This window comes from Citrus sinensis, chromosome 4 (assembly GCF_022201045.2).
Source record: "Citrus sinensis cultivar Valencia sweet orange chromosome 4, DVS_A1.0, whole genome shotgun sequence".
Taxonomy (NCBI): Eukaryota; Viridiplantae; Streptophyta; class Magnoliopsida; order Sapindales; family Rutaceae; genus Citrus; species Citrus sinensis.
In genome coordinates this window covers 13,930,342-14,002,430 of record NC_068559.1, presented here as the reverse complement: position 1 = coordinate 14,002,430, position 72,089 = coordinate 13,930,342, and the positions used below count along the sequence as shown (strand labels likewise).

Genomic DNA, 72,089 nt, shown 5'->3' with positions numbered 1-72,089 from the left:
TAAAAACAATTTGGACGCTCAGGATTGCGCCACGTCATCAGTCAACAGTCCACGGTTTGACCACGCGGATGAACAGTAACACGGTTTGACCCGGATGAACAGTAACGCGGTTTGGTTGAAAATAATCCTGTGTGATGCATGCACCGTACACGAGATTTTTCGTCCACTGATATGCTGCCACGTCACCATCAACAGTACATAAGAATTTTAGTCCAACAGGATCGTGACACCTCATCAGTCAATGCCACATCATCGGTCAATGCCACGTCATCATCCGTCTATGTGAACAGTGTCGTGAACAGTAACGTAGACAGTACCGTACACGTGAATAGTACCGTACATGTGAATAGTACCATTTTTCCTTTTATGCTCCTCCTAAGGTTTTTGACCATCCTGAGTTCAAAAGTGATGTCCGTTTTGCCGTCTGATTTCTCCTTTATTGTGAAATGACTATAATGCCCCTAAAATACATAAAATACTTAATTAAAATAAAACACATGTAATTAAATCACAAGAAGGTTAAATACATAAAAGTAAGGGTTGTTAGTAAGACTTGAAATGTAAAATGACAGTTTTCTCCTTTATAAATATACATTTTCTAACACTCAACAACAGTCGTGTAGCCTGTAGATCGGGTTTTTATAGACTCTACAAATTGAAATTTGCGTCCTTCACATATTTAGGTAATCTCAAGTCCATTAACTTTTATATAGTTTCTTGAGCATTTCTTTATGTTTTTTAAGTGTATGTGCCGACATGGAGCTTGAGGCACAATATATTGCTTTTAATGACTTATGGTAGTAGTAGTTGTTGGCTAGAAAGATTAATTCTGGAAGTGTTCAGTTGATGATATATAAATGTTAGATAAGCTGTAATTTGTTTGAGGAAATGTACATGTTTTAGGGGAGACTATGTCAAAATATTTACTAAGGATAAGATTAGTTGTATATTTGAGTTTACTGCTCAAAACTAGAATTGGTGTAAAATTGTAAGTTAAAATAAAAGTTTTGCCACCAAAATTTTATAGTTATTTAAATATTATGTTGAAATCTCTTTAGAAAGAATAATTATGATAGTAAATTAAATTTTTCTAATGAAATACTCACAAAAGTTTATCACTATATTTGCTCTATGCAAGTGATTTTTTGCACTTAATTTTTTGTTTTTAATTTATAATGCAGGTCATGTGGATAAGTACTACTTGTAAAGGAGTTTCCGATGCAAATTGAAGATGAAATAGTATTCTTTTTGTTTAATTATTGCCTTTTTGATATATGGCACATTATGTTTAAAGTTGAACATACTCTATATTTGTACTTGATGTCTATCTTTAAATTATGAAGTTCAACTTCATACATTGTTGTTTTGATACAATATTTTATATGTATGGTATATTTTGTTCATATGAAGTATAGTTTGAGAAAGATTTTGTATTATTATAAAAATTAGTAAGTACAAATTGATAGAGTTTGTTCTATTCCATTTAATAATTGTATCACAACCAATCTATAATAATTAAATGCTTCAAGTCCCTACTTTGTAATATCATAAGAATGCTTCAAATCATTCAATATTGTAGCATTTTTGTTAGGCTATGTAAAAATGCTTCGGTAGCATTTTGCAAATGCTACAACTCGTGTAATTTGTAGCATCTTAAAATTGCTAATATCATGAAATTTGTAGCATTTTTATTATGCCACGAGAGACAGTGTGATTGAATTTTTGAAGTGCTACTAGATTAAAATGTGTAGCATGATTAAAGTGCTACAAATAACATATTTGCAGCATTGTTATTATGTTATAAAAGATGATTTGATAGCATTTCTTAAGTGCTACATAATGTGTACTGGTAGCAACTATCTACTTCAACTAAAACTAAATATACAGCTTTTATTATATGCTACAAAATTAAAATTTTATAGCATTCTATAATTGCTATCAAGGGTGTTCGTGGATCGGATTTTATGGATTGAACATCAATCCATATCCGATCCATAATTTTGCGGATTATAATTTTTCAATCAAATCCAATCCACTGATTGATAAAATTCAATCCAAATCCAATCCATACATCTGCGGATCGGATGCAGATTTGACTCAATCCATATCCAATCTATACGTCTGAGGATCGGATGCGGATTTGACTGAATCCATATCCAATCCACCATTTTGCGCATTAGTTTTTGAATTAAAATTTTTAGTTCTCTCCAACTAATGAAATAAAAAAAATCTAATATAAAAATAATTTTGCTACCAATTAATTTAAAATTGAATAAAATTTAAATAAATTAATTGTTTAAATAAAGATAAAAGAATACATTTAAAGTTTCAAAATATAACACATCGAGACTAATTATTCAAATAAAGCTAGAATAATATGTTTAAAGTTTCAAAATATAACACATCAAGCTTAATTATTCAAATAAAGTCACAATAATACGTTAATATAACACCAAAATTAATTATTCAAATAAAGCTACAATTAATTGAAATGACGAAGTTTTGGAAACCAAACACAGTCTGATCCTTCACCAGGGCTGTTGCGCCTGTCGAGAAGCCGTACGGGTGGCGATCATGAAGGTTGTGATAGTGAAATTGTTCAGCTGGAATCAGTGATTGTGAAGTGGCTCGATGGGCTTGGGAAAGAAGATGGCTTGCTCTCCCCAGAATCGCGCGGCCAATGTCCTTCAAATCCGTGTCGAGAGTGTATCCAACCAGTATTGAGTGTTGCTAGTGTATGTGATGGCGGGGAAGCTTAGGGTTTTTTGTTTGTAAATTGTTAGTGACTTGGTGTCATGTTACTTTACTTTTGGGTAACTTTGCAAATTGTTGGTGACTTGGCGTTATGTTACTTTGCTTTTGTTAGTACATGTGACTTTGCTTTTATTTTGTTTTACAATTTTTACAAGTTATATTTGTATATTTTATTATTTAATTATTTTTCATTTTATATTATTATTGGGTAATGGCTAAGATATGTTATAGTGCTTATGTAACTATGTAATGTCACATTTGTAATATTTTTTAATTAAATTTATAATTATATATATATATATATATATATATATATATATATTTTACGAATTCACGGATTTTTGTGAATTTACAGAAATAAATACATATCCAATCCATCGACTGCGGATTTTTAAATTTTCAATTCATATCCAATCCACCAATTCACGGATCGAATTTATACGGATCGGATTGAGCGAATCAGACGGATTGAGCAGATTGGATTGGATTTTGAACACCCCTAATTGCTACTAAAAAGGAATACTTTTAGTAACGTGGGCTAACATAGCACTTTGCAAAATGCTACAATTTACTTTTAGTAGACTTTTAGTAGCACTTTTCATGTGCTACTATATCTCAGTTTTGTTGTAGTCAATAGCATTTAAATATGGTGATTCTAAACCAAGTATTTTGTTCATCATATTTTCTATGGCAAAATATATCTCTTATGGTATCAAGTGAGCTAACCACAAGCTTTTTAGAAGTTCAAAAATTAAGTTCGAGTATTTATATACATATACTGTTGAAATGGTAAAACCAAATTCTAGCATTGTTTTCTTGAATATGCATCAACATATAGAATCATGTATATATTTGTTTAAATCATTTTCTTAATCAACTACTTATTCACATGATTGTGCCCTACATACTTAAGTTATTCAAATCCATAAAGAATTATTGTATCTTGATTGAATACACATTATGATTACATGATTTACATGTGTAAAGTATTTTGAATCTTTCAGGAATTTTTATATAAATATGAGTATCAAGTAATCATGTAAATATGCTAACACAATTTCCTTGAGATGCATATAAAGTCTTTTGTAGATTGCTAGAATGATTAAAATTTGAAAAAAGGTATACATAATTGCAGAATACGTAGCTCGTAATCAATATTTGGTTTCTAGAAGAAACTCATGCTTTAGCTAATGATCTCATGATATTCATTAAGCTTATGTACAATTACCTATAGCATCTTTAGGTGTGTTGACTACAATTCTAAAATTCTTATTGTTTGTTTAATAGAATCTTGAGTTTTGGACCCCCCTAATGACATGCTTTTATGATTGTTTAGAAATTTAATAAAATGATGCATATTTCTAATGCCTAAGGGAAAACAAAAAGAAATGTTGAACTAAAAAAAAAAAACAAAACAAACGGACTAATTCAATTTTGATTTGATTTGATTTTTATTCAAAAAAGATAATCGACTTGAACTTAAAGGTGGCAATATAATTCATGACACAAACACAACAAGAATTTTTTTTTTTTTTTTGGCAGAGTTCTAGTTGCAAGAAATAAAGCACAAAAAACTGTTTAAGTGAATAACTTGAAACAAATCGGCTAATTTGATTTCATTCAACTCTATTTTTATTTGATTTTGTGAAAAGATAATGCAGTCAAATCTAGAGAGGGCAATTATGGGTCATGAAATGAATATGATAAGATTATTTTTGTAGAGTTCTAATACCCAAAAGAGGGAAAACACATGGAAATGTTGAACTGAAAAAACTGAAACAAACCAAGTAATTCTATTTTTTTTATTCGATTCTTATGAAAAGATAATCAAATCTAACCTAGAGGTGTAATATGGGTCACATCACAGATTCTACTAGAATTTTTTTTTTCATTTTCGAGTTGATATAAATTGATTCATAATCGTGTCAATAATCAACTCCTATCATGTTAACCCACTCATTAATCATATCATATTTCTGTTGGACTACCTTAGCATATTTACCCATTCATGACATGAGTATATAGTCATGTAACCATTTTCTGTCAACATAATAACTAGTTTATGACCTGTTTATCTATTTGTCATGTCATTGTGTTACCCATGTTGTCCTTCTAATTTGGTAATAATTAGGGATGGTAAAAAACTCTTGCAAGTATTAGATATATTAAGTCTAATGTTACCCCATTTTCCCAAAGGGTGTGGGTATAACTTTCTATGCCAATTGATTAGGTGACAAGGTATGGGTATAAACTACTATAACCCTTACTTGCTCATTAAACTTATTTGACTATTGTCTATTTATTTTTTTTAACATTTTAAAGTCAAATTAACAATTAAATAAAACAAATAACTTTTTTAGGTTGATAAAGACTAGCTGCTAGAAGCATTGTGTTGGCAAGAAGTTTAAAGAAATGCATTAAGCATTATGAAGTCGTGAGAAACTAATCCATTGGCTTGGTACTCAATCATAAGTATATATAACTTGATGGATTAAAAGTTTTATGAGCATCCTGCGTATTAGGTTCATCTATCTCATAAATCCATAGATAAAATCAACTCCTTACTAGCACCCACTTAAGAATTTAAAGTATCCAATTGAGTATCCAACGGATCCTTGTTGTTATTATTAATTAATTTGTTGGGCGCAACAGATTCATGATCACTTATTTTTCTAGTTTTATTTGTAAGTCTCGTTGTATCACATCCTCATCTAGAGCTAAATAATTAAGATATCTTTTTTTTAAATATATGTAAGATGTTAAAAAATAAAATGGGATACAAAGGGATAGGGGAATGACATGGGCATGTATACTTTTTAATAGGAAATCCTTGACCCATACCCATTCAAGCCCACAACGGGCAAAGTCTGTAAGCCTATTTCTCGTAATAGAGTAGCCTAAACTATCATATTCATGAGGACTTGAATTTATGTATGTAATGGTTGGAACCTTTTTATGTCTTTTCCTCGATTTGTCCCAAATAGCACTAGTAAATTGGCATCCTTGCACAATACCCAACCCATTGCCATCCCTAGTAACCCCGTCATATAGTAATGATCATATTGTCATGTTAATCAGGTAATCGAGTCAAACACGAAATTGATTTGTTTATCAATTGTTTTGTATTAACCTATTTATTAAATGGGTTGTATTCGTGTTCAATGAATTTATTATGATTATTAAATGGGTCATATCCATATTTGTTTAAACATAACATGAAATAATTATGACTGGACACAATAATCTGATTAGGCATCTATATGTAAAAGCTAAAATTCCAAAATAAAAATTGATAAATGTTTGATAAGTATGACTGTGAAATCAGATTTGGAGATTATTAAAAAATTAAAATTTTAATCAGATAATTAAAAATTATAAGGTTGCATTTATTGTTTTAGTATAAAAATGGAACACTCTGAATTTGATATGAAGTTTTTGTGATGTCCACTACTAAATGATTCATTGTTTAGTTTTTAAATAAAAATGTCTCAAAACTAATATATTTACACTAATGCCCTTTAAAGTATTATATACTTGTAGTTTTACAAGTTAAATAGTTTCATAAAATCAAAATAAATTTGTTTGACATTTCATAAAAGTGTGATGATATTAAATTATTTAAAGTTAAAAAAAAAGAATAGATATATAGTAACAACAATACAAGTGATTATATTTTAATATAAATAATGCATATATAAGTTGTATTGGGGCATACTTGAGAATTTAAACTTAATGACACAATTATTAAACGTCTGAAGTTTGGAATTTTCTAAATTTCAAACATTTTTTAAGTTTTGAATTTTTTTTTGGCAACTTATGTCTAATTTATAGATCGATACATCTGTATAAAAAAAGTAAACTTTTATCACTTTTATTTGAACAAGAAAAGGATTGAGTTGGAACTAAATATTATATCCAAAAAATATTCCTATTAAATATACCCATTTCTTATAATATAAAACTTAATCTTTTTTGTTTATATAACCATATTTTAATTTTTTTTATCTATTAAAAACAAACAAGATGATACTTATAGACTAATATTGAAAAGAACAAAACAAATATATTATTCTGACATTAATATTCAGATCCATTCAGACTTTAGTTAAATTCATAATTATTCAGATTCTAGATGAAAAAAAAATGCTACATAAGACTCAGGCTGACAAAAGTTAGAAATCTTGACTTTATCTTTTTTTTTAAGACATAATGTCTCAAAATTAAGTGATATTGTTTTCTAAAAATAGAATAAACAACCCATTTAACGTAAATGTCTTATGTTAAATCACATTTAAACATAAAATGAAAAATAATTTCCTTTTTTATTATAATTTAATGTCAATCCAAGTCTTTTACCACCCATACAAGTAGGGCTCTACCCCTAAATCTCTTATTGTTACATAAACATTTTAAAGAAATTTACCTATCAAACCATTTTTATATATTCATTATTAAAACTAGCCATCTAACATAATTTCTTAGCATAATAGTCATATAAATCCAATTTGGACCAAATTACCCTTAAAACCAACTACCAAATTTTAAACAACTAATGTATCGCTCAAAGACCATCGCCCAAATCGCTTGAATCTTGCCTCCTACTTCTACATTGCCCATCACCCCCATCATCACAATCACACAGCATCACAGTCCCCATCGTTAGTAACAAAGCTCGTATTGACGATGGTGTGAGGACCAGCTTTGATTCAATGGTATGACCTCTCACACTATTACAACAAGTTTCAAATGATTGGTAAATTATTGTTGATAGATGAGCAAAGTTAGGATATGTATTGGCATGAACAATTCAAAATTTTCTTAAGATTGATGTTTGTAAAATATTACACATTAGGTGTTTGTTAAAAAGTCTTGAAGAATTTTTCAATTATCTCAATAAATTTCCTGAGCTATTCCCTTAATTATACACTCTTTAGAATCAAAAGCATTTACTAAGATAAACTTTAAAGTATATTTTTTATTTGCTTAAATATTATTCTAATATCTACCGCACTTAACTTTCAGATATGCCTACAATAAAATGTCACCTTAGACACTAAAAATATCAACTGTGAATCACTTCATAGGTGTTTTGACAAATGTGACCAAAATGAAGAGAGTGATTAGCCTTATTTGAAAAAATACTGAAAAAAAAAGTTGTCCAAGAAATCAATATTCAGACCTTTTTTAGCGATTAAAGAAATTAGATTTAGTAGCATGATCATGCATAATTTTTTAGACAAGTTGTACAAAAAGTTGATGAACACTAAATGTGGTTTTGTCTTGGCAACAAGTTATTAAGTTTTCTTGATTCAAGAATGGTGTTTTATAATGGGACTCAAATTTGATGAATTGTTGGAGGAGTTCAAAAAAGAAAGGTTGTAGATTGCGAATACATTATGTTTATTTTAAGGGCAATGATGACTTTCTCCTTAAAGAATTAGACGAAATGTTAAAAGATTTTGATTTCACTAAAATCAATGACAATGATGCATTCACAATTTCCTTGTTCTTATAGCATATAGGGTTTTGTGTGCAAGATTCAATGGAAGACTAATTAATAAATTTATACTATATGTCATAATATATTTGGAATGTTTAAACAAGTTTTCTTAAGGAACACAATCGTAGAATATTGTTTATGATCAAATGAATAGTTCATTGAGTGGGAACATTGAAAAATTTAATAAAGAAGCCAGTAAGTAGCATAGACATAAGGTTTATAATTCTTTTGGCTTCTGTTATGTTGTATAGGTATGTAAATATACAAAGTAAATATGTGTAAATATAATATAGTGTTTTATGTTATATATTTTTTTCTTTGTAGACTTCTATTTTTTGATTTTTTCTATTATTTTTTGTTTTAATTTTTTTACTCAATAATAAATAGCTTGGAATTACAGTTCAATAAATTTGATAAACAAGTCCACATTCTTGTGAACTTCAATAAACAACATTGATTGTTGCCCCAAGTGTATCTTAATGAAAAAGAGATATGGTTTTTTGACTCCTCAATTGGCCTTTACAAGGATGATGAATATTTTGAGAAGTTGTTATCGCTTAAAATTCTCAACCCTTATTGGCTAGCATGCATAGGTTTGTATAAACACATAAGGAAAAGCAATATAAACATATAAGGAAGAGCAATCTAGTGCATGTTGACTATGCAACTGATAGAAAATTTTACCGCAATAAGTCCCCGACAATATTTATCGTGAAGTGTTAATGCCAATGTATATGTCTTATTTAATGTTTGACGGTAACCCTACTTTTAGTAGTGGCCTTTATGATTTCCTTAGAAAGAAGATTGCTTCAAATCTTTTTATAGGGGTTATTATATAAAAAGGCCTACTTTTGAACATTGATATAATATTCATCATGTACTTATTTCATATTTTTAGTTGTCGTTTATTTATTTAATATTTTGTCATTGAACTATTGTAGTGGAAAAAATGTAAAGACTCGAGAAAATGGTACTGATTTTGAATTAGGACCCAAATTTTTTTTTTATTTTCTTAGTGTTAAAAATAATGAAAGTAAAAAAAAAATGCAAACATGTCAAATGAGTTCAAACTTTCCAATGGGGCATCCTACGCCCCAAAATGAATTTAGGTACTGTAAAACATAGAATTACATGGTAAAAAATTAAAAAGTTATACCAAAGTGTGCTTCTCCATAAAAAAACTACTCACGGTCACAAGTTGTGACAAAAGCCAAGACCCACGATGCGATGTAGAGTGATTGTATCATTTTGAGCTAGATTTTTACACCGTAATAGGAAAAATGTGAGGATTGGTGCGGATTTGAATTGTGCCCAAAAATATTCTTTTTATATTTTATAACATTAAAATAGTGACAATTAGAAGAAAAAAATTATGTAAATATGTCAAAATAAGTTCAAACTTTTCGGAGGGGCATTCTAGGCCCCAAAATGAATTTAAGAATTATAAAACATAGAATGACCCAGTAAAAAATAGAAGAGTTGCCATAAGGTGCTTTTTTCCGCAAAAAAACCACCCATGGTCACAGGTTGTGGGTATGGCCAAGATGCGATGTGGAGTGAATGTTGCATTTTGAGTTAAAATTTTACACTTTGGTAAGGAGAAATGGAAGGACTCAGGGAAAATGATGAGGGTTTTGAATTGGGCGTCGTAAATATATTTTATAATATCTTCTAGTATTAAAAATAGCAAAAATTGAAAAAAAAAAATAGGTAAGCATGTTGAAATAAGTTCAAACTTTTCAAAAGGGCATCTTAGGCTCCAAAATGAATTTAAGAACCATAAAACGCTAAATCGCATAGAAAAAAAAACAGAAGAGTTGAAACAAAATATACATTTTTGCAAAACAATTGTCTATGTTTGTAAGTTCTGACCAAGGTCAAGGCCTAAGATGCCATGTTGAATGACTATTGTGTTTTGAGCTAAATTTTTACACCATGCTAAAGAAAAAGTTAAGGACATGGGGAAAGTTGTGTTAATTTTGAATCTGGCCCTAGATTTTTTTTTATATTTTCTAGTGTTAAAAATAGAGAAAATTTAAAAAAAAAGTAAATATGTAAGAATGAGTTCAAACTTTTTAAATAGGCATCTTAGGTTCCAAAATGAATCTAGGCATCATAAAATGCAGAATAGCACCATAAAAAACAAAGAAGTGCAGCAAAGTGTGCTTTTCTAAATAAGAAAAAAATTGCCTAAAGCTGCATGTTGTGGCTAAGGCCAAGGCCAATATACGATATAGAGTGACAATCGTATTTAAACTAGATTTTGGTACTATAGTAGGGAAAAATGCAAGGTCTCATAGAAAATGGTATGAATTTTTATTCATGCTCTAATAATATTTTTTTATATTTTTTAGTGTTGAAAATAGCAAAACTAGAAAAAAAATATGTAAGTATATGGGAATACGTTCAAACTTTCTGTTGTTATGGTCATGTTCCCCACAACAATGACAAATTATAGTTGTCTGAGACTTATCCTTACCTCTAGATAGTATTCTTTGTATTTTTTTATGACTAGGCCAAGATTGTATATTTGGTGGGTTTATTTAGATGTTTTTCATAATTTTCCATGTCACCATCTCACCAAAAGGAATAATTGGTTCTGAATATGCCATCACCAACGCTTTGTTTATGTAGTAATGAGAATAAAGGCTGATTGAATTAACTCGAAGGTATAAGCAAATAGCAATTGCATGAGCACAAATAAACTATCGAGTGTGAACACTTTACAACTACTCGTCTTGTTCATTATGTTAACATGATCCTCCTTGATACCGCTTTACTTCAATTGAAAATTAATAGTCAGAGACATAGAAAATACACATTTTGCTGGCAATGTCTTTTTACCGTCATATATATTTTGTGCCCATGTTGTAAGGCAAGTTGTCATCAACTCACTACTTTCTTTCTATCATAAAACCATTGTTGCATTGTAAGTTTAATATGTTCAACCAATTGATTAATATGAAATTTTCTCAATTTCTTCATCAAAGCATTCATACTCTCTGCAATGTTAATGGTTAGAATGTTATACATTCAACCTTTAAAATATGATTAAATCTAATAAATAAAGCCTATGTCCTCTTAATACTTTGTTGCACCTGCATGCATACCTAACAACCTCTCCATTTGCTTTTCAAACTCTACGAGATCGTACATTTTCACTACTTGTAGAAAAGCTGGCCAGAAAGAATATTTTTATAGTTTCTCAAGATTCTTGAAATACGTTGCCTTCCAAATGATAAAAATAAACGTTGCGTGGCATAGTATGAAATACCGAATAAATAACTTCATGCAATCTCATCATAAACCATTCACAAGAAGTATCATTTTCTTAATCTACAATTCCAATGGCTATCGAATACATTTTGTTGTTCCCATCCAAGCATATTACAACTTACAAGTTTCCTCAATATTTACCTTTTAGATAAGTCCTGCCTATTGAAGTCACTTGTTTGATTGACTGCATAAATCTTTTAATGCAAGATCTAAGAGCAATAAAATAATACAATAAATTATTATCCATCTACTGAAAGCCAATTTACTGTATCGTCATTTAGCTTTTGTAAGATATTGTTATGTAAATTTTATTGTACTCACAAGCACACGAATCTATTGTAGTATAGATCAATGGTGAAGAATGTTAATGCCACGAGAAGGTAGATTTAATTATAGGTAGGGTTAATTTTTCAAGTTTATATGTGAATTGGTTGGAGACGATTTCTGAGCAATACTAAGATTTAAAATAAAAAAATGTAGGAATAAATTAAGGATGAAAATAATGCAAATGAAACACTTGAATCTTTGGATTGACATTGAACAATTCACCATAAGATTAATATTCTTTTTCAGTTTCAATTAAGTTATGAGGGTATTTCCATTACTCATAAGTCTCATTCTAGTAAAATGGTATCAAACACTCATTGCGCCAGGGAAAAATAATCTTCTGTCAAATGTAGCGTTAAGTATACATTGTTTTAGGTGATAATAATCTTTTTGTAGACAATGTAGAAAGATCACTAAATAACTTGATACACTCTCTGCTGACACTTAATCAAGAGAACCACGACTATTAGAGATGAGTTTTTTCTCCTCTAATAAATATAATGTAAAGTACTCATCATGCCAAACAGTAATAATCTTGCACTTAGGAGCCAATGTACTGTGAAAAATCTATACAAGATTTACTATTTGTCAACGATGAATCAAAACAATCTATATAAATCAAAGAGAGAGATTGAAATAAACTTACCAAATTAAGTCATGAATTATGTTGAAGCTTTACCTTTAACTCAAGCTTGAAATTAACTCAGGCACTCATCATTGAACTAGGGGTAAAATTGTAATTTAATGTTAAAATATGTAGAAATACAAGATAGAGTAAGAACACAAAAAATGGAGCTCAAATTTAGATCTCGAACTGTCTAATTAGGGGAGAGCTCATTACTTATAAATACAATGGGTTAATTATGGCCATCCGATGAAAACAATTCGTAAGCATAAGATTGCGCCATGTGGCAATCTCTGATACGTCATTAGGGCTATAATTCAAGGTGTTATATGTAATGTACGTTTGTTTTTCGATCCAATAATATGTTGTCACGTCATCGGTCAATGTAAAGTCAACAAGCTGTGATTTGATGTATTGCATGAAACATGCACACATTTTTCAGCCCAATAATATACTGCCACGTCATTAGTCAATAGTAAACGCGTATGCGGGTTGAATAAGATACTATCATATCATCAATCAATGCCATATCAACTTGGCCCCTCCAAAATTAACATACGTCTTAAAATTATAATTTTATTCTTTAAGCCCTTCCTAAGGTTTTTAATTATTTTGAGCTCAAAAATGTTATATGTTCTGCTATCAGATTTCTCATTAATTGTGAAATGATCAAAGTACTCTTGGAATATATAAAATACTCAAATTATAATAAAACACACAAAATCAAAGTGTAGAGAACTTAATTACATAAAAATATAGATGTTAGTGAGACTTGGAGTGTAAAATGGTGATTTTACCTTTTATAAACATACACTCTTCAGCACTCAACAAACATAAGAATATTTGAAAAGTAAATTATATGACTATCATATCTCTTTATTTTGATTCAAAGACTTTTCTTTACTACGATATGTTTACTTGCATAATAAATCAATTTTATGATTAATCTTTATATCCAAAATGATATCCTTTGGAGTATATATTTACTTGGTATCAAGAAACTTTGGCTTAATAATTTCCCTGATAATCCAACTACTTGCTTGACGAAGATCATTATCGAAAATATTATTTTGGTAAGTGTGCACCATGTCAGATCTCTTCACTAACCACTGCATATTCTCCTTGTAATTCTCCTTTGCTGCTTGAAGTCACTATTTACATGTCTCCACAGTACAACAAGCCTCCCAACGTATGTTTGTGCATCAAAAGAGCTTAAATTTGTCGAGAGGGCATCACAAGAGCTTGGATTGTAACTTTAGGCAATGTGGTTAACAAAATTAAAGTCCTGCCATAGTTTATCGAATTAGAGTTCATATGTATAATAGCACTTATCATTTCATCATCTAATATGTCTATAGGTTGCGTTGGGCAATTTGTGCCTCAAGCCATTTTTACCATCATAAAATATTTGTTTGAACTAAACTTTGACACTTAATATATCATAATAATAAACTATTCAAAAATTACATTTTTTTTATATATAAAAATGCTTTTAACTTTGTCATTCTACTTCCTATGACATCATCATAAGTTTCCCATGAATTGTTATAATACTTCTTAAGCATTGAGTTTGAAGCAAAATAAAATAAATATGATTTCATTACTAAAATAATGATGCATTTCTTCAAAAATACAATCAACTACAAATAATTAATATTAAAAATATGATTACAAGAAATCTTGCGGGCGATGGTAGATATCGCCCGGCAGTGGATGCCGTCACCTTGGCAACAGTCTCTATCACCCCCATGTATCGCAGGCAATGGCTATTATTGCCCAAGCTATATAGAATATGAACTCTGATCCTGGGTGACGACAGCCAACCATCGCTTTTGATTTAGTTTTCTCCACAATATCGTGAAACATAAAATTAATCAGATTTTATCTAATTTATGGACTCATATAAGAAAATATCTATCCACGTTGTAATAAAAACTAACAAAGACATTCATTTGTGCAAAACTCATACATAAAACTCACTCAATCTTACAACATAAATTTTGTAAGCATTAATCTTAAAATTCTGCTTGATCTTTTATTTATTTATTTACTTCTGGTATGTGTTGAATGATTTTGTCTTCAGTGTTAGGTAACAATAGTTATTTGAAGCATGTGAGATTAGAAGTGAAATGGAAAGAGTTTTATGGAGTTTGTGTTTGCTTGTTAGATGGAGTTTTGTGGAGTGGATTGCTACCAAATAAATTTGGTTGGTTTGTTTTAAGGGTAATTTGGTCCAACTTAAGTGTATGTGGCCATTTTGATAAGAAATTTAGTCATAAGGTTAGTTTTGATAATGAATCTATAAAAATCTCTAGATAGGTAAATTGCTTAAAAATTTTATTAATTAAACTAATTAGCACCAATAAGATTAAAAAAAAAAGATATGCACCTTAAAAGCAACGCCTCTTCCAACAGTAGGGATGATAAGAAAACTTGGATTTGAAAAAAATTAGATTCATATAATAAAAAGTACAGTTTCAAATGTAGAAATTGATAATCCCCACAATTTTAGATGTAAATCCGGATGTACTTGCATCTAAAAAATCAAATATTCAAATTTGCGTATTTTTTTAAATAATTTAAATAACAATAAAATATATATATAAGAAAACACAAGCCTTAAGCTAAAAATACATTACACATAAACATTATAACACACCAAGAACCCATTTACATTATTTTAGATTTGTTCAGTATTTTAAATTATTTTAAATTTGTCATTTGTGGTGTTATTAACTTGGATTATTATTAACAATTATTTTAGATTTATTCATTATTTGATGATTATTGTTTTTTTATTTTTTTAAACAAGTACTATATTATAAATTTACAAATAAATATTTTAAATTTATAGATCTAAATATCCAAAATATCCTGTGAGAATTTATACGACTATTATCAACATCCGAATCTACATTATTTTTTACAAATCTGAATGTACATCTAAATTTCAAAACAACAATATGAATTTAAATCGAAACACACGTTTTGCAATTCCCGCAACAGTACCTACGAGCTTAAAATCGATCATCACAAATGAAAAACTTCTTATTTATCTTTTTATAAATTTACAAATAATTAACTTAGATTATTATTAACAATTATTTTAGATTTATTCAATATTTGATGATTAATATTTTTATTTTTTAAATAAGTACAATATTATAATTTTATAAATAAATATTTTAAATGTATAAATCCAAATATTTAAAATATCTTGTCAGAATTTGTACAACTATTACCGACATCCGAATCTATATTAATTATTACAAATTTGTATGTAGATCTAAATTACAAAACAACAATATGAATCTAAAGCCAAATACACTTACGTCCATATTCATATCCGGGTTTTGCAATTCCTGCAACACTAAAATACCTAACAGAGCTTAAAATCGATCATCACGAATGAAAAACTTCTTATTTATCTTTTTATATTGCCTCAACGCCATCTTTTAAGCTTGTTTACATTTTGTTCAATTCTTTTGAGTTAATTTTATTTTTTTTATCCACTTCGATTAATCATTTCTTTTTTGGGCCTCTCATGAAACGCACTCGCCGGCACGTGTGAAACAGGGACTAGTGTTAGTACGTCGCTAAAGCCTGAAGACTTCCAAGTTCCAACTCTGTAAAAACTCGCAACGAGCTATTTGAATTTCTAAACAAACTCTCATCGTCCTCTTCCCCCAATTCAAATCCCTGCCACCACCGTCTTTTCTTTTTAAAATTCCCCAGATCTGGGACCCTCACCTTGAGTTATCACGGTTGATCCCACTGGATCGGAGATGCCGGTGGCTGCTTCTGCTATCTACTTCTTAAATCTTCGTGGCGATGTCCTCATCAATCGTCTCTATCGCGACGATGTCGGGTAATTACTTCTTTTTTTAATGTATATATTAAATTTCATTTGTTTGTCTACATTTCCCCATTCCCCATTTTTCTTAAAACTAATGTCAAATCTTTTCGCTATAATTTTTTTAGGGGAAATATGGTGGATGCATTTCGAACGCATATTATGCAAACAAAAGAATTAGGGACGTGTCCGGTGCGCCAGATCGGAGGCTGCTCTTTCTTTTACATGAGAATCAGCAATGTTTACATTGTTATTGTTGTTAGCAGCAACGCTAATGTCGCTTGCGCATTTAAGTTTGTTGTCGAGGTATTTAATATTTATCATCTTAATGTAGCTCATACCTAGAATGTTCTCGATGAGTAGTAGCTCAATACTGCTAGGCTGCTGTTTTTTGTGCAGGCAGTTGCTCTGTTTAAATCTTATTTTGGTGGTGCTTTCGATGAAGATGCTATTCGGAATAATTTTGTTCTGATTTATGAGCTGTTGGATGGTAAGGGATTCAACTGAGATATTGATTGTTAAATATGTTTTGATAGATAAATTTATGATGGCTGGAAGTTGCTATGACTGATGATTGGATTGGACCAGTGCATAACTTGTTTATTTGTTCTAGGTTAAGTATAATGTTGAATCATGTGAGGAAATGAATAAATTGTTTTTTTCTTTTTTTCTTCTCAGATATCCACAGAAAATCACCATAGTCTACTTAATTAAACAATTTTGTAGTTCAAAGCATCTTGTAGAAATTCCAACCTGCAAAAAATAATTGTACTTCAGTGTTTTTCCGAACAGCTCAGTTACTGTGAAGGAAGAATTCCGTATTTCCAGGTTCTGTAACATCATATTCATTTTTTTTTTCTTTTGAAGGGAGGGAGAGGGAAATATACTATAATATGAGTTCTTTAATGTCTTTATTAAACCAGACAAATAGTTCCTTTGGTGCTATAAATTCTCTTTCCCACAGCTTTTGCATCTCTTGGATGTTGTTGATTCTAATAAAATGTAGTGAGTTTCTAGCTTTATAAGGATAACTTAAACAAGATGGTTCATCTTGTTCGTGATACTTATTCGTTTTTATCTGGATGGTTCATCTTGTTCGCGATACTTTTTACCTTCCATTCCGGAATCCCAATCAGGGTTTGGATTTCGAATTTTATCTGGATTACCAAAATGTGATAAAGAAATAGCTAAATCGAAAATATCAATTGAAGTGTGGAAAGTGTCTTACTAACAAAGTAGTGTAACCGTAGGACTTAATTACTCCACCAAGAGATTGACAGAAAGACTGTGCTCAATTCGGCAGCTGACAGTCCTTTAAGTTCAAATATCACAACTGGAAATATAAAAAATAGAAGAGATGCAATAGAATCAAACCGTACAAGTTGGTGTTTTAAGATGAAAAATATTGAGTGTTTCAAATATCACATCTGGAAATATAAAAAATAAAAGAGATGCAATAGAATCAAACTGTACAAGTTGGTATTTTAAAATGAAAAATATTGTGTGTTTACAGCACTGTTAAGATCTTTTTACTCCATAAGTTGGCATTAAATTAACCATTAAATTGCGTGAATGATTGTGATCAATCTCTATAATGCAGAAATCATGGACTTTGGTTACCCGCAGAATCTCTCTCCTGAGATTTTAAAGCTTTATATCACTCAAGAAGGGGTGCGGTCACCATTTTCATCCAAGGTTAGTTGTTTTTTAGTAACATATTTTAGTAAATGCTTTTCTTAAGGCAGACTTCTATGACTTCTGTTTCTGATTAATTTTTTTCATCTTTGTCCTCAAACAATGTGTTTACTGATGCATGTGTTTAAGGGTTCATCTAATATTCTATGTTCCTGCTATTTAAGTAATGTTTAATGTTTATTTCTGTCATGTGCAAATATAAATAGCCTACAGATAGACCTGTCCCTAATGCAACTTTACAAGTTACGGGTGCAGTTGGTTGGCGTAGAGAGGGACTTGTTTACAAGAAAAATGAGGTGATTAAACTCTCTCTCTCTCTCTCTCTGTGAGTCTACATGGTAGCCAATTTACTGGATTCTATAATTTGTTTGTGCAGGTCTTTCTTGATATTGTGGAAAGTGTAAATCTTCTGATGTCTTCAAAAGGTGAGGAAACTGTTTTTCAAAGTATTTTTGATGATTATTTTATTTTATCAATTTCTTTGTTGCTTACAATTAACTTGGTGATTTTAGGTAGTGTTCTACGTTGTGATGTAACGGGGAAGATTCTTATGAAATGCTTCCTCTCGGGAATGCCTGATTTGAAGTTAGGTTTAAATGACAAAATTGGCCTTGAGAAGGAGTCACAGCTGAAATCACGTCCTACTAAGAGGTTAGACTGTGATAGCATGTGTGTATTATCTTTCTATGTTGCAATGGTTTTGATTTTGTTACCTGCATACTTGTTACAATGTCCTGCTTCTAGTATAATGATTGCATTAGCAGTGGCTTTTGTCATGCATAGTGTTTTAGCTTAAACTAATAAAGTTCATGGTTTCCTAGAACAGTTCATAGTGTAGTGATTCTATATATTTCTTTTTCATTTTTAATTGTTATAGGATGATTATGTACAAATTGTTTATAACTATCCTTTAAACATACTACTTGCTGTTTTTTAATTTCAAAATTCTGGTATTTGGATCATGGTGCCTTTTGATTTTACTTGAATTTGGTTTCAACAGTGCAAAGTTTGCTTTGTTTAGTTGTTTTCTTACGATAATTATATTTACAAGTCAGTTTCTTTTAATATTTGAAAATACTATTCTTGCAGTGGTAAAACAATTGAGCTTGATGATGTTACTTTCCATCAATGTGTAAACTTGACAAGGTTTAACTCAGAGAAGACAGTGAGTTTTGTGCCACCAGATGGTGAATTTGAATTGATGAAGTAAGTTGAGAAATCTTCTCTTACAATCTTATATCTTTAGTTTATACATTTTTCGGATTTTCCTTTAATTGTGAAAATGTGAAACTTTCAATTTTCTAGTGAAAGTTATTGCTGCTTTTGAAGATACCTGCATTTAGTAGAAATATCAGTTGCTTAGTCATGAATTTATACCCAGGGATAGTAATGAACTTGCTTAGCAACAAGTGTTGATTGACATGATGCATCTAGGTCAATCTATTTCCCACATGAAGAACTAACACACCTGAGGAAAACTTAAAAAGACTTTCTTCTTTGATTTGTAAAATGTTTCCAATGTTTTTTCTTTACAATTTTTGGTTGTAGAAGGGTTGAGGGCAATGATTACAAAGAGAGAGGGCTTGAGTGGGTTAAAAGTTTATGAAAACAAAGACCCAATTTGATTTTGCTGGAGAAGGAAGTAATTTCTTTTCCCATTTTCAATTTGGGTTCTCCCACAGTGAAGGATTTTGTAAATTTCTTTACACTTGATATGAGCCCTTGATATTGTTATCCTGCTTTTGTTTATGGTATTGTAGTTGTTAGTTTTGCATCTCTAGTGTTTGTATTCAGAAAACAGTTTTTATTTCTGATTTCTCTCTCAAACTGTGGTGCAATATAGAAAGTGTGATCACTGCCTGTTTTCTGGAAACCGATCCAAATCTGTTTTCTGGAAGTTAGATTGTGATCTGGCAGCGGCCAGACAACCGTAGGGGTGGAATCCACAGATAACGGGTTAATTTAATCCTGCTTGTGTACTGATTCCATCTCATATGTTTTGTATTGTTTCATTTTCTTTATTTTCTAACAAAAGAAGCATTTCCAAAAAAAAAAAAAAAGGAGCATCCAGTAGTTGAGCATGCCATCACAGTTATTTGCTCCATTTATTGGCACCTCAGCCTGTTATAAATTCTGCTTTTTCCGGTTCTTCCACACTTCTGTTACTTCACTTCATCAAACATGATACTGTTTGTTTGCTGTTTAACAATGATAAGAACTGTTTGATATTCATTTTGATGGATTTCATGCTTTTCAACTGTTGGGCTCCTTAAACAACTTTTACATTTTGATCAACAATAGTTTTCAGGAAGTTCATTATGTTGGTTTATGGCCATTTTTTATTCTTTTTTTCAATAATCTTTTCCCACAGATCATGGAAGTTAACATTATTGGTTTTAAGTTGGACTCTTCATTCATTATTTTAGTTCTTGTTTCAGCCACTGTTTCCCTACTCATAATTTATTTCTTATGAGCTGATTTCTCTGTCATTCCTATATGGGAGTCTCTAATAAATATTAAATATTGTGTTATCTCGTTGTGGGTGCTATAAGTTATCAATTATAATGTCTGGTTATTTGTTTTATTTTCCTTAGGTATCGTATCACCGAGGGTGTAAATCTTCCATTCCGTGTCTTGCCAACTATTAAGGAACTTGGTCGAACACGTATGGAAGTAAATGTTAAGGTCTGTACCATGACATTTCTGAAGCTGTCTTTAGATTTCCAGAGTTATGTGGTTGGCTTATGTATTTTAAGTTTCAGATAAAGAGTGTCTTTGGTGCAAAAATGTTTGCGCTTGGGGTTGTCATCAAAATTCCTGTACCAAAACAGACGGCAAAGACAAGTTTCCAAGTGACATCAGGCCGGGCAAAGTACAATGCTTCAATTGATTGCTTGGTTTGGAAGTGAGTATTTCAACTCGTTATTTGGAGTCTAACTTTTATTTGACATTGCTATCACAATGTTGTTTACGCTTTTCTTTTAAATTTAACTTTTTATCTGTTTATTTCTTTTTTATTTATGTGCTCAGAAAGTTTCTTGTTTTCCTGCAGTTTTCATATAGAAGTTCGTTTTGTACACCATCAAATGTACTTTATTTTTCTGTTAATTTTTTTAAAATTATAAGTAACTCTCTCTGGAAAAGGATGAAATATCAGAAACCTATATCTGAACCCCAATTGATGGTAGAGAGTCTGAAATTATGTATGTGCTAGTTGGAATATATTTGAACTTCAAAATGCTAATGAAAAGGCCTACTGAGTTTATGAAATTCATGTACGGCTGCATCAGTGAGATGCATTTGATTCCAATAACATGAGATCTTGGCAGCTTTTAGATGTAGAAATGTTGAAAGTGATATGAAGTGAGAGGCTTTTGACTACAATTAACTACTGAAGTGCTCTGAAAACTTGCTTGAATATATTTTGTAAGTCTTAAAATATAATTGTGTAAGATCAAGGTGTAACAGTGCTTTTCTGAGCTAATTTGGGTTGGTTTTCTAGTAGAGCACTTAAGGTGAGAAATAGCATAAACCCCATTAGCCTCATTGATCTTTGGGTTGTACATGCTTTCCACGCATCTAAAAATGTTTTTGGTCATTGTTGACAATTTCTATTTCATATTAGTAAATGCGGATTTGAGAATGGAGTTTAAGCAGGCTCAATAGATTTAACCTTCTGATTTCAGGTCATGAAATGTCATCATTATTTCATGATATTATGCATTGATGTCTATTTTAGTTGTATCATTTTTAGTATTTTGAGGCCAGATGCAGTGTGTTTTAACTGTAATACTTCATTTCTGTTATAGCTGCAACAATTAAACCTTTTTCTTTCTTCTTCAAACAAGAAATAATGTAGCTCAAATTATCTTCTCACACATCTGCTCTTGTTATTTTGTTTCATTTATGTTGTTCATGTTGCTGTTTAGGTTTAATCCCAAAAAGTTGCTTAGTATCATCTTTTCATTTTTTTTGCAGGATAAGAAAATTTCCAGGACAAACTGAGCCAACCATGAGTGCAGAGGTTGAGTTGATTTCCACAATGGCCGAAAAGAAATCGTGGACAAGGCCACCAATTCAGATGGAGTTTCAGGTTTCTTATTATGTTCTACTGAAATTTATTTAAATTGCATTCATGCGAATAATTTTATTTGTCGCATGATAACGTGCTATGCATTGTTTTGTTGCCTTGTTAACTTCATGTTGTATAGTCAGGAGATCAAATGTTGTTCTCACTGCATTGTTGCGGTACTGTACTGGGATTCCATCATGCAGTCTGCACTTTTTAGATTAGCATTATTAGACAGCAGTTGGAGTAAACATTTTCTGGTTAAATGGACTGGTTAATAAGTTATAAATAGAATAAGCTTTTTTTTTTTCTTTATAACTTTCTATCTTATGCAAAATCACTGGTTACATTTGGAACTTATTGCCTACTTTGCCCTCTCCATCGCTTTCAACTGAAATGCGAGAGGTTACTGCTGGTGAGACGAGGAATATTATCCTTGAGTTACTTGGGAGTATATCCATTATCCTTCTATCGAACCTTGACTGTGATTGGCTGATCTGAATAGTTGAAGAAGGTCTGTGGTTCGTTATTCTAAAAAACTGATCAATGTTGCCTTGGATTTAGACTTGGTGATTACTTTTTTTCTTCCTACGGATGAAAGTTTAGAAAGGGGTAATGTGGTTTCTGATAACATTTTATCCCCTGATTCTGTAGAAGATAGATGTTGCTTGACATCTATAAATGGTTACTATGAATGCTTTACAGTTATGTAGCTTTAGCTATTTGTTTTGTTATCTGTAAAAGTTAAGCATTATGAGAATATGAAGAGTGTTAAAAATATATGAAAGATTAGCTTTTCATTTACAGCTTCTGAAATTAACATGTACATAATCTGCATAATTTCTTACAGAGGAGGAAAACTGACTGACTTTTATATTTGTCATTGCAGGTTCCCATGTTCACAGCATCAGGTTTACGTGTTCGTTTTCTCAAGGTAATTGTTTTTCACTTCAGAAAAAAGGCATTCCTTCTATAGGAAGAACTTGGAATTGACCCTGGCAATTTTCTGCAGGTTTGGGAGAAGAGTGGGTACAATACTGTTGAGTGGGTTCGTTATATTACCAAAGCTGGTTCATACGAGATTAGGTGCTAGAAACATGTGAGTACTTATCAGACAACTTTGGTGGGACGGGAATGTTTGCCAGTTATTGTAGTTAAGCCGAAAGGAATAATTCCTAGATTTGCTTTGCTGACAAGGTGAAAAAACCTCCAGCATCCCTCTCAAAATTGATGCAGCTTCAACTTCTGTTTTCTTGTATTTTCGGGGCATATTTAATTGTTCTCACTGGAGTTCTGTCAATATTAATACTGTCATTGGATATCTTGTTTTGATGTGTGTTGTATAGGCTAGCGTCATGATAGAAATCAGAAGATGGGGCAAATTTTCCGGACAGCTGCAATTGTTTATTGCAATTACCTACACTTTTGCTCATTTGTAATGATAAAATTTTAGAGTGAAAATGACTGATGTTTTGGAGTTTGGATGAATCTCTTAAAATAGTGGTGATAATTGATGTAGTAGTTTATGCCGGAACTTGTATAACTCAGTGGCAGAATATTCTTTATATTCTGTACTAATTTTGTGCCCATGTCCATGTGTCCTTTCATATCTTCTTGGCTTTCACTTCGACAGTTATTATGAGACCCACAAAAGGAACTCTTGACCTGCCTTATTGCTTTTCCCATATGGCTTTGTACAACTTTACTTGATAGACACATTGTAATGGGATTGGAAGGCAGTAGTTGTACACTTGTACGAGAATGAGTGATGTTTATTCTACCATTTTGATTTTTATTTGTTTATTCATTTTTTCCCCGCGAGCATGTGCTATTCCGATTACTACAAGTGAACCATCTGTGGTGAACAAAGCTGTGGCGACGGTGATTTTGGGTGTTTGATGCTCAATCTAGATTCTAAGTTCAACAGATGGTAAAGTATTGATGTTTGGTGATGGTATACTGGTTCAACAGTTGGTTTCAGCTCTTGGGTCTAGGCAAACCTTGCACAACAAGGCTATACCAATATGAAAAGCAGTTTGATGTCACGGGCTAATGGTAATCCACCCTTCCTAGCAAAAGTTGAGCTGGATGAGTTCAGGTTTTTGCAGTCTTAATTCGATAGGCGTAGATTTGATCTCACAAATATGAGAAGAGGATAGATGTGTCCTCAAATATTATCACAAATATGAGAAGAGGATAGATATGTCCTCAAATGTTAGTGATGATGGAAATTTGGGTTGTGCTACAACAAAATTGATTTAGGTTAAGTCTCAATATATTTATTAATGATAGAGCTATAAATTATTTATAAATTTATTTTGTATAAATTGTTATGATGTTAATTTATTAGTTAAATGAAAATATAAAATAATTAATAAAAATAAACCACGTGAATCAAGAGATATTTAGTCTAACTAATTTAATCATGTTACATCATATTATTCAAGAATTTGTAGTTCTATCATTACTAAATAGATTTTGTTAAGTATATAATAGTTGTAAATATATCAAGTAAATTTGAATAGATTTTTTATGTTGAATGAGTTGTAAGGAGGTTTAGATGTTTCAATCAATTATTATATAACTTTGTGTCATAAGTCATGGAAAAAGTAAAAAAAGCTACTAACATTTTAAAGTTGATCCTTAGATTGTTAGTTTGGCAAAAATCTTAAATAATCTCATTTATTTTGTCAAATAGATAAGAAAAATATATTCACATACAGCTTGTGAATCTATTATCAACTTAGTGAATAATATATCACATACTCTTATCATTTGAAATAAAATAATGTCATACTAATTATTCATCAAGTATTTGTCGTATATTTGTTCTCACTCAATTATTCCCATTTTAATATAGAAAATGAAAGAACCTAAACTAAACTTGTTTAAATGCAAAACCCTGATTAGATCATTTAAGATTCTTGCCAATCTATCAATCTAAGGATCGTTATTTATGCCAACCCTTTTTCTTTTTTTTTCCCGTGTAGGTAGCCCCCTACCAATCCCACTAACCCAAACACGGAAACCTATAATAGCATGCCACGTGTCCGAAAGCGGAAAAAACTGCAACAACATAACTTAAAACCCCATTTACATTTTAAAACCCTACTCGAAGTTAAAATAGAAAACATACAAGTTTTCCTTTTTTTCGTTCGTAGTTCTACTTTCTCTCTCTATTTCTGAGATGAGACTGAAGTTCCATTTGGAAGTAGATAACTCACACAACAAGAACTGCTCTGTTACTTAAACTCACTCTCTCTCTCTCTCTCAGTCTCACACACATTTTTCTTCGAAAAAAGGAATTGACAGAAATGGACCCGAGAGAACCACCGCCCCAACTGCATCAGCATCAGCATCAGCATCAGCAACCAAACATCATGATGGGTCCCACATCGTACCACACCAACGCCATGATGCCACCTAACGCCGCAGCTGGAGCGGCCGCTAGGTTCTCTTTCAACCCCCTTTCTTCTTCGCAATCGCAATCGCAATCGCAATCAGAATCGCAATCACAATTACAGCCGAAGCAGCCACTTGATTCCTTGCCGCACGGCGGCGTATTTGACGGATCGCCTTCGTTGAGGACTGGTGGCGGCAGCTTTAGCATTGATCCAGCCAAGAAGAAGCGTGGGCGCCCGAGGAAGTACACGCCCGACGGTAACATTGCGTTGCGATTGGCAACCACCGCCCAGTCGCCTGGTTCTCTGGCTGATTCTGGCGGCGGCGGAGGCGGCGCTGCTGGGTCGGCCTCGGAGCCTTCTGCTAAGCGCCACCGCGGCCGGCCTCCTGGTTCAGGGAAGAAGCAGCTCGATGCGCTGGGTAAATTCTTTATGTTTTTTAAAATTTCTTATATTTGTGAGTTTATTGGTTGTATAGCATTAGTTAAGATACTGATTTCATTTATTTCTTTGCAGGTGGGGTAGGAGGAGTAGGGTTTACTCCGCACGTCATCACTGTCAAGGCTGGAGAGGTATCAATTGATTTTCATTCTTGAATTTTATAATCGGTTTGTTTTGATGCCAATTGTTAAATAAATGTTGATTTAAAGCAATGGGCTGTGGTAGTGTTAGAGGAAGTAACAACATTATATGGATGTTTTTTATTTAGACCAAATTTTTCAATAAAAGATGGGAAATTACTTGCATAATGCGTTCAGAAACTACTTACACTAGCTTTCTTTTCTATGCATAATGGGTAATAGACCACACTAGTGGGGCTTTTACAGCTCCCTTTTCTTGGCATATTGTATAACAATTTTTGGCATTGTATCTAATTATTTAGAGTCATGCTACTGTACTTGGATTTTGCTCAAGGTATTGTGTTCTATTAGTACAAATACAACTTAAGTGTTGGACATAAAAACTCTTGGGAGTTACAAAGGATGACAATCAGTGGAAAGGATGGCTTTTGCCTATCTTTCCCATTGTTGAGGAAAGGAAAAAAAGGGACATGTACATCTTGAAAAGAGAAACATTTTTTTAGAGTCAATGAAGACATGAATTTTGATGTCCACATAAAGAAGAAATGTGATTAGTCATACAAAGAATTACTGAGACATTTTCACAGGGTATCCAACAATTGTTAAAATGGAGTGACATATCACTCAATCAGTTCTTCTAGCTTTGCTTTGGGCTTCAATTTCTAAGGAGTTCCAAGATTCATCTTTTTTCTTCATTCATCTAAGTTGGGAGAGTGCTTTGGGATAGGTGTCCAGGTTGGTCTAGTATTGTAAAGGGGGATTGGCATATTTTGTATAGCACAAAAAAGTTTTCATTATTATTTTGCTTTCTCAGTGGACAGTTGGTCCACTCCTTGTAACAATTCTTTGGTATTAATATAATTTATAATTTCTTATTTTAAAAAAAAAAAAAATCACTCAAATCAGTGATATAGTAATGATGCCTCAATTACTTTTAGATTGTTTCCTTTACATAAGCTGTTATGTTGTGTATAAAGTTAATGACATAGTTGGTTCATCTTTATTTATCTTACCTTTTTTCTTCCTAAATAAACAGTCGTTTACTATTCATTGACAGCATGGTTGCTTCTATCTGAACTGCTAAGAGTTATCTATGTCAAAGATAATTCAGTATAACGCTTTACGGTTTATGAATAATTCTCAGGATTGTTGGGAGATGTAAATACTTATGTTTCACTTGATATAAATAAGATAAATATCAGGATTTAAAATATCAGTTTGAAATCCCATTGATTTATTGCTGCTAAAATCTGCATGATTTGGTCTTTTTGTTTCTCTTGAAAAAAAAAAAGTGGTTTCTTTGGTTCTTCAAGTGGTATATGCAATTTATTTTATTTTAGGATTCTAATTTGATGGCCCACCATTTTATTGGTAGATTCTGTCTTTTTGAAATGCATGGCCTGCAAGAAGAATAATGTTTAACATCTCCAAGTCCTTGACCTCTTGCTTCCACTCAAGAGGCCAAACAATGAACCTGGTGGGAATTGCTTCCTCCATGGGAAATAATTTCATGAGGGTATAGGTTTTTCAGTTTTATAACTTAGTCATTAAAATTTTTGGTCTTGCATTTTTTGTTGAAAATATAATCACTTTGGATTACTGTACAAGATGATTGGACTTTAATATCTTTTTTGTCAGTTAGTTCCTAGTTTGCTTCGATCAAGGAAATGGTTAAATTTGGACATAAATCTAAGTAGATATGGCATAAACATTGTTTACACATTTTAAAGAAGAGAACAAAAATATGACAAATAGGGTATATATTATTATGCTTCTGTACATAAGAATTTATAGATCTTCTAAGAGACAAATTGAGTAACTAATCTCCCTAATTAAAGGAAAAATAAAATCTGATTCCTAAAATATTTGCACAGTTCACAAATCTCTCAATTACCTAAAATAACACATAACCAAATATTATACATAATGACAATAAATCCTAGGAAATCTTCCAAAATCATCCAACACATTTCAACTGTAATAGGATGGAATGATTAATGATTTAAATTAGCCTTATGTGCTGTATTCCATTATTTGCAGCTAATATTACAATTGTAGATGGTTTATATAGTGCACACAGCACCAAGGGGTTGGTTGAGTGGTAAGAGACCCTTGGTTTTAAAAGTGGTTGGGGTTTAAACCCCTTGGCGCTGCCTAACTGAGACATTTATATCCCATGAGTTTCCTGACAACCCAGGTTGCAGGTTCAGCTATAGTACCAAGTTTAAAACTGGTATCCAAAAAATGTTGTGGCGTGCACAGTTTCCTTTTTTGGCAAGTGGTCCTTTCAAGTTTCCAATCGATAGAGATTCTTCTGTTAAATAGGAAATTGACAGTTTGAGCGCACATAAAATGTACTTCTTTCAACTTTGACGAATGTTCCTCTTTGGTGTAAATTGCATGATGGGAAAAGAGCCGAATTGTATAAGTGAGACTATATGACAATCTAGCATGCATATTGGATGCAGTTGCCAAGAGTTTGGACAAGGCCTTGGTGTTAATATGATGAAAGTTGTATCTAACATTCAGTGGTAATAGTGTAAAATTGCTTTTATAAATGTCTTACTTATTTACTGTTTTGGACTTCTGGTTTTAAGTCTTTCTTTGTTTCCAGACAGACCTCATGAGTCAAGTGTTGGTGACCTAGAACTTACCGTATTCAATTCATGTGTGCACTTCAGCACCGATATTTATATAATTGCATGTCATGAAGAAAGTGCTATTGGTACTAGCCTACTGGTGGAAGAGAAAAATGTAGACTGCAGTTTATTCAAAAAAATTGGGTGACGTAAAATTACTACTTTATATGTTAATTATCAATGGAGAAAATTGTCAATAATTGGTATACTAGGAATTGCATTTTGATCATGCTTCAGCTCGAATAGATTTTTAATTATCATACAATTAAAATTATCAGATAATTAGAATTTTTTAGGAATGGAGTTGAAAATATCAATTTTTTTCCCATCTCATAGATTCTTATGCTATAGAATTATATCTAGATTTCCTGTTTGGTGAGGAAAAGGGTGTAAACAGTTTACTTATCTCCAATAGTATATTGTTGTTCAGAAAATATTTGTCTTCTGAGTAGTGTGTTCCTTTTGTTTGCAGGACATATCATCGAAAATTTTTGCATTTTCACAACAAGGGCCTCGAACTGTATGTATTCTCTCTGCAAGTGGTGCCATCTGCAATGTTACACTTCGCCAACCAACGATGTCTGGTGGTACTGTGACATATGAGGTACTTTTGATAATCTTGTATGATCCATGTAATGAACTGTACCTTGATTAGAGTGAATAGGTTCTTTTGTGGCACAGCTTAGATAGGATGCCTTCAACATTTCAAGGCAGTGCGAAGATCTCCAAAGGAAAAAAATGTTAACGCTAAAATCTCTTTTTTCTAAAGATCATTTTCTGTTTAAGTTTTATTAAAATAAAGGTGGAGTCCTCCCTATATGGAACCCCCAAAAAAAAAAAAAAAATCTAAAATAGCTGTTGGTGCAGATGCTGGTCGTAGTTTATCATGGATTAGGCTATAGGAAACATGGATGTAAATGAATATACTAAGTGCATTCTGCACTTGACATGTTCTAACATCTGACAGCTGTTATGGGTATTCTAACCTTCTCAGGTTTTTGAGTCTCTTTATTCGTTTTATTTTTTTATACTAATATATGGTAATTGTTTCAAATTAAATATTACTAGCAGCTTGATTGCTTGTCTACTTTCAGAATATGATGCATACACTTCTCTTGGCTGTGATTTGTAAGGGCTCTGTTGTCCTTGTGCAAAAGAGTGTGTGTGTGCATCCTTACTTTATTAAGATAGAATGTTAATGTCATAGGGATGGCAATGGTGCAAGCCTGATCGATGATCCACATGATTTAAATCCAAATGGATTGTATTTGGATGAATCTAAAGTGGATTTGGAGTGGATACAGATCTAGATGAGCAAATCCAAGAGGAATTTGGAGTAGATGGAATCTAATTTAAGATCTGGGTCCATATCCATATCCAAGAAGGAGACTTTTAGTTTAATTTAATTTTTATAAAATTTAATTTAATTTTTATAACTATTTAACTGTCTATGGTTTACTACTTCTATAATCCAATTAAATTTATACCTTGCTCACTGAAATCAATGTCACACTTATAAGGTACAATATTATTAGTTTTATATGAAATTCAGAGTTTTTTCTTAATTTTTAATTGACTGAATTTTCTTCTAAATTTTTAGTTGAGTGAATTATCTGTCTTAGTTGATAACAATACATTTTTTTCCCTCAAATATTTGTTGCTTTCTTATTTTCTTGTCGGGTTTTAGAGTAAAATAAAGATAAATTTGTTAATATTCTCTTATAATCTATAAAATTTTTGCAATTAGCTTGCTAAAAAATTAAAATTGATAAATTCGTGGCGGATTTGGAGAAGGTCTGGATTTTTATTTACTTTGTTTTTTTAGATCTGAATATGGAGCAAAAATCATAAATCCATGACGGATTTAGAACAGATATGGATCTCAATTTTTATCTCAGATCTAGATTTGGAGTAGGATAGATCCAACCCATATTTGTCCCATTGCCATCCCTAATTAATGATAGCGGTCTTTTAGTGCATTGGAATTTGTATTCTTTTTTCTTTTAGTAGCTTGGTCCTCACTTTTTGAAATGGACGCTCAGTCACTAGAGAAGGGCTCTCTCTCATCCCCCCTAGGAGAGAGGTAGGGATGTGTATCGATCATTCCATTGTGTGGCTGTGGGACCCACAACACAACCCCGCGAATGGAAACTCAACATGCATCCCGCCACTCTTTATCAGGCCATTTATATTAAGCCCATTGCATGACAAGAAACCAAATTTTCCGTCATTGATGAGAGTGGGGTGTGACCCCGTGTCTCTTGTACCGCCCTTGGTAATTGTATATGGTACTATACTTAGTTAAGTTCTGATGACATTCAAAATATTTAGATGTTTGCTTTTTGTTCAAAAGATTCTATAATTGGACTGTATTAATTGTTGTAATAGAAATGTCTTCTGATGGAGCTGGTGAGTAGGTGATACTAATTGTGAGGTCAAGGATGCTTGTTTTAAACACGAGCTTGAGTTTTATGCTTTAGTAGTTATTTCAAAATGGTCTGCTTGGTCTTTGCAGTTAAGGTGGTATTTATGGAATAGAATGTTGGTATTGTTTTTGAGATTGTTTTCAGCATGATGTTTGGGTGAACTAGCTATTGTAATTCCAGTGACAGTGATTTGAAACTAGCTAGAATTAATACTTACGCTGAATATTCCATTGAACAGATTAGTTTATTACAATCAAGCAGGCAATTATGCTTGCGACTTTTTTCCTTATACTTTCTTCTCCCATTAAATGGCCATAGGCCTTTTACAGTGTTAGTTGATTGTTAATGACTAATTCTTAATGAAAGTTTCATCTGAGTTTGTAAATATTGTATTAACCGAATGTCTTTTCACTTTAATACCAAAATTACCTGTTTGACAAGGGCTAAATATCTTCTAGCTGTACTTTTCTATAATGGTTATGGATCCAATAATGTGGGCATCCTTTATGGGTAAACAGATCTTGAGTGTTGCCAGTGTTTCCCTTTTTGCATCTAATGAGCAACTAATCTAAATCATTCGCGATAGTCTTTGCTGAGGGGTAGGGTGACTTTAGATGATCATTACAATTTGTTGTCAAATGCAGCTGGGAATTGTAATTAGATCCGCATGGCATCTGTGGCCTGGAAGAGGTGAACTTTTTAGCACTCTACTATAGTGCCGAGGTGTAGGGTGACTTTATTTGTTTGTCATAAAAAGCTGCTTATAAAACTGATGGTCTTCCCTCTTCCTTATTCCCTTTGAGCAACATAAAAAATTATTTGACACCCAACAAGTCTCCAGTCATTTACTCATGCTGCTGTTGCAAAATTTGTGCCATGTAACATGCACGCTTACCAAAGATAGTGCGAAATGTCTATTAAATCAATGTGAAGGCATATCTTTTGCAATTTGGTTCCTTTCCTAATTTTGTATAACTTACCTCTATCGTAGTGACCTTTTTCTTCTGCAGGGCCGATTTGAAATTATCTCACTATCCGGTTCCTTCTTGCTCTCTGATAATAATGGTAATCGCAGCAGAAGTGGTGGGTTGAGTGTGTCCCTGGCTGGGTCAGATGGCCGAGTTTTGGGTGGTTTAGTTGCAGGAATGCTCATGGCAGCTTCTCCAGTGCAGGTATGGGTCAACTGCTGTTTTCGTCTTTGTAAAACTTCTGCAAGTTTTTGGCACATGATGACTTCCATGACATGAATGGAATTTCTGTAATGTGAACTGTTGTTTTCTCTTCCTGACAGGTAATTGTGGGCAGTTTTATTGCGGAGGGGAAAAAGTCGAACTCAAATTTTTTGAAATCTGGGCCTTCTTCAGCACCAACGCCCCATATGTTAAGCTTCGGTGCACCTATGACCACATCTAGTCCTCCATCACAAGGAGCTTCGAGTGAGTCTTCTGATGATAATGGCAGTAGCCCCCTCAACAGGGGTGCTGGACTTTACAATAATGCTGCTCAACAACCCATTCATAATATGCATATGTACCAACTATGGGCCGGCCAAACTTCGCAATGAGGATGCTTCACAATTAACAAGATTTTGTGTCTCCGGGTATTGACATTGTGTTGGCTCTTGCATAGAGGATAGAGGTCAATTCCATATGCTAACATGCTGCTGCTGCTTTACTGATTACAAACGGTAGAGGATCTTTTTGTTGTTCCTTTTAGATGGGTTATTTATATCTTTATTCAGTAGCTTTAAAGCGTTTTTCTCTATCTGATTGAAATATGGCTATCACTGGTAGCTGAGGAAATGCCAGATCAAATTGCTTTTTTAGCTTTAATTTATTTTTGGTTTCTCATAACTGTGTTCCAGTGAGGTCTACACTTATACTAATCACAGATCAAAGATCCCAATATGAGTTACATCAGATTATTTATTGGAATCCCTCTAATTTCAAGAAAAACCGTACAATGTTTACATGAAGATGTGCTGCTTGCTGACTAATGCAGCACTTGTTGAGAATGTATCGTGCATGGTTTCATTGCAAATTGAAATGCAATTTGGCAAAAAGTTGTGCAATATTGTCCCGGATAATGATAACGCTGATCGACCCAACGAAGACTATTTTAACTTTGTGAGTTATAATCAGTAGAAAAGAGATGGACGGTATGCTTCATTGTAGACGACCTTGCGGACTGGTCAATTACATTCTTAAAGGTGTTTAAAATGGAGGGAAAGGTTTTTATATCGATGTAAGGGTTGAGTCCGCACTTTTACTGCGGATGTCTATGCATTGGCTCGCCCGGTCATTTATATATATGCATATTTTTTTTTCTTTTAATTTATTTCTGAGTGTAATATTGTCAATTTTTAATTGAAATGTTTATATATATATATATATATATATATAAATGGGGTATAACAACGTTAAAGTAGGACCGGCACTGGACGGCTGCTTTACGTGCAATTTCCAAGTGTAAGCAAATGCAACGTTAAACTGAGAAAAAGTCAATTTTGTTGTACGAATTTGTTTGTGGTTTGTTGTTGCCGGCCAAGCCAATATGCCCTTGTTTCATTTATGAGTTTTAATTTTGTTAAAGCAAAGCTCTTATTACATTGAGGTTGCAAAATACCAAAATGCCACACAATTACTAACGGCTTCATTAATATGCAGCATTTAAGAAATGAAACATTAATGTTAACGCTCCCTTGAAAGTTAATGCTCAACAACAACATATGATTTAATTGACACTAGGGGACAAGTCTTCTGTTTTCCGCTTTAGATTCTATTTGCCACCAACTTCATTATCCCAATAAATGATACACAAGCATTTATCTTCAATCAAAATCTAAATTGAAAAAAATCTGACCATAGTTTGCCAATTAAAATGACTTCTGTCTATGTATGAAGGATGGATATTTAAGGAAAAAAGGGCAAAAAAGTGAATGATAAATATGACATTTCATCCAACACTTGCATACGAGACGCGTATACCGACACGTCGGCAGTCATATTCTAATCCTACTTCGAAGAAGATTATGCCTCACTCTTAACGGCTCTTTTTTGCCAGCAAAGCCTTCTCAAGACTCAACTCAACTACCATCCAAAATTATTTCCCCTTCGCTTAAGAAAGCAATTTACTTCACATTTCTCAATCTTTAGCCGTTAGCCGGCCTATTCTCTCGGTTCCTGTCAAAACTCTCCTTCACTTTCACTTGCAATGTTTCACAATTATATATACATATATATATACGTGCACATAAGTTTAATTAGTTGCATCTACAAATTTAATTATGGATTGCTTGATTTTGCCGGTTTCAATATTGAGAAGGCGCAACACCAACACGAGGTCAAGGCTAGGCTATCAGCACCTTAGAGTCACAGAAGAAGAAAGGCTCGGGGATCCGGTGACCGTCGTCGTCGGCAAGGAGAAGAGAGAGTTCTTGGTTGATCCTTTCGTGTTAGACGAGAACCCTTTTCGGATCTTGATTGATTCATCATCAGTTGTCAAAAAGAATGCCCACAAGATGATGAGGGACAAGAGGGTTATTTTTGTTGATGTGGATTCAATTTTGTTTGAGCATATGTTGTGGTTGATGCATAATGACTCTTCTTCTTTGTTTCAGCTTAATGTCAGTGAGATTATTGATTTTTATGCTCAAGATTATTAGTGTACCAATCAAAGGCTAAAGCCAAGGTATTCTACTAATTATTAAAAGTCAGTTTGTTTAACAACATGCATACTTGTGCCGTGTCTAATAACTGATCACAATCTATATTGTACACATGAAGTCTCAATAATATTTGTTATCCTTTCTTCTGCTCTTTTTCTGTCTTCTACCGCTCCACTTAATTTCCTTTTCTGTAGGTCATTAGTGTACACATGAACTCGCAATAATGCTGGAGATTGAGTTGATATTTCAAAATATCAATATCCCATATTGCTTAATTAAAAGAGTATAAGTTGGTTTGTGTACATAAACTAAATATAGTGTGGTAATAAGTCCATAAAGAGGAGGGCCATGCACATGAAACCAAGCCCAATAGAGGAGCTTGTTCCAAGAATCTGTATTGCCTAATAACTCAAATGTAGGGGGTAACCCCTCTTTATTTTTCGTTGCGCTTTCTTTCATTATTGTACGCTTTGCTATCCTAAACTATCATGTTGAAGTGCAACATCCTGATAGAAGTCATTGTATCCTAAAGATCAAACTACCTTAAACAATCCTTCTTGCACCAAGATATTGTATCTTGAGGCATGGAATTTAGTTTTAAGGAGAGTGTTGTCGTACAACTTAACTATTACCTATTTTCTATCTAAACTTTCACTATTTTTCAACTTAAAATTCTCTCGCAAATGGATTCTCAGTCGCAATATATAGTTATACACCGATTTTACTGCCACAAGCCACAACCACTATATTTGCTCACCATTTTTAAGTCCACTAACCCATATATTATATACACCAGTAGTCAAGCACAAAATCAACCCTAACAAAAATAGGGCATAAATTTAAAAAAACAGACACTTGCAGGCCGCAGTACCCAAGATGACTGTGTGTAAGGGGCTAATGATGGCATCACTGTGCTTGAGGAAAGGGGTTATGCTGTCGCTAAGGGGTTGTGCTAGGTACTGAACGTGGCATGAGACAAGGGAGAGATTGAGAGGGCTGACTATGCCGCGTGTGACGGTTGAGTCGGCTTGAGGGGTTGGGCCATGAGGAAAGGGGCAGACATAAGGGAGAGATGTGAGGGAGAGAGATGCAATCATAATTTTAGGGTTTTGAAATTTAAATTTGATTTTACATTTTAAGTTTTATATATGTTAATTAAAATATTTTATAATTAAATTAAACTGAACAAATCTATTTGTTGGTTCGGTTCAGTTTTAAATCGAGCCAAATACAAACCAATTGGTTGGTAAATTCTTAAACCATTATGTTTTTACCCTTAAAATCAAACCGAACCGTTTTGCCCACTCTTAATTATGACAAGAAACTACATACTTGGAATGCTGGTAATAAGGTCTGCATTGTGTACTAAACACTCTTGCTAGTTCTCTCTTTGATGTTTATTATCCATATAAGAATGCATATGAGATATGGGCACTACTTAATAAAAAATATGTGGTTGAAGATGCTAAGACTTAACAATATTATATTGGTGATTTTCTGTTTTTTAAGATGATGGATGGTAAATCCGTGTCTAACCAAATACATGAACACCATATGTTGGTTAATAATCTTAAAAATAAGGAAATATTTCTTCTCAAAGATTTTTAACTAGTGGTTTAAATGAGAGACCTCGAGAATCATGAAAAGACTATATTAAAACCTCAAAGCATAAGAAGAAGCAAGTCTTGAAGATGCTATTACACATATTAGGATCGAAAAGAAGAATAGAATTAGAGATGCATATAATAAAGCAAAGGAATTTCATTTCAATGTAAGTCTAATAAAGAACACTGCTCAACCTATTGAAAAAAAGAATAATCCTAATAATAAAAACCCTAATACCCCCAAAAAGCTCATTGTTAAAAAGAAACGTCATTGTTTTGTTTGTAAAACTATTGGTAACTATGCTAATCCATCTAGGCATAAAGCTCAGCAAATGAGAGATAAAAAAAACCTCCTAAAGCCAATACAACTTAAGGAAAAGGAGACAACATAATTTCTGCTATAGTTGTATTTGATATGAACATAGTGCATGGAAGCAAATATTAGGTGATTGATTTTGGCGCTAGAAGACATATATGTAGCATATAAACTTTTTCTTTGAATATACTTCAGTAAAGGAAGGAGAGGAAGTCATTTACCTTGGTGATTCTTAGTCGACACTAGTCCTAGGCAAGGGTAAATTCTTCTCAAGCTTACATCTAGTAAATGCCATGTTCTTGAGATCAGATACAATATAGTGTTTTTTTTATATGTTAGGCAAAGCTGGGATCAAAGTGTCCTTTGAGGGTGATAAAATTGTAATGACAAAAAAGTGAGATGTTTGTTGGGAAAGGGCATTGATATGGAGAACTCTTCAAACTCAATGTATTCAATGTCATAATGAATGAAAATGCTCCTTCTTCTGCTTATATTGTTGACTCTATTGATCTTTGGCATGGGAAACTTGGTCGTGTGAATTTTTCTTATATTAAGAAAATGAGAGAACTTAGTTTACGGTCTAACTTGAGCTTGTCTAATGATAAATGCAAGGTATATGGAAGCCAAATCTTGTAGGAAGATATGTAAATAAAGTCAACATAGAGAAACTAAACTTCTCAGCTTAATTCACAACAATCTTGATTATTTGAAATAGACCATGACTAATAGGGCAAAAGGTTTTATATTACCTTTATTGATGATTTCTCAAGGTATACAAAATTATATCTATTGAGAAATAAATATGAAGTAAGTGAAATATTCTTAATATATAAAAGTGAAGTTGAAATTAATTTGATAAGAGAATTAAAATATTAAAAATTGATAGAGGAAGTAAATATGATTCAAGCATGTTAAATGCTTATTGTGAGAGTCATGGGATCATCAATGAAGCAACACTTCCCTATTTACCTAAGTCTAATGGTGTAACTAAAAAGAAAAATAGAACTTTGAAGAACATGCTAAATGACATGATAATAAGTTCTGAGGCACCACTGAACTTGTTGGGGGGAAGCTATGTTATTCGCTTGTCATGTTCAAAATAGAATACATTATAAGAAAATAGGTAAGATAGCCTATGAATTGTAGAGAGGTTATAAGCCTAACGTATCATACCTCAAAGTGTAAAGGTGTCTAGCCAAAGTTCTTAAAAATGATCCCTAAAAATAAAAAAGAAAAAAAGGATTGGGACAAAACATTATCAATTGTATGTTTATATGGTAGCCACAACAGTGTTGCCTATAGGTTCTTGGTGTTATAGAATGAAGATATCTCATTTGAGGCTAACATTATCATTAAATCTAAGAATGATGAGTTTTTTTAATTTTGTTTTTCCTAAAAAGACTAGTATTAAGAAACAATTATCCTATACTGAGTCAACAATTGATAGTTTTGAAAGTTCAAGTGTTGAACCAAGAAAAGATACAAGGATGAGAAAAGCCACCAGTTTTGGTGATGATTTCTATGTCTTTCTTGTTGAGAATGATCCTCAGACCTTTACACAGGCTATGACTTCTCGGATGCACCATTATGGAAAGAAATTGTTAATAGTGAACTAGATTCCATCATAAGCAATCATGTATGGGAGTTAGTTGACTTATCTCTAGGTACAAAACCTATTGAGTACAAGTAGATTTTCAAAAGAAATTAAAAGTTGATGGATTTATTGTTAAATATAAAGCAAGATTGGTGGCCTAGTGATTCATACAGTAAAAAGATATAGATTATTTTGACACTTATGCTCCTGTAACTTGGATTGCATCCGTTAGAGTTTTAGTTACTCTTCCAGCAATTAATAATCTACATATACATCAGATAGATGAAGAGATCTATATGAATCAACCTGAAGGTTGTGTTGTTCTAGGTTCTGAGCATAAAGTGTGCAAGTTAGTTAAGTCTCTATATGGCTTAAGGCAAGCACTGAAACAATGGCATGAGAAATACGACTAAGTATTGTTGTCTAATGGATATACGAATAATGACTCAGATAAATACAGCTATTCTAAATCCATTGACACTAATACTTTTGTTATCATATGTCTTTATGTTGATGACATGTTTATTATAAGTTCCAATATTGGAACTATTGATGAGATTAAGGAGATGCTTGCCTCTAATTTTGATATGAAAGACATGAGAGAGGCAAATGTGATTTTAGGCATCAACATCATAAAGACATGTGATGGTCTCATGTTATCACAAGAACACTATATTGAAAAGTTGTTGAGGACTTGCATGACAGTTTGCACTTCATATGATAGTAATACCCACCTAAAGAGGAATGTTGAACATAATGTTGATCAAGTGAGATAAGCCCAAATAATTACTAACCTAATGTACTTGGTGTATAGTACAAGACCTGACATCACATACGTTGTAGGCAGATTGAGTAAGTTTACTTAAAATCTAAATGAGGATCATTGGACCGCAGTAGCCAGATTGGCAAGATATTTGAGAGGCATAATTGATTACGGGCTTAAATATGGTAGATCTCCACTAGTACTTAAAGGTATAATGATGCAAATTAATCTCTTAATCAAATGAGCTCAAATCCACTAGTGGTTATATTTTCACCCTTTGAGGAGGTGCAATATCTTCAAAATTATTCAAGTAGACATGTATAACTTATTCTACCATGGATTCCAAGCTAATTGCTTTAGAAAAAGCATCTTCTGAGGCTGAGGTTGTGAAACCTCTTGGCAGATCTTTCCATTTATACTCACCTTGCTACTATGCCAATCTGTTGTGATTGTCAAGCCGCTATTACAAGAGCTAGAAGTAAAACATATAATAGGAAGAATAGACACATATGTATGTGACATAGTATTGTTAAGTAGTTGCTGGAATCAAGTGTTATAAGCCTTGATTTTATAAGGTCAGAGTTGAATTCGGTCAATCTTCTGAACGAAACCACTAAACAAGATTTTAGTAGAGATCACGTCGAGGGGGATGGGACTACTATCCAGATTAAAAGACAAGAGTAATGGTAATCCTACCTATGTGATTGGAGAACCATGAAGTAGGTTCATAAGAGTAAAAACAAGTTACTTGTATCTTGTACCATTATTGATATTATATAATCTATTTTTATTCTATATAGATTTTATTTATTTATGAGTCCTCCCTATGGTGAGATAGTGCTTATTACAGTGATTAAGGTTAAGCAATTGAGCTCTTAATGAACTCCATAGCCCACATTTTGTGTATAGTGGTGTGTCAAAACTACACGATACACTTAATGGAGGTTTACCTATGTGAATATGGAATTGGGTTGGTTCCTATGAGAGTTTCACAAGCTCAATTGTTTCTAGACCACTAATGAATCCAAGGGCACAAGACCATTAAAGCGCCAAACCACAGAATAGCAAAACAGTGATAGAGTTTATTGTGAGCTTTTAGTCCTCTGCCTTATACAAAAGGAACATTAGTTCATAAAAATTATAAATTTCCCCAAGTTCCTGTGAGACATGGTTAGTTGTTCAATGGTTAGTTCATAGCGCAAAAGGCACCGGTTTATATGCATTAAATGGTTAGACAATGTTTCTTGCACCGAGATATTGTATCTTGAGGCACAAAATTTGATCTTAAGGATAGTATTGTCGTACGCTTTAACTATTACTTTTTTTTTTCCAAACTTCTTCTGTTTTTCGACCTAAAATTCTAAGGCATTATGTTTTTAATTTCTATAGGCATTATGTTTTTAATTTCTATGTAGCTTATTGTTGCGTAAATTAGCAAGTGTACTAGTCGGCACAAGTAATATAATGAAGAGTAGAGTATCGTCCCACAGAGATTGTATATCCTACTAGTTACCGAAATTATTCTAACCCTAATTTATTTAAACAATCGAATAAGCAAATTTATATTCAAATACAATAAAATAAAATAATTAAAAATTAAATAAAGATGCAGGCAGTAATAGAAATCACCAAGAGATTAAGACACTAGGACATCCGATTTCACCATAACCAATCCAATTTAATCCTCCATCTATGCTATTAAAATTTATTACTCATGTTGACTCCGCTCTCGAGTAATATTAAAAATACATTCACACATTAACCCACTATATCTCTATGTGAATTTAAATATGCAAAGATTCATTAAGTTCCATGAAAATTCTTAGAAAAACTGCACGAATCACGTTGGCACATCTCTGTCTTTCGTTCAATTCATAACATTCATTACACAGAGTAAAAATACATAAATCTCCTCTCGGTCTCATTATGTATCCTCAAATCATTTAAATATTGGCCAGAAATTTAAAAGCATTAAGCACAATAATGAACACTCAACCATGGAATAATAAATTAAAATAACATAAATTTATGGAATTAAATCTTCATAGTTAGGCTACATGGTAACCCTAGTAAAATAAATTAGTTCATGGAAATATAAAGAAAATTCATTAATTTAATTAGAAACATTCAAGCAAGATAATAGAGAAGAGGAAAAGAAAAACTTAGGAATTAATACGTCTTCCTCCTGCTCCAAATTATTTCTGCTGCTCTCGGTTTTGCTCAAAACTTGCGGCTGCTGCTCTTCTCTTTATTTTCTCTTGGCTGCTATTATTCTCCTTGTGCGGCTGTCTTTCTTCCCTTTTATAATGTTGTGGTTTCTTCCAAATCCTTAAAGGAAAAGGATTGCAAATCCAGCCCACGAATCCTTAAATGAAAAGAATTAAAAACAAAAGCCCCTCCACGTGTTGCATGCCATATTCTCTTTGTAAATGAATTCTTCAATGCTTCCTCCACGTGTTGCATGCGTGCTTAATGATTAATTAAATTAAATCCTTTGTGATTTATTCCAATTAATTCTCTTTATTTCTTTCCTTTTTTTTTATTCCTTTAAGTGGATTTCCTCCTGAATGTTCCGATTTATTCTTCTTTAATCCCATATTGTACCTAAAATAATAAAATATAAAAATTAAAATAAAATTAACATAATAAAACATAAAATTAAGTTATGGAAGCATTAAAATAATAGATAAATTATGAGCACATCAAATACCCCCAAACTTAACATTTTGCTAGTCCTCGAACAAAAACTAAAATAAAAACTACGAAAAGAAAATTCTAACTAAACCACTTTCGCAGGTGATCGCGATTGCATTTAGCGTATGCAACAAGCCTTTAAACCCCTAGGCGGCCCTAGTCGATGAGTTATAGTCTCGTGAGGGTTTCCAGCGATGATACCCACAAACTTCATCAAAAATACCTCAAAGATTGCATAAAGTATATAGCTCAAAGAAAATTAAAAATATTAGCAAAGTTCTAACTTTAATTCAATGGTCAGCCTCATCTCATATTGGATTCATGTGTTATGTGTGAATCAATTCAATCAAAACTCATTCTCAAGATCTTCAACATCAACAGCCCTTGTCTCGAATAATAAACAGAGTAGGTTAAACTAACATCATCATCTTGATCTTCTTTTTTTCAGGCATAAATTTGTATTTTTTTTTTCTTGAAGCACATGCTTTTTTTTTCTCTTTTTTTTTTTCATTTCTTTGTCCATAGTCAGGAGCTTTCACTCTATCCCTTAAGGTAGCTTTCTTCTCATGGTAGATTATCCTCTACATACTGGTGGTACATAGGCCCAAATTACTCAAGGATAGTTTCACTCTTAAGGGTTGTAGGTAGCTATTTCTGACTATGGTGCCTGGTAAACTTAAGTAATGTAGAATCAAGGCAAACAATCATTTACTCAATCTAAAATTCTCAACTTAGGCTGTATCAATCTCAAATCTCAAGTCAAAATTCTGAAAGAATCGATATAAGTGCACAAGATAGTTAAAGAATCTCAATCAAGACGAAACTAACACAAGAATCAAGTATAAACTAAGATAATATTCATCCCTTTCTAAGAACCATATTCATTTTCAATCATAAACTCATCATAGGCATTAAAATCATTTTTTTTTGAAAAAAATGAAAAACAAATATTCCCACCCCCAAACTTAAAATAAACATTGTCCTCAATGTAGAGAAAAAGAAAAGGAAAAGAGAAACTCCCCCGGTTTTGCACTTGAAGATGGAAAGTTGTAGCTGAGTCGTTGAAAGGCATGTGGAAAGTTGATGTTCATCGACCCCCAAACTTGTGCAAAATCCTAAAACAAAACAAAATAAGTAAAAGAAAAGAAAAATAAGGAAAAATAAAAATGACAATAATAAAGTTTAGAAAGCTTGGGTTGCCTCCCAAGAAGCGCTTAATTTATAGTCATTAGCTTGACTGTCTCTGGAAAGATTGTTCAAGGAGGCTCGTGGATGCAAGGAGATGATATGGATGGACCTTGCACAAAGTTCTTGCAATTAGGCCTCTTCCCACGAAAATTAGGAGATGAATCTTCATTAATAGATTGCTTATGTATTGTATAAATGTCAGGAGGGTCAGATAGATCTTTATCCTTCAATGATTTGGCCATTTTTCTATCCATGGTGTCTTCTTGAAAACAATCTTTGAGTTCAATTGGATACTTGATAGGTGTGTACACATTGAAAATGACTTGCTCATTTTGAACTCTTAAAATCAATTTCCCTTCTTGAACATCAATCAAAGCTCTTCCTGTAACTAAGAATAGTCGGCCTAGAATAAGAGGTAACTTTATATCTTCAGCCATATCCAAGACAATAAAATCTGCATGGAATATAAACTTGACAACTTTCACAAGCACATCCTCAATTATGCCTCTTGGGTACTTTATAGATCTATCTGCCAATTGTAAGGTAACAGTTGTTGCCTTAGGTTCACCCAAACCTAATTTCTTGAAAACACAAAAAGGCATTAAATTAATGCTTGCACCTAAATCACACAAAGCTTTATCAAAATAACAATTTCCAATAGTGCATGGAATATTAAAACTCCCTGGATCTTTCAGCTTTGGTGGCAATTTATTTTGTAAGATGGCGATGTAGTCCTCATTCAGCATTACAGTTTCATGCTCCTCAAGTTTCCTCTTATTGGACAACATTTCTTTCATAAATTTGGCATAAAGCGGCATTTGTTCCAAAGCATCTGCAAAAGGAATGTTAATATGCAATTTCTTAAACACATCAAGAAATTTTAAAAATTGCTTATCTATGTTATTTTTCCAGAGACACTGAGGAAAAGGGATTGGAGGAACATAGGCCTTGACTAGTGTTGCTAGTTTAGGTTGTGGTATTTCTGAACTTGCTGCCTTTGAAACCTTAGTGGTGTCTTCAGTTTGTTCTTCATCAAATTTCTTTGCTTCTTTTCGCGGCTCATCAAGTTGTTTACCACTCCGAAGTATAATTGCATTAACTTGCTCTTTTGGATTTGTCTCGGTGTTGCTTGGCAGAGAGCCATGTTGTCTACTGGATAGAAAGTTTGCAATCTGACCCACTTGTACCTCGAGGTTCCGAATTGATGCAGCTTGATTTTGAAAATTTGTCTCTGTTTTGGTCATGAATTGAAACATATTTGTTGTAAGCTGGGTAAGAGCATCTTCTACGTTTGACTTCTTTTCTTGTGGTTGGAACCCTAGAGGTGGTGCCAATGTATTCTGAGTGTTGTTCCATGACAAATTCGGGTGGTTTCTCCAGCCATGATTGTAGGTATTAGAATATGGGTTATGTTGTTGTCTCTGGAAGTTTGACACATAATGAGCTTGTTCAGCAGATGACGACGCAAAAGGACTTCCAACTTGGCAGTTGACACTGGTATGGTTCCCTCCGCATAATTCACACACTTGAGTTTGAATAGCACTAACATTTAGGTGCTCCAGTTTATTAGATAAAGCAGTCATCTGTGTAGATAAAGCAGTGACAACATCAACATTATGGGCTCCTACAATTTTCCTTGGCATTGATCGTTTTGAAGTCCACTGATAATTGTTGGATGCCATCTCCTCCAATAATTCATAAGCTGCTTCTGGTGTTTTTCCCATTAACGTTCCTCCTGCAGCAGCATCAATCATTGTTCTGGTATTGGATCCCAAACCATTATAAAATGTCTGCACCTGAAGCCAAACTGGTAGACCATGATGTGGGCATTTTCTTAGTAGGTCTTTGTATCTCTCCCACGCTTCATATAATGATTCCATCCCGAACTGAGCAAAGGTTGTGATGTCATTCCTCAACTTGGCTGTTTTTGCTGGAGGAAAGTACTTTGCTAAAAACTTCTGTGCTAAACCATCCCAAGTAGTGATTGTTCCAGCAAGGAGTGAGTTCAACCACTCTTTTGCTTTATCCCTCACTGAGAACGGAAAAAGCCTTAGCCTGATAGCATTGTCTGAAACACCATTTTGCTTAAATGTGTCACAAATTTCTAAGAAATTTGCAATATGAGCATTTGGATCATCATTTGGCATCCCAGCAAACTGTACTAACGTCTGAATCATTTGGATTATAGCTGGCTTAATTTCAAAATTATTGGCTTGAACGGCAGGACGTGCAATGCTTGAGCGAGCACCATTAACTGTAGGTACAACATAATCTCTTAAGGGTTTTGCATCATCATTTCCATGTAATGCTTCGTCAGCCATGATTAGTTGTTGCTCATGTGAAGCTTTTCTCCTTTCTTTATTAAGTCTTCTACACGTACGTTCAATCTCTGGATCAAAAGGCAATAAATCAAAACTTCTTGAGCGTCTCATAAAATTAAAAAAGAAAATAAAAATTCAAATAAAAATAATAAAAATAAAATTCAAATTAAACTAAGGTTAGTTGGTATCGATACTAATCCAAACAATCCCCGGCAACGGCGCCAAAAACTTGTTGAGTAAATTAGTAAGTGTACTAGTCGGCACAAGTAATATAATGAAGAGTAGAATATCGTCCCACAGAGATTGTATATCCTATTAGTTACCGAAATTATTCTAACCCTAATTTATTTGAACAATCGAATAAGCGAATTTATATTCAAATAAAATAAAATAAAATAATTAAAAATTAAATAAAGACGCAGGCAGTAATAGAAATCACCAAGAGATTAAGACATTAGGACATCCGATTTCACCATAACCAATCCAATTTAATCCTCCATCTATGCTATTAAAATTTATTACTCATGTTGACTCCGCTCTCGAGTAATATTAAAAATACATTCACACATTAACCCACTATATCTCTATGTGAATTTAAATATGCAAAGATTCATTAAGTTCCATGAAAATTCTTAGAAAAACTGCACGAATCACGTTGGCACATCTCTGTCTTTCGTTCAATTCATGACATTCATTACACAGAGTAAAAATACATAAATCTCCTCTCGGTCTCATTATGTATCCTCAAATCATTTAAATATTGGCCAGAAATTTAAAAGCATTAAGCACAATAATGAACACTCAACCATGGAATAATAAATTAAAATAACATAAATTTATGGAATTAAATCTTCATAGTTAGGCTACATGGTAGCCCTAGTAAAATAAATTAGTTCATCGAAATATAAAGAAAATTCATTAATTTAATTAGAAACATTCAAGCAAGATAATAGAGAAGAGGAAAAGAAAAACTTAAGAATTAATGCGTCTTCCTCCTACTCTAAATTATTTCTGCTACTCTCGGTTTTGCTCAAAACTTGCGGCTGCTGCTCTTCTTTTTATTTTCTCTTGGCTGTTATTATTCTCCTTGTGCGGCTGCCTTTCTTCCCTTTTATAATGTTGTGGTTTCTTCCAAATCCTTAAAGGAAAAGGATTGCAAATCCAGCCCACGAATCCTTAAATGAAAAGAATTAAAAACAAGAGCCCAACCACTTATTTCATTCCTAAGCCAATCAAAATTAAAAACAAAAGCCCCTCCACGTGTTGCATGCCATATTCTCTTTGTAAATGAATTCTTCAATGCTTCCTCCACGTGTTGCATGCGTGCTTAATGATTAATTAAATTAAATTCTTTGTGATTTATTCCAATTAATTCTCTTTATTTCTTTCCTTTTTTATTCCTTTAAGTGGATTTCCTCTTGAATGTTCTGATTTATTCTTCTTTAATCCCATATTGTACCTAAAATAATAAAATATAAAAATTAAAATAAAATTAACATAATAAAACATAAAATTAAGTTATGGAAGCATTAAAATAATAGATAAATTATGAGCACATCACTTATAATATTTCAACTGTTACAACAAGAATCTGACAGTATAAATATGCCACGATTTTGCATTTTATATGTGTATGAAGAGCACAAGGATATGTAAAGAGATATTTTCATATCAAAATAATTCGCAAGGCACAAGATAGAATATTTGCGTGTTACTTTAAAAAGAGATTAAGAAATTATCTTATTGAGAGATAAAAATGACTTTATATGAAAGTTATCTATTAAGTGAAATCTTAAAGTTGGAGTGGTCTTCAGAGATGGACATTGAACTGATGTGATCCCTTGATGATATTGAGAAGATGTTGAGCCGATAATATGATAATATTTTGAAGAGTTCCATATATATATGAAGACTGAGCAAGTCTTTTAAAAGGAAGGAGATGAAGCGGTATTAGAACTCTCCACTTATTAGTACAGGCATGATTTACTTCTTACCATATAAGGAGGAGTCATTCTCTTTATTTGATGGATAGCAACACATAGAGAACAGGTGAGAACATGGCACATCTTTCTTTACCCATATGGGTGATGTCGCAACTTTATCGTGGTTCCATATTTTTCCTATATCAATCTATTTCTTAACTTCCTTTATTGATTAAGAAATGTCTGATGTTTATGTTTATAGACTTTATCTTTGGTTATTAGTAATCAGTCTTTTTGGGATGAGAAGGCCATTTGGTGTTAAGGTTGGCAAGAAAATTCGAATCCTGACAAGAAAATCCCCATAAGCAGCGTTGTTCTTGAGAAAAGAAACAAGTAGTATATAGTACCTGTTTACTCAGCAAGCTTCAATGTCGATTCATTGTTCTTGAGAATCCTTACAAATTAGACACTCTTATATTTATGTCAACATTTGTGTTTAGAGAATTTCTGGATTTAGATACTAGATTTCTCTTAATTTAAATGAGAATTAGTCAAAAGACATTTTCGATCAGTTTGGCGTCATTTATATGTCGAAAAATGTAGAGTTGGCAAGAGATTTCACTTTAGATATGAATCTCCGCCATCCATTTTATTTGTTTGATTTTATGCCGTTAGATCTGATAATCGTTTTTGTCCATATCTAAATTCCCAACACTTGATTTAGTTAGCAATCACATGCTGCTAACTGTTGATATATTCGAATTTGATTGCTGATCATCTTTGAGTTTTTCCACAAATTACTGTTGGTTATTGGTTTCTAATTCGGAATCACTATAAACCATATCCATTATACAAATTTACAATATTTGTTGGACACATAGTACGGTGTAAGTGGCTATAGATCTTTCGGCACTTACACCACTCCTTCCTTAGCGTATTCTATGCTAAACTCATCCTTTGTGACGTTGTGTGTAGAATGTCGTTGCACTTACCACCACACACGTTCATTAGTTATCCACACTAACTTACCCGTTGCGACATTTTCATGTAGAATGCATCGGTTGTTTCACTTGCCACAACATTCGTGTCCATTTATTATCGTCTTATGTCATTAATGTCGATTGGAAATTAATCTGTCAAATACTTTTTAAGATCAAGCTTAATAAAGTCTGGGCAATGTATCTGAAAGCAAATTGCAAAGGCTTTTATCCAGGGCTGGGATTTCTCAAAGATCGTAGATTGTTAGATGCTATCAAGCAATTAACTGGATAAACCACCTTGTCAATGTTCTTGATGAGGATAGCTATTTACTTATTTTGGGGATCTCTTTTCAACATGTCTTTTCATGACCATTTTGACTTGAGACGGGTTTACCATTTTCTCCGCGAGCACCAAATTCTGGATCCTAATAATAATATGATGATATTTATAAGGATGATTTCAAAGATGATCCAGATATCACTTTAGAAGATCTGCATTTTTTACTCTGATAATTCGGTTATTAAGAAACGCACGAGGACCAGTAAAGTTTCTGAAAATTCTTATGATACTCAAGAGGAAAGTTGTCCAGAAGTGTAATTTACGGGCTTTTTGAGGAAGAAAAAGAACAAGATAATTCAGATGATGTACTTGATTCGGAGTCAAGATCTAAGAAGAGGCATGACCTAGTGGCTTAGGGTAAACAAGTTGGGTCGAATCCGTCTCAAAGAGGGCCTAACGAAAGAAAAGTTGGAGGTCCAGATAACCTTCTAAAACGATTTAGAGAAAAGTAAAGCAAATTATTGGTGATTCGAGAAGTAGTTATCTCATCTAACTTTATGTACTTTTTTTTCTTCGTAAAATTTGTTTTCTTTCCTCTCTTTTTTGTAATTTTAATTGGTTTTGTGATTTTCAAGAGACAGGCCCCGAGGAAAAGATTTAAAGATGGGTCTTATTTGGGCCAGGTCACTCCCGATCCAATTGACGCTATTGTTCTTATGGAAACCATTTCGCCTAAGGACGTGTATCCTCCGATTTTGGAGTTCGATATTCCCTCTGAGGATGTCAATTCCTTCTCAAATCAGAGAAAAAGGGTCGAGATTCAATTGCAGCCTTGCAGTTATTCCAACACTTTATAGAGTTCGTAAAGGTGATTTAGCATCTTACAAAGAAGCTATTGATCCTGATCTAGCTATTGATTTTTCTTGTTTTTGATGATTTAGCTGACTTGTTATCCAATTCTGGGGATCACAATTCTAAGTTGGCTCAAAGAAGATGACAAAGTTGATTTTTGAAAAGTTTCTTGTTAGGTATTCATGCAACTTTTATTTGAAGATTTGATTCTCATGAGAATTTGCCCTATTTAATTTCGGATGATTCAACAAATCATTTTCAGAAAAAATTTTGGGTGAATCAGTTTCGGTCAATATTCCAGGTATTTCCGGTGCTTTTATTTTGATCACTGACCTGTAACTAAAAAATCTCCTTCTCTTGGTAAGATTTTCATTCCCCTACTTTTTATTCCAGTATGTGCTTGTATTCCCGTTTTTTATTCGTCATTCTTTTCTTAATTTTTAATACTTGTTAGGTTTCGATCCAAGGATGAGATTCCTTAGATTTTCGGGAGAATCAAGACTGAGGATTTTGGCTCCTGGATCATGTAGATAAGAAGAAACATATGTTTTATACTACGCATCTGTTGATCCAGATGATTAAGCACATAGCCGCTGACATTCTTAAGGATCCAAATTTTGTCTCTGAGTTTGTTCAGAATTTGTCCCCACCTTCTCTGGTAGTTTCGTCTTCAACTCCTACTGCGGTTCAATTTTCAACTCCTTTTGTAGATGCTCTGGTTCCCGCTCCTTTTAATCCCGTTCCTGATCTACCTCCTTCATGTCCGGTGGTCTCTACCCTAATTTCTACTCCTCTTTTTTTTTTCCAAATTCGGGTATTCACGGAATTATTCCTTCAACAACAAATTTTCTCGGGAGTACTGCTGCTGCCGGGGGATTTTTTGGAACAAAAGTGTTCTTATTGGGTTAGATGGGGACAAAGAGAAAAATATTAAAGGTGATGATAGCGTTCTCTAAACCCTTTCTATACCATCCCCCCTCCCCCCGGTAGGAAAGTGTTGAAGAAGTAGAAGACCATTCTTGGGTTGTCTGTTTTAAGAGATTGGGTAGTCAGTTCCCGTTTCTGCCTTCTCAAATTCTAGTCTCCGGAACAATGCTAATGCTCAAGTTTTAGAAAAAAAAAGAGCAGATGATTTTTCTAGAATTTGTGCCCAAGGCTCTATTCAGGTAATCATAAATCGTGAATAACACAATGTCGTTTGAGTGATGATTTCTTCTGCATGATGTGTTACTTGGTTGATAATTGCAGGGTCCGTAAAAGGCATTCTCCAAAAGTATCAGGATGTGCAAGAGCTAAGAGGAGAACTTCACAGTGTTCAAGTTTTAGAAAAAAAAAGAGCAGATGATTTTTCTAGAATTTGTGCCCAAGGCTCTATTCAGGTAATCATAAATCGTGAATAACACAATGTCGTTTGAGTGATGATTTCTTCTGCATGATGTGTTACTTGGTTGATAATTGCAGGGTCCGTAAAAGGCATTCTCCAAAAGTATCAGGATGTGCAAGAGCTAAGAGGAGAACTTCACAGTGTTCAAGAGGAATATATGGTTTATTTTGCTAAGTAATGGGAGAAGTAGGTGATCGAGCTTGGTCACAAGCTAAGGATACAGGAGATGGCAATTGGCAAATTTGGATTTTTGAGAAAAATAAGCCAACTGCAATGAAGCTAAATTTGATGAAGCGGATGCTTCTGATGGGAGATTGTCGGAGGAGTTGAAGAAGGCAATGGAGAGTAAGGATAATGCTACGGCACAAAACGAAAAGCAAAAATCTATGAAACACTTTAAAATTCTGCTTTAGATTTAAGACAAATTTTTCTGAAATTGATTTGAAATTGGTTGGGATTTTAGGACCAAATCTTGTCTTGATTTATTATTCGGGCTAATTTTCAAATCTCAAATGAAATCCTAGATATATTGATATTAAAATATCATTTATCCTAGAAAAATAAATAAAAGTGATGGACCCAAGCCAGAGCCCAACAAGTTCACGACTTTGAATTCACCTTTAAAGTTGAATTGAACTAAACAAATAAAAAAAATTAGTTTGCAAATTTATATATTAAATTTAGATTGTTAACGCATAAAATTAGGAAACTTGGATCTAGAAAGAAGGATTCAAGATTTGTAATTGGTTGGGCCGTGGGACACATTTTTTGTCACAATTTTCTATTTAGAATATGATTCGAGACAATTATACATCCTTATTTCTTTATTGAGATGGGAGTGGGATTGGCCAATCACAAATGTGATATCCCTATTGTCAACCCTATTTGGTGCACTCTTATACTTGAGAGTAATACACTTTTGAGTCGTGTCAACTGCCTTGACTAGTGAGCATCAAATCATTTGCAATTATTGTAATGGAAATGGTCATATGAGTTATGCATGCCCAATTAGGAGAAATATTATCTTGGCATTGGAAGGTTTGGGTCCCCAAAGGAGCTTTCACTACCATTCAAGGAGTCAAAATAGTTTAGGTACCTGAAAACTCAATATGAGATCTTTTCTGTAGGGATCAAAAAAGAAAAAGAAGAAAAAGGAATAAATGGTATCTGGATAACGAATGCTTAAGGCAAATGACCTGTGACTATTTTTGGCTTTTAAGTTCAATAAAATTGAGAATGGTGGGATGTATCATTTGGAGACAACTCAAAAGAAAAAATTCTTGGAATACGAAATGTTGGTATAAATTCCTCTACCATTGTTAAAAATATATGCTTGGTTGAAAACTTAAAACATAACTTGCTTAGTATTAGTAAATTGTGTAATAAAGGCTATAGAGTTATCTGTGATAAATCAAAATGTGACATTAAGAATGCATGTGATGGTAAAGTTCTCATTATTAGAAAAAAGTGCATAAATGTTTATACCATTAATATAGATTGTTGGTTGTGGCATAGAAGATTAGGTCATGCAAGCATGGATTTGATTTCAAAGATTTCCAAAAATGATTTAGTTAAAGGTCTTCCTAAAATTTGTTTGCAAGAAGGTCGAGTATGTGATGCCTGTCAATTTGGAAAATAAGTCAAAATATCTTTTAAAGACAAAAATCATGTCTCTACTTCAAAACTTCTTCAACTTATTCACATGGATTTGTTTGGGCCATCGAGATATGCGAGTGTAAATAGTAAATATTATGCATTTGTGATAGTTGAAGATTTTTCTAAATTTGCATGGGTTCTGTTCTTAGCTAATAAGTATGATGCTTTTGATGCTTTTAAGAGTTTTTATAAAAGAGTTCAAAATGAAAAAGGCTACACTATTTCTTGCATTAGAAGTGATCATAGTAGAGAATTTCAAAATCATGCATTTGAAAGGTTTTGCAATGACTTTGATATTGAACATCAATTTTCATCACCTAGAACTCCACAGCAAAATGGTGTTGTTGAGAGAAAGAATAGAACAATTCAAGAAATGACTAAGACTATGTTAAACGAAAACTCATTGCTAAAATATTTTTGGGCCGAAGTAGTTAACATTGCATGTTATGTTTTAAATCATGTGTTAATTAGATCATCTCTCAACAAGACTCCCTATGAGCTTTGGAAAGATCGAAAACCCAATATCGATTACTTCAATATTTTTAGATGCAAATGTTTTATTCTAAACACAAAAGAAAATTTGATCTAAAATCCGATATTGGTATCTTGGATATTCAAGTTCAAGTAAAGCTTATAAAGTTTATAATAAAATAACCTCGGTTGTTGAATAATTTATGCATGTCATATTTGATGATTCTAACCCTTCCTCTATGAAGAAAGTTCTAATTGATAATGATGTAGATGTAGAAAATGAAAATGAAGAACTATATTATGAATAATCCTTTGCCGAGAATCAAGAGGAACAACAAGGAGAACAACCCAACTTGGATCAAAATAGTAAGAATTTTCAAACACTCCCCAAAGAGTGGAAGTGTGTTTCCTCTCATCCTAAAGACTTAATTTTAAGAGATCCTTCACACGACAAAACTACTAGATCATCCATTAGGAACACATGTGAGTATACCGCTTTTATATCTCATATTGAACCTAAATCCTTTTTCAATGTAGAAAATGATGAATCTTGAATTATGGCCATGCAAGAAGAGCTAAACCAAATTTAAGGGAAATAATGTGTGAAAATTGGTTCCTAAACCAAAACACCTTTCTGTAATAGTCATTAAATGTATTTTTATGAATAAAATAGATGAATCCGGTGTGGTTGTATGGAGTAAATCCAAACTATTGGCTCAAGGTTACAACCTAGAAGAAATAATTGATTTTGATGAAACTTTTACTTTAATATCTAGATTGGAATCCATTAAGATGCTTTTAGCATTTGCATTTACATGTCATAAAGATTTTATTTTATATCAAATGAATGTCAAAAGTGCATTTCTAAATGGTTACATTATGAAAGAAGTCTATGTGAAACAACCCCCTGGTTTTGAAAATGAAAAATTTATAGATCATGTTTATTAGTTGTCTAAAGCATTATATGGTTTCAAGTAAGCACCCAGAACATCGTATGAAAGACTCAGTAAATTTCTTTCAAAAAATGATTTTTCAATGGGCAAAGCAGACTCTTTGTTAAACACAAAGATCAAGATATAGTTATTGTTCAAATTTATATTAATGACATTATCCTTAGTTCTACTAATGAATCTTTATTTAAGAAATTTTCATCTTGCATGAGTAAAGAACTTGAAATGAGAAATGATGGGAGAATTAAAGTATTTCCTTAGACTTCAAATCAAACAAAACCATGAGGGAATTTTCATCAATCAAGCAAAATATGTAGAAAATCTACTCAAAAGATTTGGTATTAATAACTCAAAGACTAAAAATACTCCAACGAGTAAGACAATCAAGCTCGACATGGACGAAAAACGTAAAGAGGTTGACATCAAAATATATCGAGATATGATCGGATCTTTACTTAACTACTAGTAGACTTGATATCATGTTTAGTATATGTTTGTGTGCAAGATTTCAATCACGTCCCAAGGAATCTCATTTGCTTATTGTCAAAAGAATTTTTCATTATTTAAGTGGAACCATTAATCTTGGCCTCTGGTATCCTAAGAGAACACAATTAGATTTAACATTTTACTCGAATACTGACTTTGTTGATTATAAAGTCGACAAGAAGAGTACTAGTGGCACATGTCATTTTCTAGGATATTCGCTTGTTTCATGGTTTAGTGAAAAGCAAAATCAGTTGTACTTTCAACCACTGAAGCTGAATATATTTTTACCGATAGTTGTTGCGCACAAGCTATTTGGATGAAACAAACCCTTAGAGATTAATCGCAATCACATACCTATCATGTGTGATAACACCAGTGCAATAAACTTGTCAAAAAATCCCATTCAACATTCTAGCACCAAATCTATAGAGATTAAACATCATTTCTTGAGAGATCATGTTCAAAAGGGAGGCATTGCATCAGAATTTGTTTCTACGGAAAAATAACTTGTTGATATTTTTACGAAAGCTCTTTGCAAAAAGTATTTTTCAAAAATTCGATGTGAACTTAGTATGATGAAAACTTTTACATTAATATTTCCTTTCATGATATTGAGGCTATTAACTTGGTTGATTTTCGATCTTTGATGATTGTGTGATGTATATTTATGTTCAATAAGTTATATGTTTTTAATTTTGAAATATTTATCGTCACGTCTCACACATTAAAATTGGCTTTTGAAATTTTCGGGATCATAAAATGGTATCAGAATGGATCAATTTTGGATAAGAAATAAAAACGGTGAAAATTTCAGGTGAACTGGCTAACCATTTGTTTCAAGTCACTAGCTGCTTGAAGGGCATAATCATGCCCAAAACCAAATGACTAGCTGCCTCAAGTAAATGGCTAACCGCCTGGTTTCTAGACTGAAGCAGTTAACCGCTTGCTTCAAGTGGCTAACTGGCTTCGTGTATAAACATGTTATTCCCTTCTTCTTCCTTATTGTTTCCTCAACTATTCATCTCTTTAACCTGTGATAGCTCTGTTCTACCCCTCTCTCTAAATATCCTTCTTTTTCACACTTTTTCTTGCCAAATAAAGTCTCCAAAACTATTTCCTATCTATTAATCTTCAATTATTTACTTCTAAAACTCTATTTCATCACTCTCTCTCTCTCTCTCTCTCTCTCTCTCTCAACAATACAAATTTTCATTTCTTACACTCTCCAATTTCAGCCATTTTTAAGCTATTTTTGACCAAACTAAACCCATACATTTCCTTAAATCTTCTCTAGAATCAATTTAATCAGTTCCAAATCATTTATTTCACCCAAATTCTTGTGAACTTGAATTTGTGTGTTTGGAGCATTTTGGTAATTTCACAATGACTGGTGGTAAGAAGTCCAAAGGAAAGCAACGGCTAAGAAGCGAAGAGAACTTCATGAGGACATCCTCAAATTCATTTCCACTCACTTCCCGAATCCGGATCCATGAAAATGCTTCTATGATTGGTTTATGACAAGATCGGTCCTCCTCCACTACTTTGTTAACCTTGATAATTTAAAGAATTTGTCGATTTGTAACAAAACTCTTTGGAATATACTTGCTAATATGGGTTGGACAAATTTTTAGTAATTAGGTGACATAACTTAAAAGTGATTTCTAATTCCCAAATATAAGAGTGTCTTGTTATATTATAGTTCGGTGAGTCCGAGGTCGATCTAGAGAAAAGATTTACTTTGTTTATTTTACTTTATCTAAAAATGAAAAATAAAACTTATCCAACTTAATTTAAATGAAACTATGAAATTGAATTAGTTAGAATTATAGATCCACTCTTAGTAGTAAATAAAATTCAATAAATTCTTTTTACTATTTTTTTTGTTTTATTGCCCAAAAGATTAATTATATAAATTATTATTACTTTCCCATTAATTTTATTATAGATTAAGTATTTATCGTGTCAAAATTTAATTTGTCTACAACAAGTCAAAATACCATTTTACCATACCTTATATTAAGATATTAAGAATTTATTATGCCAAACTCCCTTATTTGCCTACAATAAATCAAGATTTCAAAATATAAAACATGTATAAAATTAAATAGAAAATAATTTAATTTATACAAATAAAAATAGAATTTGATTAAATCATATTTATTTCCTAAGAGTTTCATCTTACCCTAACTATTATTATTTAGCTAAGCATAATTGAAATAAAAATAATTATTACAATTAATTACTCATAATTAAAAATAATAAAAACAACTAAAATTGAAAATAAAACTAAATTTATTTATAAAAATAATTGTACAAAATATTAAAACACACCTGAAAAGTAAGATTACAGGGAAATTGAGAGAAATTGAGAAGAAGAAAGATGTTCAAAAACATAAAAATGAGGCTCTATTTATAGAAAAATAAATTCATGATCCACTGTTTTGTGATCCATCATAAGCTCTATGTATGCGCTCTTCACAACAATTAGATCAAGATCTAATAACTGGTCAAACTTTAAAAGTCAACATTACATGTGGCATCATGTGAAGCGTCTGATTTGGCCAAAGAACGGTTGAGATTTGGCGGGTTAATGGGTGGACCGGGTCGACTCGAATACAAAGATTCGAATCCTACAACTAGCTCCACCAACCATTGCCACATGGCATGATTGTGTCCATTGAATCATGAATGGTTGAGATTTAGTCAAATTTGACATCTATTCAATACACTCATATCTATTGTAAGCTCATTTTATCATCCAATCAGTGTTCGATCAACAGAAAAAGTCAACTTTATGCACAAGCTTAATTTTAAGCCGATCTTGACTCATTTTAAGGTTTTCGGACCTTCGGAATCCAAATTTGACATCTATTTATCTGTTTGGAGCATCGACTTACATGAATTAAATATTTTACCTAATAAACACATAAAAATACATAAATTAAATATAGTTAAGACATAATTAATAATCCCTAATATATTGGATAAACACAAATATAAATTATAATATAAGCACAAAATAACATTCTTATCGCTTGATAATCAAACAATTTTTAATATTCATCATTAGGAACGAGTTTGTCCAAATTTAGTAGGAGTATTTTACTCGAACATACTTATCTCTGCAAACACTACCAATAGGATTTTTACAAATGTCACTGGAATTCCTATCGAGTTTGATGTAGAGGATTTGAATATGATACTTAGGACTAGTAATGATGGATTGCGTTTTTATACTTTTAAGCATAGAATTGATTATCCTTGGTATTCTATCGTAGAATTTGTTGAGAATGTATGTAAGCGATCTGAGTTGTCCACAGATTTTTGCAACTCCATTTTCAAATAATAAGTGTTGCCCCTTGAAGTTCAGAAAAGTGTCCTTCATCATGTGATTAGCCCTAAAGTGGACTTGGCGATGAAGTTATAAGCTTAAATGTTGCTTTATTAGATAGTATCCTTGAGGGAAAAGTGCTAGATATAGGATATATTATTATTCAGCATATGCTTAATACTCTAAGTATAGGAAATTGATCCTCTCCTTTTAGTAGTATCATTATCCGAATCATTAAGCATTTTCGGGTTCCCATATTTGAACCCACTTTTGAGGAATCCAAATAATTAGAGGATGAGGCTATAGCTAGTTTGGGGTTTATTTGGGTGGAGAACAGGTAGGTTGAAGATCAAAATGCTAAGGATAAATTCACAGCGATTGCTTCTTTAGATTATCGTATCTTTAATGATATACTTTCATGTCTTTCATCTAACCAACTTCCTGATCTCAGTGCTCCACAGTGACCACATCCTCTGCATTCCCCTTCAGAGGCTCCTTCACATTCCACTTTAGTAGCTTTTGAGGATCCAATGCAGTAGCTGTTAAGTGAAATGTGTTCTATGTTAACATATATGTTTCCATAATATTGATTTTGATGATAACAAATAAGATTAAGAATGATTAATCTTTTAAGATCAAATTATTTTTTTATATATATTTTAAATAAATCATTATTTTCACATTATAAATGTTTTATATTTAATGAAAAAATGATTTTATGAAAAATGATTATTTAAATACATGAAATGTTTGTCATCATCAAAAAGGGGGAGATTGTTAACATATATGTTTCCATAATATTGATTTTGATGATAACAAATAAGATTAAAAATGATTAATTTTTTAAGCTCAAATTATTTAATATTCTTTTTAAATAAATCATTATTTTCATATTATAAATGTTTCATATTATAAATGTTTCATATTTAATGGAAAAATGATTTTATGAAATTGGTTGTTTTTCAAAGTTTATGGTTTAATTGAAAGAATTTTGAAAACTTTGAAATAAACAAGTAGTTTTCTAAATTTCGGACTTGGACCTATTTGAAACTATTTAAATATTTTTGGGCCATTCTATAATTTCACAAAGTTTGGGCAAAGTCATAATTTCAAAAAGTTGTGGGATTGACAAAGCATTATTCTAAAGTTCTAAAATTGGACCTTTTTGTAAACTTTCATAACATTTTGGGCCACATTATAGTTTTATAAAGTTTTGGGGTCAAACTGTAAATTTGAGAAAATATTCACTGTAGCAGTTACTGTAGCAAGCGGAAATCCGGTTTCTGATAAACGGAAGTCCGGATTCGAGGCAGAATCTATCCGAATTAAAAGCGGAATTCCGGATCTTGACAAACGGAAATCCGGTTGTTGAGCAGTAAGCTACTGAGCGTAAGCGGAAATCCGGATGTTCAGAAATTCAAATTTGTGGCTGTAACGGTAACATTAAGCGGAATTCTGGATGTCCATAACCGGTAATCCGATTACGACCAAAATGTGAGTAACGGCTAGTTTTCGAGCTCAAACTATAAAAACTCAAATCCAACTCATTTTGAAGTTCTCCAACAATCTCCAACAAGCAAGAACAAGTGCACACAACATATATTGAGCTTCAACTTCGTGAATCATCATTCTTTAAATCATCTTTGTTCTTCAATTTGTATATCCACTCTTAAAGAGAGATTCATTGTTGTATTTATCATTTCTCATCAAATTGTGAGAGTACAAGTGTGGGAAACACTTGGGGTAAAGAGATTGGAGATATAATCTCTTGTTGTAAAGGTTTATTGACACCTCGAAGTCAATTGTAATCGTTGAAGCCTTGGAAAGGCTTGGATAGTGAAATCCTCAAGCGGGTGAGCTTGGAGGCGTGGACGTAGGCGGGGATAGTCGAACCACGTAAAAATCCTTGTGTTCATTTTCTCTTCCCTTACTCTTTTAATATTGTGTTTCATTGAATTTATTATTTTCGAATTGATTAAGGCATTAGATTGAATTGTTGTGTGGTTTGACTAGGATAATTTTTAAAAAATCCAATTCACCCCCCCTCTTGGGTTGCACACTTGTATTTCATTCTATATCTAAGCAGCAAAACCAACTTCAGTCACAGTTCGTGGCATTCTAGGGTCATTTCCTTTCTAAACTACAGCGCCTCTTTGATCAACAACAACTTACCCTTGATGGCTAGCAGTGAATTTTTAGTACTCTTGGGCTATCGCCACCATCTCAACCACCTCACTAGTGTTCTTCATCTTTTGTTTACTTCTATTTTCTTTTGGTCCCCTACTTTTTTCCACCTTTACATTTGATACGTTTGTTCTAACTTTGATTGGATTATGTTTATGGATTCTTGTGTTTATATTGATGTTTGTTTTTTGGATGTTTTGAATATTTGTTATACATATGCTAGTTTTTTAATTAGTAATTGTGGAAGTGTTTTTTGATGGATTGGCATGGTGAAGAAGTAGTTTTGATCATGAAGGGGGAGAAAATAAGTAATATGTATTTTGAAGCGTTTTTGGCATTTTATGAGATACTCAAGGGGAGTTTGCAAATCTTATATAATTATATGGATCATGTACTTAAGGGGAGTTTAAATTTGTTTAATTATTGAATTATCCATGTGACATACTAAGGAGAAGTAGAAATATCAAAATACATGTGGTGTTTGTCATCATAAAAAAGGAGAGATTATTGGCCTAAATGGCTACACAAACCATAGTTTTAATGATAACAAACCACGCGTCAAGGGTAAAATAGTAAATTTATATTTCACAATCTCACTAGTTCCTGACGAGCAAAAATCATTCAAGTGAGATCAAACTCAAGACATTGAATGGACAACGGGTCAATCAAGGAAGAACACTAAGAATAGTAGCTCAAATGATCTCTATTGCTATAATTCTTGTAAAGCGAATATGTTTTAATGTATGCATATTTTAATATTTAAAAGCTCAAGTTATCTTTCATGATATTTTAAATATATTGTCATTTTTCATAAACTAAAGGTTTTTAAATTATAAGAAAATAATTTTCTGAAATTGGTTTTTTTTCAAATTTATGGACTAAATTGAAAAGTTTTGAGAACTTTGAAATTAATAAGCATTGTTTTAAATCCCGCAAAATGGACCTATTTGCACATATTTAGAAGGTTTTGGGCCATAGTATAATTTTAGAATGTTTTTAGCCAAATCTATAAATTTTAGACCAATAGCGGCTAACTGCCTAAAGAAAGCGGCGATCAACCTAAGGTCCAGAAACATAGCAGATAGCCGGGAAAAGGTAGCGGCAATCCGCTTGGGCGAAAATTTCAAATTTGATTTATATCAGTAACTTGCCCAATCAATGTAGTAGCTGACCGCCTCAATTTAGCGGCAATCTGGCAAGTCTCCAGAAAGTCAATAATGGCTAGTTTCCTTGTCCAAACTATAAAAGCTCAAATCAAAATCGAATTTAACAGGTTTTTCAATCTCTATCAAGTAAAAATCAATTCATATAACCTACCTTGAACTTTCATTTTGCTTATCTACATTCATTGAATTATTATTCAGCTATCATTTGATATTACACTCTTATAGAGTCTAATCTTTATAATCTTTATTTAAATATTAAAATTGAATGAGTAAAAGTGAGTGAAACACTCTAGGAAAGAGGTATATGTGTTCATCTCTACTTGTAATGGTTTATTGACACCTTGGAAGTCAATTGTAAAAATTTTGAAGCCTTGGAAGGCTTGAATAGTGGAATCCTCAAGCTCGGTTTACTTTGAGGCTTGAACGTAAGTGGGATTTACGAACCACATAAAAATTTATGTGTTTGCTTTCTTCTCCTTTATCTCTTTAAGTTTATGATTTTTAATTTTATTATCATTGAATTTCTTGAAGCATTGATTCAAATTGTTTTATGATTTTATTTGTATATTTTTTAAAATATCCAATTCTCCCTCTCTTAGGTTGCTCATCTACAATTTCACCCTTGTTGAATCCTTGATTCTTATATTTGTACCTACCAATCTAAAACATCATCTGTTAACTTAAATGATCCATGAGAGATAGTAAATTTCCGTCAGACTGTCTAAAAAAAAAAAACCATTCATGTGTGTGTGCACGCGCAAATCCATTAAAAATATATCATCAAAATTATCGTTAAAATCTAAAGTATCTTCAAACTCAAGGAGACAATATAAATACAACCAATGGCAAAATTGTAAATAACCTGACCGTGAAGGTTTGGTGTTGTCTATGCCTGGTGACCATGATTTGAAGCAAAGATGGTCGAATCTGGAAGCTGTGATAATAAGGAGCATGATTGTAACAACAAGTTAGTCAAATTCATGATGGTTGGTCGTAAAATTCGACTTGAAATTGTGGCAGTTTGTGGTGATGTAGCTTATAGTTTTGGGGTCGTTATATGAGGGTTCCTGACTAAATCCAAATGATAGTGTTGGAAACTTGTTTAGTAGTTTGAGGAGAGGCGGAGAAGGTGACGATCAATGGATTTGGGGCACCAAGCTGGTGCGTTCACTGGTTTGGGTGACTTAGGGTAGTTACAGGTGGCAATTGAGTGTGGGTTAGCTAGAGGTTGGTTGATGGTGGTTGGTGAGTTTGATGGTTGCAGCGGCTAGTGGTGATGGTTGCGAGATTGTGGAGGTAGCGACGATAGCATGGTGGCAACTAGGGTTTTTACTTTTAGGATATTTTGATTTTTTTTTTCTTTGTAATGGATTCGATGAGGATGAATACGGGATGTCATGAAACTACTTTGATACCTATTAACCCAGCGGGATAGTGAAAGCGAACTGATAGGATGGATAAACACTGGATATTATTAATCAAGCCAAAATGATCAGGTTATGTTGTAATCAAGGCGTGACTAGATCTTATTCTAATCCAAACGACTTAATCAGATTTTTGACAATGGTTTAAGCAGGACTAGATATCGTTTTAATTCAAACGAGTCTACAAAAGAGATATCGATAGATAATCCTAAAGGGAATTATAAAAGAAATTAATTTTTTTTGAAAATAACAAGTAGTCCTCCCTATTTATAATAAGGTAAACATACTTCCCCAAGTTAACTTAAAAAAGGAACTAATTCACGATTATAATAAAATAAAAAACTAAAACACATGCTATAATTGACTCAAATTAAAAATATCAAAATATCTAAATAACAAAATCCTAAAATAACATCATACATTACTGATTTTCATAAAGAAAAAATGGTGAAAGGGCTGAATCTTTAAAAGACAAAAATCTAATAAAAGCTTGGGCAATTTTTTCTTGGGAAAAAATTGGTGAGTGATTCCATTTCTCTCAATGTTATTTTTAAGCCCTAGGCTTTCTAGAGATATCTTTTTCTTAGAATATCTAGATTAGTTTTTTTTTTTTTTTTGGTGAATGAAAAATACTTTTATTTAAACATCAAAAATTAAATTAGCCCTATTTCTCTTATTCACTTTTAGCTTGGTCAAGCTCTTACATGCGACTTCTTTGAACTTAAACTTGTTAAACTTGAGACTACATCTAGTTTCCATATTTACCCTTATCTTGAGAAGAGATTATACGTAAATCCATGTGAAGAAATTGTGAGCACTGTGATGGTTGAGGCTTAGGATTAGATGTTAAGGAAGCAGAAGAAGAAGCTCAAAGGTCTTCCATGAAATTCATAAAAATGAGGTGATAAAAAAATCTTCCATGAAATTCATAAAAATGTAATGACAAACCCTGAAAATGAAAATGAAGGAAGTAAAAGAAGAAGCTCAAAGGTCTTCAAAGAAATCATATTTAAAAAAGTTCCTTTTTCATGTGCCTTAAGGTAATTATGTATGTCACCCCTGGACAGGTGTCCATTTTATAGCAATGGCATTGCTTAGTTGTCCTATGACAATTAAAACAACTATGTTTCATGTCAAAAATTCATACATCTATAGAACAGGGGTCCACTTTATAGTAGGGGCATCACTTATCTATCGTATGACAATTAAAACAACTAATGTGGCAACACTCAGTTGCTAACAAAATTAGACAAAAAAATCATGGCCTAGAAAAATCAAACCGAACAGAGTTTAGGGCTAGTTTAAATTTTCATAAATAATTCAATATTCATTTTATTAAAAAAAAAACTTAAACTGAAGAATTTTTTATTTTTGATTCACTCAGCTAAACCGAATAACTAAACCAAAGAATTGGGATATTTTAGTAATTTTTTTATCCAAACTTAATGTGTGTTATATTTTAATTAACTATATCAAATGGTTACTATAGACCTGCACTCATAAAATTACCAGTACATAAATAAATCTTCACCTAAAAAATGAACCCTAAATTCAAAAACCAAACCCCAAAGCCATTTACAACTATCAACCAGTCCACCTGTTTACCGTTACTATCATCAGCTGCTCATCAACCACAGCTGCTACTCACCATGTCCCTAGATGTGCTTGAAATAACGACAGCTTCTATTCCTTTTCCTTTGTTTATCTTTATTATTTTTTATTTCAAACATAATTATATTCAGTAAGTAAATGAAAATCCTTTTGAAATTCACATAGGCAATCAATAATCACTAAAAGGTCTCTAAAGTTTTGATCTTTCAAAATTCAAATCATTTTTGCCTGCCAATTTAGATGATTCGGATTGTTGGGGCCTCATATTTGGGTTGCCCATGAATCAAGAGAGTAAAACCATTGTTTTTTGGTTTTTTTATTTTTTTATTACTTCTCTAGGGTTTATAGAGAATTACTTCTCTTGTTTATCTCTATTAATTAATATGTACTTTTCTATTGCAATGGTTCCATGCCCGTGAAAGTTTTTTAAAGCTACGATTAAGTTTCAAATATGAGATTTATATAAATGTGGCTACCGATTGTGTTTATAAATCGTTGTAATGTTGTGTATATGAACCATTATTTATATTTTGTAGGTTTTGTTTACTAAAATTTTGGTGAAAGTTGTCTTTAATTCATTATCAATTAAGATTTACTATCATGTTGCACTAGAAAACTTGTGAGGTACTTCATATAGACTAGTGAGTGCTTTGATTTGTAATATTGGCTACCTGGTTCCTTTTGAGAGATTTTTATTTCCCTTTATTGTCTATTTTTATGGATTATTTACTAATAAGTAACTTATGTACAAAGTGTGTTTGAATGAAAAATGTGTTTTTGTTTATATTGGCTCTTAGCTGTTGGAGATGGATGGCTTGATAGGCTATGTATTATATAATCTATATTTTTGGATAGTAACTATGTTCATGTTTTAATTTCATATTATGATTTTTTGTGTTTTCGTAGGATGGAAGACAATGTTGATGAAGTATAACAAGTTAGTAATGAAGTGTAAGAAAGTTAGTAGTGAAGAAGAGAGGTTAGTGGGAGCAAAAAAGAAATTTTTCTTTGAGATCATTTGTGTGGAAACATTTTTCGAAGCTACCTCAAAGAAAAAAAAAAGCCAAGTGTCATTACTGTGGCAAAAGTTATGTAGCCCACGTACTAATGTTGGAACAACTACTTTCAGTAATCGTTTGGGAAAATATAAACTATGCAAAAAAAATGAAGCTTGAAAATGATGAGGAGCTACAAACATTAATTTGTAAAAAAAGATAAAGGTAAAGGTGATGGTACTACTAAGATTATGGATGTAAGATTTAATAGAGATGCTTGTATAATAGCACTTGTAAAATTGATTATTGAATTGTCTTTCAGATTTGTTTTAATTCATTGTAGAATTTTTTAGGCTTGTGCTAGCTCGACAAGAACAAGCAGCTCAAGAGCAAATGGTAGTTAATTGATGTTATTGACTTGTAAGTTTTCTTTATTTAAAAAAAAAAAAAGAACTAGTATCTTATTTATATAGTTTGGTTATTCAATTATTTATTATTGTTTTATTTATTTTTTATAGACTCAAGTATGTTATAGATTTGAGTTGGTATTTCAAAATACCAATATCCCACATTACTTAGACAAGAGAGCATAAGTTGGTTTATTTATAGAAACCAAATATAGTGTGATAACAAGCCCATTAGGTCCACGCGCACCAAACCAAGCCCAAGAGAGGAGCCTATTCCAAAAATCTATTAAATAGGTGTTCTGACTACCACTCAAAATACCCCTCCAAGGGGTGACTTATATGTCTACGGGCTTGGCCTTTTTTCCTAGTTTTTTGCCCTTTGTATTTATGTTATTTACTTTAATTCGTATTATATTGAGAATTCAATTCCTAATTTAATGGGGATTTATTTAGAATCCTTGTATATTTATAATTTAGATTAAAAGAAGGCTTGTATACATTTTAAAAAGGAGCCGGGTATATTACACAATCGATATCCAAAATTTGCTCTTTGTTTTTCATTTTCCTTCATCATTATACATTCTGCTACTCTATATTATTGTGTCATCGCAATAGTATTCATTGGATCCTGGAGATCAAACTGTCTTTGTTTGTCCTTATTGCACCAAGATATTGAATCTTGAGATGCGGAATTTAGTCTTAAGGACAGTGCCATTACACGCCTTAATTCTTTGCTTCTTTCCATTCAAATTTCTACTCTAATATTTAACAATCTTAACACCAAATTTTAAGAGTTAGATGATTGCTTCAGATAAGGTACGCAAACCTATTACTTATGATCTTTTATTACCGAAGATCTTGCATGGATTTATGTTGATAGAGGGTTCAAAATTTGTAATAATTAATACAAGTTGAGTTTGAATCTATTTTTTTTATTTTGTCCTAGACATCCAAAGGAATCTTTTGAAGCCTATTTCAACAAAATAGGATAAGAATTCAATTTATAATGATTTTTTGAACTCAAGTCTGTTAAGCTAAAAATTTTTGTTTTTAGCACAATACATGAGTTATGAAAGTAATTTACCACACCTAGGCTTCTTTAGAAATTATGAAATTTGGAAAATTGTTTCCTATATATGTCTATTTCTAGAAGGTTTCATGATTTTATGATCAAAGGATAAATTGTTTTGAATTTTTTAATTTAATAAGGTCGTAGTAGAAAACTGTTTAACAGGTTTCTTGAGGTCTAAAACGAAAATTGTTTTCAATTTTTTTTTATAGAAACAAATTATGACAATTTTGTTATTGGCATACTCTATGTAAAATTTGAGATTTTTCTAATAAAGAAATAATTTATTAAAATTAAGAGACTAAAGACTGTTCTATTGAGGAATTGATAATGCTACTTTTGAGTCTTGAAGATGTAATTTGGTTAATAAATTAAGGATGAAAATATTATAGAAGAGCCAAGGAATTAAATTCCAACGTAAACTTATTTGAAAATAATGCTCCTCACAACAAGAAGTAGAACAAAAGTGCTAATAATTATTTCAATCTCACTATTAATGGAAAAGAAATTATATTTAGAAAACTATTTTAGCCAACATAGTAATTAAGTATAAAGGAATATAGATAACAAAATCCTCCATAAGTCAATTTGAATAAAAGAGATGAATTTATTATTGTGGATGTATTCGAGGTAAGCATAGTTGATTATACTCTAGTGAGGAAAGGAGAAGAATTTGTTTTCTTAATGATTTCTAGTCCAGATCAGCCTTGAGCAAGGAAAAGTTCTTCTTAGACTTACTTTTGAGAAAATCATCTCATTCAGTAATTTATGACATGTTTATGAAATACAATACTATTTGAATTATGTCTTTAGAATGAGCAGGACATGGATAAAAGTGTCCTTTCGAAAGTGACAAAATTATATTGTCAAATAGTGAAATATTGAGTAGTTTTCTGGTTAAGGATTTTAAACTGCGGGAAAGTCCGGGAAAGTTTTAAAATCACACGGCTTTAAAGGCCTACAGTTTTAAACCATTAAAACCTTGCGGTTTTAAAGGTTTCCCGCACTTTCCCACACTTTAAAATTCCTGACTGGAACATTTCTCGTGAAATATCTGTTGGGAAAGGGATATTGTACTAATGAACTCTTCAAGCATATAATTCTTAAGTTAAAGATAAAAGATGAGTTGTCTTAACTTGTATTATTGACTCGATAATATGGGAGACATGATCATGTTAATTTTTCTTGTATAAAGAAAATGGGAGAACTATCTAGTTTGAGCTTGTCAAATGACAAATGTAATATGTGTGTGGAATCAAAATCCTCAAAAGCATACATGTAAACCAATTTTGAACAAGGGAACTAAATTTCTCAGTTTAACTCACAATAACCTTAGTGATTTAAAAACCATGACAAGAAGGGGTAAAAGGTATAATATTACCTTTATTAATGATTTGTTAAGATATACAAAATTATATATTGAGAAATATAGATAAGGTAGGTGAAAAGTTCTTAAAGTACAAAAATGAAGTTGGAAATCAACTTAAATAGGGAACAAATAGAGGAGGTGAATATTATTCGAGTATGTTCAATGCTTATTGTAAGAATCATGGTATCATCCATGAAGTGACACCTCCCTACTCACATGAATCAATTGATGTAGCTAAAAGAAAAATACCAAGGGTTTTGGAGCACTATAGAATTTGTGAGAGGGGAAAGCTATGTTGTTAGCTCACCATATTTAGAATATCCTATAACAAAATAGGAAAGACACCCTATAAGCAATGGAGAGGCTATAAACCTAACTTATCATACCTTGAAATATGGGGGCACCTAGTGAAGTTTCTTATACCTTATACAAAAAAGACAAGTTAAAACCTTAAATTGTTACCTGTTTACTTATAGGGTATGCCTAGAGCGGTGTTGCTTACAAAATGTTGGTATTTCAAAACGAAGGACATTCGTTTGAGGCAGATACCATCATTAATGCTAAATTCTTTAAATCTATTTTCTTAATAAAGCTAACATTGGTTACTTATCCCAAAAAGAGTTAATCATTGATCCTCCTAAGAGTTCAGATGATGAACATAGAAGAAGTAAAATGATGACAACGATCACTAGTTTTAGTGGAGACTTCTATGTTTTTCTTACTGAGAATGATCTTTAAACTTTTAAAGAAGCTAACTTTTAAAAAAGCTAGGGCTTCTCATGTGGAGAGAGGCAATCAATAGTACATTAAATTCTTTCATGAGTAATCATGTATAGGAATTAGTTGATTTGCCTCCAAATAGAAAATCTATTGGGTGCAAATGGATTTTCAAAGAAAATTGAAAGTAGATGGAAAAATATAAGGCAAGGAAAAATATGGAATAAAAAATGTCATATTAGGAATCAAATTCACTAAGATTAGTAATGGTCTCATATTGTGACAAGGACAATATATTGGGAAAATTAGGGTATTATGAGTTGAGAAACTGATCTCTACATTGTATGATGCAAATATCCACCTTAAGAAAAATTTAGAACATAGTGTTGATAAATTGAGATATGCCTAAATCATTGGTAGTCTAATATACTTGATGAATAATATAAGTCTAACGATGCACATGTTATAGGTAGATTGAGTAGCTACACTCAAATCCTATCAAGGATCATTTGACTGCCATAAACTGACTTATAAAATATCTGAAAGGAAAAATTGATTCTGAACTTAACTATAGTAACTCTCCATCTGCGCTAAAAGGCTATAGTGATACGAATTTGATTTCAAGATAAGATAAAATCACATCCACGAGTAGTTATATATTTACCTTTGATGGAGGAATTATGCCTTAAAAATCTTCCAAACACACGTGTTTAGCTTGTTCTATCATAGTTTAAGCTAGTTGCCTTAGAGAAGGCATGTGGAGGCTGAATGGTTAAGAAACCTCGTAGCGGATCTTCCTATTAACATTTATCCTTTTATTTCTATGTGATCATATTATATTTTCCACATTGTTGTTATCATGGGCAAAGAGATAAGATATATAATTGGAAAAGCAAATAAATTCATCTGAGATATAACATTCTTGAGCAGCTACTAGAATCTGGGACTGTAGGCCTAGATTGTGATGTCAAAGTTAAATTTTGCCAATTCTCTTACTAAACTACTAAACATAAGGTTATTATGTCGAGGGTAATGAGACTTCTATCTAAATTAAAAGATAAGAGTGATGGTAACCATGCCTATGTTATTGGAGATCCCATGAAGTAGGTTCAAAAGGATAATAACAACTCACTTATTGGTCTTCTGGCACTATCAATCTGTTTATTTAAGTCTCCTTATTGCGAGATAGTTGCCTATTGAAATACTAACTAGGCAACCCACGAGAGGGATGAATTGAGATTTTAAAACTTAAGCTAAACAAAACACATAACAATTCAATATATTCCATTAATGAAATAAAAAACAACAAATTTAATGAAGTACAATAATAAAAGAGTAAGGGAAGAGAGAGCAAACACAATGATTTTTACGTGATTCGGCAATCCTCGCCTACGTCCACACCTCCAAGCTCACCCGGCTTGAGGATTCCACTATCCAAGCCTTCCAAGGCTTCAAACAATTGACTTTCAAGGTGTCAATAGACCTTTACAACAAGAGATTATCCTCAATCTCTTAACTCAAGTGTATTCCAACACTTACAACATCTCAACTTGATTTTACAGAAACGGTTACAAATAAATTTCTCTCACACAATGTGCTTGATTACAAATGAAAGCCCAATGTGTATGAATGGATGAATACACAAAGTTTATGCTCATATTGCAGAGGAATGCTCAATAATAACAATGGTTGTATCACTCTTAATTTGGATTCAATTAAAGTCATTTTATAGTTGGAGAAGAAAACTAGTCGTTATTGACTTTTTGGTGATATTCGGCTTGTCGCTTTGTAAATCCGGCTTGCCGCTTTATATTACTGTTATATTCAAAAATTTAAATTTTTGCACATCCGGCATGCCACTTTTCATTTCCGGTAGGTCGTTTTCATTCCAGAGAGTATATGTCCATAACCGTTTTGCCACTTTCTGAATCTGGTTAGCCGTTTTTATTCTAGACAGTTTCTGCCCATAACCGATTTGCCACTTTCTGAATCCGGTTAGCCACTTGCTACAGTGAAACTGTTATTTTCTAACATTATAGTTTTTGCCCAATACTTTATAAAATTATACAATGGCCCAAATATTTATAAAACTTTACAAATAGGTCCATCTCAAAACAAAAGTTAGATAAACTTCTCTAGAGCACTCATGAATCCAGGGGCACAAAGCCATTAAAGTGCCAAATTGTAAAACAATAAAACGTTGAGAGAGTTTAGTGTGAGTTTCTAGTCATTTGTCTTACACAAAAGGACTATTGGTTCATTAAAACTATAAGTTTCACCAAGTTCTTGGAAGACACGGTTAGTTATTCAATGGCTGGTTCATAGCCCAAAAGGCACTGGTTTATATGCATTAAACTCTATAGACTATATGAAGTTGAAAGAAATAAAGTATTTTGAAATATGTAGAGAATTATCATAGATTTGAGTTGGTATTTCAAATACCAACATCCCAAATTGCTTAGATAAGAGAGCAAAATTTGATTTATTTATAAAAATCAAGTATGGTGTGGTAACAAGCCCATTAAGAGGGAGGTCACACGCATAGAACCAAGCTCAAGAGAGGAACCCATTCTAGGAACCCATTAATTAGGTGCTTGCGCCCAATAACTCACGTGCAAGGGGGACCCCTATAGTGGTGACATGCGTGTGCATGGGATTGACCTCTTTTTACATTTTCGCCCTTTGTTTTTATTTTGTTTATTTTAATTTTTATTATATTGAGAATTTAATTCCTAATTGAATTAAAATTTATTTAGAATCCTTGTATAATTATAATTCAGAATAAAAGAGTAAAAAGGGCTAAGGCTTGTATCAATTTTTTTTTTAAAAAAGCCAGTTATAGCATACAATGGGCATCTAAATTTTGCTCTCTGTTTTTTTTGTTTTTCATGCAGCGAAAGTTTAAAGTTCAAAATATATTGTTGATTCTAGAGAATACCGAAATAAAAAACAAAGTAAATTCACGTTGATTCAAAAGAATACCACGAATCAAGGGGTTAAGACTCGTTGATTCTACAGAATACCAAGAATTAACTAACTCAAATACTCACACAAAGATTTGAAATGAAAATATTATTGAAATCGAATTTGCCTTCAAATGCTACAAGAGGAAGCTATTTATATTAGTAGTAATTATCTTAAATCATAAAGTAAAAGGAAAACAAAATTCTAAATTGGAAAGGAAAATAAAAGTCCTAAACCTTAGTTAATAAAGAAATTAATCCTAATATAATATGAATTCCTAATCTGCATCATTCTCCTCAGGATAGAGAGAATTCACCCACGAATTCGAATTGTCAGTAACAAAATTTTCATCATGATCACCTCTGTAAAGAACAAGATGCTTGAAATTGAATACATTTGCAGTACGGATATGACTAGGAAGCTTTAATCTATAGGCATTAAGATTTATATTCTCTATAATCTCCAAAGGTTTGATTTTCTTAGCAGAAAGCTTGTTGTACTCACCAACTAAAAACTTATCTTTAGTTAGGATAACCCAAACAAGATCTCTCACTTGAAATTCTAAAGCTCGGCGCTTT

General features: G+C 32.3%; 4 protein-coding genes, 1 long non-coding RNA gene and 1 other non-coding gene across 11 annotated transcripts; 5 read left to right on the top strand and 1 right to left on the bottom strand.

Annotated features, from left to right (window-relative positions):
* Window positions 1-15,817: 15,817 nt before the first annotated feature.
* LOC102611906 (AP-2 complex subunit mu) lies at window positions 15,818-23,708 on the top strand. Of its 2 annotated transcripts, XM_015532479.3 has the most exons (14): window positions 15,818-16,350; window positions 16,464-16,641; window positions 16,735-16,825; window positions 17,936-18,030; window positions 18,237-18,326; window positions 18,407-18,455; window positions 18,543-18,681; window positions 19,120-19,236; window positions 20,625-20,715; window positions 20,793-20,935; window positions 22,009-22,123; window positions 22,989-23,033; window positions 23,112-23,198; window positions 23,446-23,708. In XM_015532479.3, the coding sequence occupies exons 1-13, from the start codon at window positions 16,268-16,270 to the stop codon at window positions 23,190-23,192; spliced, it is 1,317 nt and encodes a 438-aa protein (XP_015387965.1). In that variant the 5' UTR covers window positions 15,818-16,267; the 3' UTR covers window positions 23,193-23,198; window positions 23,446-23,708. The 2 variants fall into 2 exon arrangements, with proteins under 2 accessions (XP_015387965.1, XP_052295924.1); XM_052439964.1 differs by having other exon boundaries at window positions 15,819-16,350; window positions 23,112-23,708.
* Window positions 23,709-25,205: 1,497 nt separating this feature from the next.
* On the top strand, window positions 25,206-32,982 carry LOC102612198 (hypothetical protein). Its single transcript, XM_006485510.4, has 5 exons — window positions 25,206-25,921; window positions 26,017-26,072; window positions 29,193-29,324; window positions 32,157-32,318; window positions 32,438-32,982. Exons 1-5 carry the CDS (start codon window positions 25,414-25,416, stop codon window positions 32,708-32,710), a joined length of 1,131 nt encoding a protein of 376 aa, XP_006485573.1. The 5' UTR covers window positions 25,206-25,413; the 3' UTR covers window positions 32,711-32,982.
* A 1,234-nt stretch (window positions 32,983-34,216) lies between these two features.
* Window positions 34,217-34,965, top strand: LOC102612497 (hypothetical protein). Its single transcript, XM_006485511.4, has one exon. It carries the CDS (start codon window positions 34,433-34,435, stop codon window positions 34,808-34,810), a length of 378 nt encoding a protein of 125 aa, XP_006485574.1. The 5' UTR covers window positions 34,217-34,432; the 3' UTR covers window positions 34,811-34,965.
* Window positions 34,966-43,040: 8,075 nt separating this feature from the next.
* On the bottom strand, window positions 43,041-45,293 carry LOC107177920 (uncharacterized). Its single transcript, XM_015532477.2, has one exon. The coding sequence runs from the start codon at window positions 45,291-45,293 to the stop codon at window positions 43,041-43,043; it is 2,253 nt and encodes a 750-aa protein (XP_015387963.1).
* On the top strand, window positions 44,785-44,891 carry LOC112499042 (small nucleolar RNA R71). The gene has a single exon (XR_003066569.1). It is a non-coding gene; the product is annotated as a small nucleolar RNA R71 (small nucleolar RNA).
* A 3,156-nt stretch (window positions 45,294-48,449) lies between the features above and the next one.
* LOC102612799 (uncharacterized) lies at window positions 48,450-51,192 on the top strand. Of its 5 annotated transcripts, none has more exons than XR_008053973.1 (5): window positions 48,450-49,343; window positions 49,417-49,503; window positions 49,590-50,493; window positions 50,576-50,706; window positions 50,789-51,192. It is a non-coding gene; the product is annotated as an uncharacterized LOC102612799 (long non-coding RNA). The 5 variants fall into 5 exon arrangements; XR_008053975.1 differs by having other exon boundaries at window positions 48,453-49,503; window positions 49,590-49,687; window positions 49,782-50,493; XR_008053972.1 differs by having other exon boundaries at window positions 48,452-49,503.
* The last annotated feature ends 20,897 nt before the right edge of the window (window positions 51,193-72,089 follow it).

Bases quoted from the DNA above. Each gene is read 5' to 3' on its own strand.
- LOC102611906 (XM_015532479.3), top strand. From the start codon at position 16,268: ATGCCGGTGGCTGCTTCTGCTATCTACTTCTTAAATCTTCGTGGCGAT. The intron at 16,351-16,463 runs GTAATTACTTCT...TAATTTTTTTAG, and splicing joins CTCTATCGCGACGATGTCGG to GGGAAATATGGTGGATGCAT. The intron at 18,456-18,542 runs GTGAGGAAACTG...TGGTGATTTTAG, and splicing joins TCTTCTGATGTCTTCAAAAG to GTAGTGTTCTACGTTGTGAT.
- LOC102612497 (XM_006485511.4), top strand. From the start codon at position 34,433: ATGGATTGCTTGATTTTGCCGGTTTCAATATTGAGAAGGCGCAACACC.
- LOC102612198 (XM_006485510.4), top strand. From the start codon at position 25,414: ATGGACCCGAGAGAACCACCGCCCCAACTGCATCAGCATCAGCATCAG. The intron at 25,922-26,016 runs GTAAATTCTTTA...ATTTCTTTGCAG, and splicing joins GAAGCAGCTCGATGCGCTGG to GTGGGGTAGGAGGAGTAGGG. The intron at 26,073-29,192 runs GTATCAATTGAT...TTTTGTTTGCAG, and splicing joins TCACTGTCAAGGCTGGAGAG to GACATATCATCGAAAATTTT.
- LOC107177920 (XM_015532477.2), bottom strand. From the start codon at position 45,293: ATGGCTGACGAAGCATTACATGGAAATGATGATGCAAAACCCTTAAGA.